We start from the raw sequence: 72,089 nt of genomic DNA, 5'->3' as shown, positions 1-72,089 counted from the left end.
TATAATCCTATTCAATTGTATAGATACTATATCTTATTCTTCATTTTATATGTAACTCTTTTCATGTAATATGAATTGTTTCAACTTTGTCTAATTGCATAGGTATTATGTGCTATCCTTGATTCCATGCACTCTTCTCGTCTTGATAATTGGAATACTCTGACCATATTAATCGCATTGATAACTGAAATCCCTGTATTCAAATATCCTTTTGTCGTGTTATGTGAAATTATTCCAAACCTTGCTTAATTGTATTGATAATGCAATCCATGTTAATCTATGTTCTAGTATCCTTCTTGTCATGTACTTGGACTATCCCATCTTGACTTGTTTCATATGTGTATATGTGTCATGATTCTTGTTGCTTATACTCTATAATAGCTTAGGATGATCCGTGAGTCTAATCTTTGACATAGACGTTAGGTGGCATGATCCCTTTTGAACTATATCATGTTAGTCCTAAAAATCTCTAGAGAAATCGAGTCGATGCATGCTCATTCTCTACGAGTAAACTTGTTTACTCACCCCGAAGTTACTGGGGGATTTGATCAGGTACAAAGACTTGGTTCGTGATGCTTGCCGTTCATTGGGATGTCTTCCAGCTTTTCAGTTTTGATTTCATGCAAATGTTAGCATGAAATCTCATTTTATAGCCTTTTGTATAAAACTTGTATTCTTTGATTCTATATATGTAATGTGTACTTAATTACACTCTTTATAATGTATTTGACATGTATGAGATAAGGCCGGAGGCCAATGACATGTATATTGTATTCTATGCAACTTTTTAACTTCATGAAATATTATAAAAACCTCGAAAAATCGCAAGTCATCGCATCACCATGGTTGCATCTGGTGTGGGAATTCCATTTTCATTCTTTCATATGGTCTTATTAATCTTGTATGAAGTGTGGCCAAGGGCCAAACAGTCATTTGACTCCATTTTATGTTTTTGGATTCCATGTCTTCCATTCCAAGTCCATTTTTTGTCATTTTGGCCGTTGGGGGGTCAGATTTTGCATCGGCTATATTTTTAAGCCATGGATTATTGTAGCGCGTCTAAATAGGTAAGTTACATTTGCCTGCATAGTCGTTTCCGGGCAACACCTCATCGTTTGTGATTTGAGCTTCCTATGGACTCATTTTGCGTTTTATTGCATAATCTGATCTATGGGCATTCTTAACTTCTCAATGTAGTTTTATTTTCTTCATTCAATATGTTTGAATAGAAAACATGATTTCAGGGGGGGTTTCTTCTTCATGTTTTTCCAGAAAATGTCGTCTTATTACCGGAAATTGCTTACGAAGTTCAGCTTTCAGGTTTTCAATTTAGCAGCTTTTTGGACCTCCGTGACCAGATTTGTTGGAGGGGCATTTTGGGCATTTTACAGTGGGTTTTTTTTATTAATTCTCCAAGTTTCACATAGAAAACTCAATTTTGAGGGGGGTTTCTTCTTTGTGTTTTTCCATAAAATATCATCTAAGGCCTCAAAATTCCATTTTTTTCGGAAAAACCCCTGCTGCTAGGGTTTCTTGCTGCCCATTCTGCCTCCTTCACATCTAAACGGTTAGAAGGGGTTTCGTAACCGATTAGATGAGTGTGGGCAGTGTCTTGGTCGAGTTTTTTGGCCTTCTAATTGGTTAGAAAGATCTTCTAACCGGTTAGATGTTCATAGGTTGTCTCTTTTTGACATTTTTGCCCCTGTTTCTTCCGTGAGCGATATCTTCTTCGTCCGGCCTCCGAATCATACAATTCTTGAGTCCATCTTGCTTGATTTTTCGTTGTCTTCCAATGGTGTGGTTGGTAGAAACAACTTTTAGGTTAGAAATTACCATTTTGCCCCTAGGTTCATTCTTGTCCATTTTTGAAACACAGTTTCCGCATTTGTTTCCTTTGGGTTCCGTGACTTCATGGAAGGTCATCTTAGGGTCTTAGAGGTGTGTTGTGCCTTGGGAGACTATTGTCTTGTTTCTAGAAGCAAAAAGGGTAAACTGGTAATTATTTAGAAATATCCAGGCATAACTGAGCACATCGTTGAATAGATAACGAAAAATTATTCGAGTTCAAAAAAAAGTTTACTCGATTTGGAGTCCGAAGAGAAAGGTCAAAAACAAAAACAATGTCGCGGCAGCCTGACGAGGGTCATGACAGCTACAGTGCTGCCAACCCATTACTGCTGGAACTGAGAGTATAAACGGGCATCTAAATGGACTTTTTTGGAAAAACTCAGAGAAGAAACCCCCCCTAAAATAAAGTCAAATGCTCAGAATGCCCCCAAGAAAATCCGGTCAAGAGGATAAAAATCCTACCGAGTTGCTTCCAAAGGAAAGGAAATGGGGTTTCGGGAGGTTTTTAAATTGTCTAAATTGAAAATGCAATCTTAAAATACACCCACAAGACCCTCGAAAGTTTTGGATCGGTTGACACGTTTTTTTTAAAAAAGTTGATGAATAGTACCAAGTACTAAAATCTCAAGTTTTGAAACATATTTGTAAACTTTAGAATTAATGGCCCTTGGCCTTATGTTATACATACAAAATAAGCATCCAAAAAGTGTACTTAGGTACACATTACATATTTCTAAGCAAAAATGACATTTTACAACAAAAAGATGCTACATACTAACACTTGCATGTTTTCCAAAATACATCAAAATACTTCAAGGTATTTAGGCAACTTAGGGATGTGATACATCCCAAAATAAAGTTTCTTTACCTATAAAATAACCTAAACAACTAGTGTGAGTAATCAAATTACTCGTACGATGGGGTGCAAGCGCTTACCCTATAGTTTCAAGTATAATGTGAACCAAACATCGACCATCACAAGGGTGCATTCCACCTAACGTCTATGTTTCCATGGTACTCTAAGGGATCATCTCAAGCTATACAAATGTTTGAAATGATAAACATACAGCATCCAAGTATACATAAACAAGTACACTAACCGCATTTAAACTAAGATTACCAAATCACAAGCTACAAGAAATCCATGATTTACAACTTGGAAAGTAATGCGAAATCAAATAATGGAAAGACTAGGATATGTGGTCACGAGACCATACAAGTTATTTCGGGTAATTATGACCCACAAGGTACAACCTAGTGCGCACTTTGACTTAAGAGAATTCTTACCCTCCGTACTAAAGCCAAACCCCAGCCATCAAAAATTTCATATCCTTACAAGCTTCCAAAAATCAACAAGTCCATGACATTTATATAATCTTAATGCATGAAACTACCTACCAAGCACAAGTAGGGTGAAACCACATAAACCATGCCCTAAGGTTGCATGTCTAAAGTGGCAAGCTAATGATACTACACATTATGCTATATGAATTTACTATTAATATAGGCCACAATTACTAACCATGCAATATAGTAATTTACCTATAAGTAATTACAAGTGCTACATACAAGATTTTCATACTAAACTTTCAATGAAATTTCCATTACTTAACAACATAAGTGCAATTTCAAGATATTCATAATAAGCCCTCAATGAAATCACAAGTATTAGCGAATCACTAAACAATAACCTACTTATATAATTTAATAGTCATATACATGCTTTAATCCACAAATCATAAGTCAAGCATATAAAATCTCTATTTACATGAAAGTACAAGAATTTAAAAGGCATGTAATCAATATATATTAAGCTCCAATATATATAAAACCCAAAGAGGATAAACATACAACCACCCCTACCTCAATAGAGAATTGAATCTCTATAATCCAAAGCAACCAAGCTTAAAATGGTAAACTAATCTAGGGTTTTGTAGAGGAGAGTGAGAGGAAGCTAAAGTACTCCAAGCTTTAGGTTTTAAAGTGAGTGGAAGGGCACCAAAATGAAGCCTAAAGCCTTAAACCAAGTTTTTCCTTCAATGGTGGCTAGGTTAGAGTTTGAGAACAAAGAGATAAGGAAAGTAAAATGAAAAAAAGGTGAGTGGAGGATTTAGTATTCCTCCACTCACTATATGCTTTTACACTATCTCTCTCACACACATAAATGCAAGACAAAATATGGTGCCTACACTTGTCACCATCCTAAGTAATCATCCAAGGCTTGATCTTAAGCCTACACTTGTCAATCATCCATGCCAACAAGTGCTCCTATCCTAGGCCAACAAATGGATGAATCTCCACCCTCCATGTGTCATCAAACTAAGCCTCCAAGTGGTTCCACCACAATGTCAACAAGTGGCTCCATGGGAGTGTAACACTTGTCACACTTTTCAAAAATTGCAAAAAGGTCCTTTTCCAAAATATCTCTCAAATTAAATTACAAAATGGTCCCTAAGACAAAAAAATAATCACATTACATAATTACACTAAAACCCTAAAAGTCAAGAATATTTTCAAGAAGTTATGCATCCATGCCCTTTACAAGAAAAGTAAACATCTAGCATGCTTTTCTACAAAAGTAAAACTGTAGATATCATGAAAATTAAATATCATGGATGCATGCAAGGCCAAAATCAAATCCGAGCACAAAAAGTGAGGTTATGCAAGGAAAAACGATAAACAAGAAAAAGACGAAATAGGAAAAAAGACCCAAAAAAAAAAAAAAAAATTACCAAAAAATGAAAAGTAGGAAAATGACCGGGTCATTACAATTATCCATAATCCTTCCACTTCTCAAGGTCGTCACCGCATTGACATATTCAATTGTGTGTCCTTCCGACAAGGAATTGGTCTCTATAACAAATTGTTGCTTGGGTGGTGGATTCAATTGCATTTTCCCTTTTTCCCTAGTATTCAATGTACCAGCTATTTGCCTGACTTAGGTTTCTAGCTTCGCAATGGATTGGGAATGAGAATGAAGTAATTAGGTGTTTGCCTCCAAAGTGCCCAAAACGGTCAAGACTTTCTCCTCGATAGCGGGACTCTTAGAATTTCCTTGAGAATATGAAGATTGGTTAGGAAAATGAGAGTTTGAAAATTGGTTTCCATGTGATGATTGAAAAGATGATCTAAAACCTTGGAAACCTTAGCTTTGCATTGGGGGTGGAACATACTTCCCTTGAAACCACCTTGGGGAGGGTTTGACCCTTCCCCTTGGCTTTTCCAAGAGAAGTTTAGATGGTTCCTCCACTCGGGATTGTAATGTGTGCCATAGGGATTATTCCCTTGGTTGACAAATGCGGCATCCACTTGTTCATGGTGCTCATTTTGCACATGTCCATGGGGACAATTAGAAGTAGACTATAAGACACTAGAACAAGTCATGCATGATTCATTAGATGGATGATGAACATGATTAGGAGAGGAAGACACTTGATTCACCGAATTTTGGTTGATAAAAAATTGATCAAACCTTTGAGATAAAGACTTGACTTCGGCGGCTATGTCATTGGAATTGTCGACCTGATACAAGCTGACATTCTTTTGTCCACTTAGATTTTTACCATTTTTGGAAGACAATGATCGATGCATTGAATTCTCACTCATGCTCTCATAAAGACGTCATACATCATCCTCATACTTATCAAGATATGAACCACCCATGGATGCATTTACCATTCTTTTAAAATTATCCGATAAACTTTCAAAGAAAAATTGTACCAATTGCCATTTTGGAATGTCATAATGTGGACACTTCCTAAGCAAGTCATTAAGTCGCTCCCATGCCTCATGAAACAATTCCCCATCCCCTTGAGAAAATTCGCTAATTGAGGTTCTCATTGCATTGGTCTTTGAAACCGGATAGTACTTTTTCAAGAACTTTTATTGCATTTCTGTCCAAGAGGTTATCGAAAAAGGCCTAAGATTATTGAACCAATATTTCACTTTATTTTAAGGGTGAAAAGAACAAATTTTAATCTCAAAACCTCTTCCAGCATGTCCGTGTATTTCACGGTGGAACACACCTCAAGAAACTCATCCAAATGCTTGTAAGGTTCTTCATTTGGAAGTCTATGATAGTTAGGAAGCATTTGAATAGTTTACGGTTTAATCTTATAGTGATGTGGTCTAAATGGGGGAAGTTGAATGCATATAGGTGCATTATATTCATTTGGCATATAGTGATCTCTCAAAGCAAGAGGAGTATTCATAACCGGTTGCGCTACACCAGCGCCATGGTTTCCTTGAACTATAAGAGGTTGTGGTGGAACAAAAATTGGCCGAGCCATTCCCAATGGAACATGGCTTTGTTGTTGTGGTGGAATAAAGGGCCTTGGCATGCCTAATAGTACTTGAATATGGTCATGATGGTACACATTAGGGTGGAAGATGCCTTATCGGTCGATGTGACCAATGTCCTCCACATGGTCCTCATTGATGTCTTCCATTAATGTAATAGAATAACGAGAATTGCCCTTTCCCTTAGAATTATGAACAATGGATTCAAGATTTAAATTAAGTGGGACAAGAGTAGGATTTAGCGACCTACGACCATGCATTCACTATCAAAACAATCAACAAGCATATAACAAGCACTTCTCCTTCTCAACAAATCAATCAACAATCCTCCACATACAATGATCCCATGCTTTAAACAATATGCAAGAATTATCTAACAATTAAAGACTTGTCTCCACGTGGGCTCACAATTTATCTAACAATTAAAGACTTGCCTCCACGCGGGCCGATGATTTTACTAGGGAGAAAGTTAGAAAAGCTTACAAAAGGTCCTTAAGCAACTTCAAATTATTTTTCAATTTTTGCTTTGCCTTGCTTTGCAATTTTTTTTAGATTTTTGGCTTTTTATGCTTAGCTTAGCTTGGCTTGCTTGCTTTTGAATTTCCTTTTGCTTCACCTTCTTGGCTCAATACACCTAGCTAATCAAGAACAAACACAATAATTAACCAAAATAAAATAAAATAAAATAAAGACACAATCAAAAGAGTACTAATTCCTAATTGATTTTCAAAATACGATGTTGCCAAAATCCCCGACAACGGTGCCAAAAACTGAAAGAGTCTCGCCCCTTCCTCTAAGTGATTAAGAAAACGAACTTTTTAATACGAGAGGTCACTTCACAAGGTCAAAATATGATTGTGGTTTAAAAAGTCTTTCTAATCAAATTTACATTTATAAAACCACTACTACAACTAATAAAGTATAGCGAATATAAATCGTCCACTTAGATTATACGTGTTGGAATTTTACTTCGACTCTAGTGTATCAAAAGATTGCAAAGGAGGGTTAGATTGGTTCATTACACTAAGATATAATTAATTAAAATGCAAGAAAAGTAACTTAGTGAGAGATAGGGATTTAAGAGATATGAAAAGAGGTCTTAGGGTGTTGGAATCACTACTAAGCTCGTGTAATTAACCACTTGCTTTTCATTAATGGGGAATACATTCTTGCAATTTAGATATGGCAATAAACATAAACACAATTTGCATGTAAAAGTGTGAACTATCTAATGCAAGAGTGAATTATCTACCTAACCAACAAGTAAACTAAGTGTAGAATAACCTATCAAGACAAAGACATAATCCATCAATTAATTAGTAAATGGGTCTAATGAGAGCACACATCAATCTAGAGAATCATGGAATTTGCAATAATAAGTGTGGAGTATCAAATCAAGCATTAATTGTCTACTTACCTACAAACATGAATTAAATTGTAGAACAAACCATCAAACATAAGTATAATCCATCAAATTAATTGATAAACCCATTCAATGAAAACCATGCTTTGCCATCACTAAATCCTTAATTAATCACACATAGATATATAACCAACATAGAGAATCTAATGTAGAGATTAATTCCTAAATAATCACATATAAGACAACATGTAATTAAAATAGAGAATCATAAGGAAGAATTAAATCAACAATCACAAGGCTAACCACTAATCACAACAATATATATAAATCCCCAAAAAAAGAAATACAAGGGTTTAGATTACACAAGACTTAGGGCTCATCCAAGCTCTAAGTGTAGATCTAGCCAATCATGGAGGAGGTGGATGTGGTCATGAAACCCTCAAAGGAAAGCTCCTAACATGGCTCCATCTTTTCCTTCCTCTTCTTCTTCTTCTTCTTTGAAGCTCAAGGGATAGAGACTATGTGGATCTAGAGATGTGTTCTTGAGATGTGCCTCCACTTCCCTCTTTTCTTCAAACCCTAATCTCTAACTTTCTAGAGAGAGAAACTAATGAAAATATAGAAATTATAATGAAATAATTTGAATCTCCCTACAAAAATGGTTCAATCCCTCTTATATACAAGGCTTTTGGAGCCAAAAAATGTGAGAACTCGGCCTTAGTATCTCCTCTTTCAAGCACAGCATGAGTTGGTTCAAAATGGGCTTTAGATCTATTTTTTTATAACTTCTGCGAACAGTTCGATCGATCCAACCAATACTGTGATCGATCAGAGGTATGGAATGATCGATCAGGGTTCAATCGATCCAACTTATCTTCGATCGATCCAACTTGGCAATTTTCAGCATCAGCCTCCTTTTGCTCCAAATCAGCCTCCTTTTGCTCCAGATTCTCACCAAGACTTAGTTTGACCCCAAAAGACCTTAATGGACCAAAATTAGCCCATTTTAATCGTATTGACCTGAAATAGACAAAAATTTGAAATTGGATTAAAACAGGAAATTAAGATAGAATAAGGTCCTAGAATACTCAAGCTTAAGGGGTTTAAATGCCCACTTTTCAGCGCTTATCATATTATTTTTAGAATTTTTAGATGACTTTTGAAATTTAAAGATTTTTAATTTATTAAGTTAATTAAAAATTAACTAAGTGTTTAAATGACATAATTAGACTTTTAACTTGATATTTGAGTTATCCATGGTATGTTGCTCATTAGGTGTTAATTTCATGTCATTTGGTGATATTTTGCAATCTAGAGGAATTAATTAATTTTTATTTAATTAGCTTCCATTTAATGAAATTATGATTTAATTGCACCTTTGATGTTTTCTGATGAGCCCTGAAAAGTGCGCATTTAAACCCCTTAAGCTAAGGTATTCTAGGACCTTTATCTATCTTATTTCCTCATTCTATTCTAATTTCGTGTTATTGCCCTTTTCAGGTGCTTATCCCAAAAATAAGTCAATTCGGCCAAATAAGAGCATTAAAGGAGTTAACTCAAGTAGAATGGAAGAAAGGAGCAAAGTGTGAGCAAATTGAAGCAAAGTGTGGAAATTCAGCATGTTCGATCGATCTCAGCATTTCTTCGATCGATCGAAAGTTCATCGATCTAAACAATTCAAGATGGATCCAAGCCCTTGTCCTTATCCAAAAAAATCTAATAAGTTCGATCGATCCAACATTTCCCAGATCGATCGAAATGATTCGATCTTATCCACGCCTACCACCCACCTACCACTTTTGTCTTCTTCCCAAAAATATCTCCGAGATTTGTCTTTATTCAAAAAGGCGCCACTAAGGAAGATTGATCTCTGCAGCATTCGATGGATCTCAGCCATGTTCGATCGATCTTAACATAGTTCGATCGATTGAACTTCCTCAAGTCTGAAAAAAAATAGATTCCAGCTCATAAAAAGTTGGCTCATAGTGCAATCATTGGAGGGACCTTGGTGTACGAGCCCAGACCATTGGGGTGACATTTGACCTACCTATATAAGGATTAAGAGCCACTTTTAAAGCATACACATAGTAGATTGTTGTTATTCATAACTTGTATCTTTCATATCTTGGAGATGAGGCTAGAGATTAGAGAGCTTTACACATCTTAGGAGTTCTTCCATTCTTCTAGGGTTTTCATCAAGAAGGAGGTCATTTTTACCATGGAGATAGCCCTTGAAGGTTGGATGACTACTTCAATGAGTGGCTAGACATCTACTTGGGGCTAGAGTAGCCCATAAGTTTGCTTCGTATACTTAGTTCTTTGTATATTTTTAGGGATTTATTTGTAACAATGTTTTGACCTTGGATTTATATACATATCTTGTGGTTTCTACTTGATGTGTATGAATTAATGCTTTCAATTGATTATCTACTTCTAACCATATGTCTATGTATGCTAGAATGGATGATTCATGTGCTTTTCTTTAGATTTAGTGGAATTTATGCATGTCTATGTGTATGAATGAAGTTAATCTAGAGATGGTCAAAACATAGAGCTTAATTGAACACTCTTACAATTTATTTGATGGTTCACACTTGTTTCTTGATATACTGTACCATAACTTTAGCTTACTTAGTTAAATTTCATGTCTTTAGTGTAGATGTAGTGTAGTTGTTTTAAATTCATAGATAGGTGGACAATCTACTCTTGTTCCTTGGTGTTCTATACTTATGAATGCATTTGGTGTATGTTTCTAGATAGTTGTGTGTGCATAAATTGTGGTTTCATTGAATGGATTTTGGTTTTATTTGATAGGTTGTGCTTTCCATTTGATTTGGCTTGATAACCTATGCTTATTTGCCATTCATGCCTAGTTTCAATTAATGTCACACACACACACACACACACACACAAGTTACAAGTCAATTTCCCCATTAATATACGATTGCCAGTGTCTAGTGAAATCAAGCTTAGTGGTGAGCTCTAGTACCCCAAGTCATTCCCTCTATATCTTTCTTTACTTTATCAATCATTGAATTTTATTTACTTTAATTTCAATTGCATAATAGTTTAATCAATCAATCAATCCAACCAATCTTTGATCACTCGAACCTACTAACCCTATATATTGTTTCCATTGCATTGGTACCCACGATGCCTTGGGATAATCCCTATTCACCCTAACTATATTTTTAGTTAGAGGTAATGGTGGCTTTTACAAATTTAAAACTTGGCCACATTGCACACTCACACTCTTAGTTCATATCTTTTCAAACTTTTGGTGCAACCGACTCACACCCCACCAAGTTTTTGGCGTCGTTACTGGTGATCTAATTGGCAATGCCGTGTTTTGGAAACAAATAGGAATTAGTACTCTTTTGATCGTGTCCTTTCTTTATTTTCTTCTTAGTTACTTATTTTGTTTATTCTTGATTGACTAGGTACATTGAGTGAAGGAAACCAAGCAAAGGAGAATTAAAGAGCAAGGAAGCCAAGTGGAGCAAAGCAAGGCAAAAAGGACTAAAAATCTAAAAAATTGCAAAGCAAGGCTAGAAAGTTGAAAAATATACTGAAGTTGCTTAAGGACCCTTTGTGAGATCTTTCTAACTCAAGCTCTAGTTAAATCGTCGGCCCGCGTGGAGGCTTGTTTTTCATTTCTTAGATAAATTGTGAGCCCGTGTAGAAGCAATTTACTTTTCTTTGCATGTTGTTCAACCATAGGAGTATGGGATCATTGTATGTGAAGATTTGTTGATTTGTTGTGGGGCGAAGTGTTTGTTACTTGCTTATTTCTTGTTATTGTCTTTGCTAGTGCATGCATGGTCATAATTCATTAAATCCTACTCTTGTCCCTTTTAATTTTCATCTTGAATCGGTTGTTTGTAATCCTAGGGGAAGAGGTAGTTCTCATCACTCCATTTCATCAATGAAGGAGCAAAATAATGACCATGTGGAGGACCTTGGTTACATAGACCAACAAGGCATCCTCCACCCTAATGTGCATCATGATAATATCCAAGTACCCTTAGGTATACCTAAACCATTCATTCCACCACAACAATAAGGCCAAATTCCTTTAGGAATGCCTCAACCAATTTTTGCTCCACAACCTCCTATGGTTTAAGCTAATCCAGGTGTTCGTGTAACACCACCAATTATGAATCCTCCCATTGCTTGAAGAGACCATTATGTGCCTAATGAATACAATGCACCCACTTACATTCAATTACCCCCATTTAGAGCACATCACTATGAAATCAAATCATAAACCATTCAAATGCTTCCTAACTATCATGTACTTCCAAGTGAAGAACCTTATAAGCATTTAGATGAGTTTCTTGAAGTGTGTTCCACCGTGAAATACACGAACATGCCGAAAGAAGTGTTAAGACTTAAACTTTTTCCTTTCACCCTCAAAGACAAGGCAAAATATTGGTTCAACAATCTTAGGCCTTTTTCGATAACCTCTTGGGCGGAAATGCAACAAGAGTTCTTGAAAAAGTACTACCCGGTTTCGAAAACCAATGCCATGAAAACTTCCATTTGCGAATTTTCTCAAGGGGATAGGGAAATGTTTCATGAGGCATGGGAAAAATTCAATGACTTGCTTAGGAAGTGCCCACATCATGACATACCTAAGTGGCAATTAGTTCAATATTTCTTTCAAAGTTTACCGGATAATCACAAGGGTATGATTAATGCATCTATAGGTGGTTCTTATCTTGGTAAGCACGAAAATGATGTGTGGCAATTGTATGAAAGTATGAGTGAAAATTCCATGCATAGATCTGTGTCTTCTAAAAATGGTAGAAATCTAGGTGGAAGGAAGAATGTTGGCTTGTATCAAGTTGACAACTCCAATGACATAGCCACCGAGATTAAATCCTTATCTCAAAGGTTTGATCAATTTTTGATTAACCAAACTTCGGTGAATCAAATGTCTTCCTCCCCTAATCTTATTCATAATCGTGCATCTAATGAATCATGTATGACTTGTTCTAGTGTGTTACATTCTACTTCCAATTGTCTCATTGGACATGTGCAAAATGACAATCATGAGCAAGCAAATGCCATTTTTGCTAACCAAGGGAATAATTCCTATGGCAATTATTATAATCCAAGTTGGAGGAACGATCCGAAATTTTCTTGGAAAAGCCAAGGGGAAGGCTCAAACCCTCCCCAATGTGGTTTTCAAGGAAAGTATGTTCCGCCTCCAATGCAAAGCCAAGGTTCCCAAGGTTTTAGATTATCATCATTTCAATCACATGGAAACCAATTCTCTAATTCTTATTTCCCAAATCAATCTTATTCTCAAGGAAACTCTAGAAGTCCTGCTTTTAAAGAGAAAGTTTTTACCGATTTAGGCACTTTAGAGGCGAACACTCAATTGCTTCATTCTCACTCTCAATCCATTGTTAAGTTAGAAACCCAAGTAGGGCAAATAGCTAGTACTTTAAATGCTAGAGAGAAGGAAAATGCCTTTGAATGCCCCACCAAAGCAACAATGTGTTGTGCAGACTCATTCCTCATCGGAAGGTCCCATAATTGAGCATGTCAATGCGGTGACAATCTTGAGAAGTGGGAAGATTGTGGACAACAAGGTAGGTATGTCCAATGAAAAAAGTAAACCGGTGCAACCAAAAGTTGACACCCATCCCGTTTCACATTTTATTCCTCCTTCATTACTTGTGCATGATCATCATATTGAGAAAGCATTGAAAACTGATTTGAAAGATGAATTAAAGCATGATTTGAAAAAGGACTTGAAAAATTCTTGTGTTGATGATGTTTCAAAGAAAAATTTTGAAAAAACTTTTGAGCCAAGAGCTCTATTTCCAGATGCCTTGAAAGGATCCATTTATCTTGATAAAAAAAAGACCAAGACCAATGAAATCATTGAAATGTTTAGGCAAGTGAAGATTAATCTTCCACTTTTGGATGCAATTAAGCAAATTCCGGCTTATGCCAAGTTCTTAAAAGATCTTTGCACCCAAAAGAGGAAGAACAAAAGCCAAGCCCCAAGAAAAGTGGTCTTGACCGAGCAAGTGAGCTCTATTTTGCAACATAACACTCTCCCAAAGTTCGAAGACCCCGGTTCATGTAACGACCCGGTCATTTTCTACCCTTTCCTTTTTCTTGAAATTTTACGGATAAATTTTTTCCGTTTAATTTTCTTTTCTAAGCTCTGTTTCTTGTCACATAGTGTCATCTCGAGCACTTGGAAATGATTTTTGAGACTCTTTTTGGTGGATTGACAATTTCTTTTGAGGACCGAGTCATTTATGCATTTTCACTTTTCGGATACTATGCGCTATTTCGTCCTTTCCCCTATTCTGTCTTATCTCCGTTTGTCACTTGTTTGGTAAAACCTCACTTTTCATGCTCGGAGTTAGTTTTTGACTTCACGTACCTTCATCTTCAGTGGTTTTCTCGAAATACGTATCTTTACTTTTGTAAGAAAGTACTCTGGTTACTCATGGTGTCCATAGGGGCATAGATGCACAATTTTTCAGAAACTTTTTCTTTTCTTAGGGTGTTTTTCATAAATATCTTTTGAAGATATTTTATTTTGGGGGCATCTAAGAAAATATCTTTTGGAAGATATTTTCATTTTGGGGTAGTTTCGCAGTTAACCCTTTTTATAGGGGCCATTGTGCAATTAATGAAAGTTACTACAAAATGTCTCGTCTGGAGCCTGGATCCTCGTACGGGAGTCATTTTCACATTTTGTCAAGTCATGGACTCTTGGAATTTCGTTCTGGTCATTTTTCTCCAGTTTCAGAGTTTCTGGACCCGATTGCCGCCGAACTTGTTCGGGGCATAACTCTCTGATCGGAACTTGGTTTTTGACGCTGTTTCTTTTTTTGTTCATATTTTCTCATTTTGAATCTTTTTTGTTCACGGAGTTTTGCCGTTTGAGCGCGTTCAAAATCCACTTTTTTGGACCCGGCGGGGCCCTTTCGGGGCAGTTTTTGAGACTTACTATAAATAGGATGCCCTAAAGTGAAAAATCTGATTTTCACTCATCTTCTCCACCTCTTGGCTGGAAGCCATGGGAGCTCCTTGGCTACCACCCTTTCTCCTTCTCCTCCACTTGATTTCCTTGGTAGAAATCCTTCGGCCTTTACATTTATTGTTTTCCTCGACGTGTTCTAGCATTCCCCCTTATTAGAAATCATTTCTGACCATTTCTTGCGTATGGGGTTGAGGTCAAGTTGTGATTTTCATGGGGCTTCCTTTGGATTCATGTAGATCGTGTTGTCCCCGACATAACCCTTCGATTTCGGCGGATTTGGGTTCTTCATCTCAAATTGAGGTAGGGGGTGTTTTAGGTTATATTCTTGTTATCTAGCATGATATTAATGCTTATACAACTTGTATGCTTGCTTTTGGTTCAAGATCTAGAAATTAATTTAAATGTGATTTAAATTCCACTTAATTGTACCATGCTTGTTTTCCAATTTTGACTTGATATATGGCATGGCTATGACTTAGTCCTTGTTATATATTAATCTTGGATCATTTGGACAACCTTTGAAATCTAGAGATTTAATTAATTTCAAATTAATTAAATTCCACATGTCTATAACTTGCTCACTTTGTGAAATTGATGTGATATTTGCAATTACTATGAAATGGACTTTCACATATATTATTTTGAGAATTTTTGGACAACTTTGATTTCTAGAGAAATTAATTTATTAGCTTAATTAATTTCTACTTAGTATTCTAATGAATTAGACTTGTATTATGTTCTTAAATCAAGTTATGACATGTTGTATAACATATATTAAATTAAGATAATTTGAATGAATTTCAAAACTTAGAGATTTTAATTAAAAGGGTTAATTAAAATCAATTCAATGGTTCCTTGGTCTAGATTAAGTTTCTAACTTGGTATTCATGTTTTCCTTGACAAGTTCCCTCACGTGTACCACATTGAGCATAATTGGATAAGTTTGAAACTTATATTTAATTATTTTCCATGTGTGGAACTTAATTCACATGGTCGTGTCTTGTGTGAAATGAACTTGTAACATGATATCGAACTTGTCCTTGATATGATCCTTGACATTCCTTGTTCGTAGAATGTTTGGACTTGCCTTGAAATCTTAAAAATTTAATCCCTCAAGTAGATTAAATTCCCTTTTATGTTTCCCTAGAGTTAATCATGCCTTGATATCATGTATCTAGACTTCTTGTATATTGGTTTCGTTAATGTGCTTAATGAACATGTTCATTTGTCTTGGAATGGTTTATGTACACATGTGTTGCTTAGTATGAAATTGAATCATGTATCTTATACTTGTGGTATACTTGCTTCAATGGATTTCTTATGCTATATATATCATGGTTCTAGTCTATATAGATGTACACTTTGTTTTCGTGACATTTCACATTCCGTCATAGTTGTGAATCTAGGGCATGACTTGTGTGTTCCAAAATCTTAGTTGTACATGGAACGTGGTTAATGCATTTCTTGTATCTTGATGCTATCTTGAGTTGCACAACTTGTTAATTTTGGAACTTGGGATATCAATCAAGAATTGACATGGCTAGGACTTGGTTCTAGTACGGGGGAATGTCCCTCTACATTATAGTGCGCACTAGGGGAAGGTACCTATAGGTTAGTAGCCCTAAAGTGATCTCAAGAGTACGGTTTTAATCCGGGCGATATCTAAGTTTCCATATTGGTTGATTTCACTCTTTAAATTTCAAGTTGCTATTCCTTGAAGATTTAAACTTGTCGTGTATGTGAAATGCACTAATCTTGTCTCATTGCATAGATTTTATGCTTCATTCGTGATTTAACTCCTTAAATTTTAAGTGTTATATTCCTTGAAGATTTAAGACTTTTTTCGTGTTATGTGGTAGATTCTACCGATGTTTAAATGCATAAATATTATGCCTTGTTCTTGATTTCATGTATGACTCTTTTCGTGTTTCATGGAATGTCCCATCCTTGTTAATTGCATAGACATTATGCCTTGTTCTTGAATCCGTGTTTACCTTGCATAGATATTATGCCTTATTCTTGAATCCGTGTTTAAATTACATAGACATTATGCCTTGTTCTTGAATCTGTGTTTACCTTACATAGATATTATGCCTTATTCTTGAATCCATGTTTAACTTGCATAGACATTATGCCTTGTTCTTAAATCCTTGTATAACTCTTATCGTGTTAATCAGAATGTACTAATCTTCCTTAATTGTATTGAAAATGCAATTCATGTTAATCTATGTTCAAGCATTCTTCTTGTCGTGTTCTTTGGATTATCCCAACCATGATTCATTTCATATACGTATGTATAACATTATTCTTGTTGCTTAGACTCTAAGGTAACTTAGGATGCTCCCTGAGTCTCACTTTGACATAGACGTTAGGTGGCATGAGCCCCTTTAACATGTTTCACCTTAAGGTGATAAATTTGTAAAATGCTAGGTCGATACATGCTCATTTCCTATGAGTAGCTTTATGTTGCTCACCCCAAAGTTACTGAGGCATATTTCAGGTATGAAGACTTGGTTCGTGATGCTTAGCATTCCTTGGATGTCATGTAGCTTTCAAGTTTCCATTTCATGCAAATGTTAGCATGAAATGTCATTTTTTAGCCTTACATGTAAAACTTGAATTCTTTGATTCCATGTATGTAATGTGTACTTAAGTACACTCTTTATAATGTATTTGACATGTATGAGATGAGGCCGGAGGCCAATGACCATTATATTGTATTCTATGTACTTTTTAACTTCATGAAATATTATGAAAATCTTGAAAAATCGCAAGTTATTGCTTCACCATGGTTGCATCGGGTGTGGGAATTCCATTCTCATTCTTTCATAGGGTCTTATTAATCTTGTATGAAGTATGGCCAAGGGCCAAACAGTCATTTGACTCTATTTTATATTTTTGGATTCCATGTTTTCCATTCCGAGTCCATTTTTGCCTTTTCGGCCGTTGGGGGGTCGGATTTTGTGTCGGCGGTATTTTTAAGTCATGAACCATTGTAGTGCATCTAAATAAGTAAGTTATGTTTGCGTGCATGGTTGTTTTTGGGTAAAACCTCATCGTTTGTGATTTGAGCTTCCTATGGACTCATTTTGCGTTTTTATTGCATAATCTGATCTAGGGGCATTCTAGACTTTTCAATGTAGTTTTATTTTCTTCTTTCAATATGGTTGACTAGAAAACATGATTTTAGGGGGCGTTTCTTCTTTGTGTTTTTCTAGAAAATGTCGTCTTAGTACCAGAAATCGCTTACGAAGTTCAGCTTTCAGTTTTTCAATTTAGCAGCTTTTTGGACCTCCATGACCAGATTTCATGGAGGGGCATTTTGGGCATTTTACATTACATTTTTTTTTTTTAATTTTCTCAATAATCATGTAGAAAACTTGATTTTGAGGGGAGTTTCTTCTTTGTGTTTTTCCAGAAAATGTCATTTAGGCCCTCAAATTTCCATTTTTTCCAGAAAAACCCCTGTTGCCAAGTTTTTGCTGAGTTGTAGTACAAGTGTACGGGTGATGAATCTCGTAACTGGTTAGATGAGTGTGGGCAGTGAGTTGGTCACTGATTTTTGCCTTCTAACCGGTTAGAAAGATCTCCTAACCGGTTAGATGTTCTTGGGTTGGCACTTTTTGACCGTTTTGTCCCTTCTTCTTCCGTTAGCCATATCTTCTTCATCTAGACTCCGAATCAAGTGATTCTTGAGTCTAAATTCATTAATTTTTCGTTGTCTTTCCAATGGTGTGCTCGGTGGCACCCACTTTTAAGTTGTAAATGACATTTTTTCCCCTAGGTACATTCTTGTCCATTTTTTAAACGTTGTTTCCGTATTTGTTTCCTTTGGGTTCCGTGACCTCATTGAGTGTTACATTGGTGTCTTAGAGTCATGTTGTATCTCTAGAGACTGTTGTTTTATCTTTTACTTCCGCATTCTGGATCCAGTTCGGGTCATCACAGGAGACACTGGGTTGAAAAATCCAGGGTCATTACAGTTCACCTACTACCTCTTGCATCATTGGTAACCATATCATCAATCGGGCTCTCTTAAACTTAGGGGTAAGTGTTAACCTTTTTCCATACTCGGTATATGTCAAATTAGGCATAGGAGACTTGAAATCGACATCGATAGTTTTACAACTTGCCGACCAATTAATCAAAAAGCCTAGGGGCATCATTGAAGATGTTTTGATTAAAATTGATAAGTTCTTCTTCTCGGTCGATTTCGTTGTCATAGATACGGAACTGGTTCCAAATCCAAAGACCCAAATTCCCGTTATCCTTGGCCGTCCTTTCTTGGCAACTTCAAATGCCAACATCAATTGTAAGATGGGGGTAATGAAAATCTCATGTAGGCATATGAAAGTGAAGTTGAACATTTTTAATCCAACCCCGAATTCAATGGACCAACACCATTAGAGGAGTGTGTCAACCATAAATTTGATGAAGTTAAGTTTTTTCTTGATGTTAAACATTTTCATGGTTTGTCTACCAACTTGAAAGCAAGGAAAATTGCATTGAAGTCAAGTATTCTAAGGGCATGGAAGCCCAAGAGTTGTTTTGACTAAGGACCGTCAATGTCGTTTGAATCGAATCCAATGAGTTCCTTAGGGAGTAATTTGTTAGGTGGGATTCAAAAATCCATTCACCTCGTAAAGGAGGGGTTGCATAACAAGATATTTGATCTGGGCTAAAAGAGCCCAATGTCTTGCTAGAGACGTTAAAGACTAGTAAATGCTTCATAGGGTTTACAACCCTATTCCTCCCTCATTTCTATTTTTCATTTCATTTCTTGCGTCGTCTAGATAGGTTTTGGGGTTTATACACATTGATAGGAACTATGATTGAGTATCCATACACTTTCATTCTGAAAATAGACATTTTGTTCCTATTCAATCGATCTCAAAAGAAGTTCGATCGATCGAACATCCCTTCCTGCATCCAATCATCCCTCTGTTCCATCAATCGAAATTTTCCTGCATAAATCAGCTCTCTGTGTATCGATCAAAAATTTCTTTAGATCAATCTAAAAGTTCCTAGATCGATCCAACTTTTTCTCAGAACGATCTTCACTCCACACTTAGAAATTTTTTTGAGATCCATGAAAAAGGCCTCTTTGTGCATCATTTGAACTTTTCTGCAGGTTTTCACCTAGTCGATCGATCGAAGTATCTTTTAGATCAATCTTATATTGATCAATATATACCCCCCTTTTGTTGACTTTGATTTGAATTTTGAACTTTAATTTAATAAAAATCCAAAAAAAAAAAAAAAAATTCAAAAATACTTAATCATTTCAAAGCAAAAATCGATCTGTGTTCTTTCAAGATCGATTTATGTTCGATCGATTTGAGATTTTTCCAGATCGATCGAACTTGTCGGGACCAGTTTTTAAAATAAAATCCTAGGGTCATTTTGATCGATTTGTAAATCAATCTCAGACCCTCATCCCTCGCCGCTATAACACCCATCCCTCTCAGCTCCAGCGAACTCTCCGGCAAGCTTCCCTAGCCTCAAATCTCTCTCCCTCGTCTCAGATCTCGTTTATCTCTCTCCCGATCCACTTCTCTCCTCGAATTAGGTAAGTTTGTGTTTCCATTTCCATTTTCGAGCTCAACTTACATGCTTATGATGTTTCCATACTAGATCTAAGCTTTCTATATTTGATTCTTGCCATTTTTGACTTAATGAAGCATATGTGTATATATATGTATATAGATGCGTGTATATATTTGATTCCGAATGTGATTTTGAGTTGACTAGTGACCCATACTGTGTTATTGTTGTGTAAGAGGGCCCTACAAGCTTGCTTGGGTGCCCCCGTGCCATCCATATCATAGATTTGTGATTGTTTACATTCTTAGCAGAGTTCGATTGATCTTTATTTTTCTCAGATCGATCTGAGAGAGATCGATCTCATTTAAACCCAGATCGATCCAACTTGGATCGATCTCATCTTTTTCAGATCGATTGAACATCACAGATTTGCCTATACACTTCACACACCATCTTTTGTGTTCCATGCTATGCCCAATGCCTGTGTTTTCCACTTTGGATGCATTCTATACTTGTACTGTTTAGCATGTTACACTTGGTCACTATTTATTTGGCTGCGTCATCACTTGCATAGATTCATGATTACTATTCTGTGTTGTCTATCTTATTTGACATGCATGTTTCTATATACTGTACTTTAACTCTTTATACCGGTACTAACTTATTCTGCAAGTGTTTTTCTTTCTATTTTGCAGGCCATGGCTAGGGTACTAACTTATTCTGAGTGAGGAAGTGAGTAGAGGAGTAGGCAAGCCCATCTCATATTTAGGTCCCCATTCCGGAGCCAGCTCCAAAGCAGGTTGATGAGGCTGAGCAGGCTGAGCAGCCTGAGCAGTTAGAATAGTTAGAGGTAGATCCAGTTCAGTCCCCATCAGCCGACTCGAGACTACAGTCTTTTGCTTTAGCATCAACTTCTTCAGCTGAGGCTAAGTACATACCTTCTCCATCACAGCCAGGCTAGGACTGCAACAGACCTACCAGGAGATACTCTCGCCTTAAGGTGGCGCATGAGTCAGTATTCGACATTGTCTTTTTCTCCCGGTATCTCCTGACCCATTCTGCCTCGATGATATTGACCGGAGGGGCATTTCAGCTATTTTGGCCCCAGTCACCTATCCAATTTACTCGCGTCTTGTTCAGTTATTCTACTAGAACCTCCGGCTAGCCCTGAGTAACCTGTCAGAGCTGCACACTACTATTGATGACCACCCCATCCGGATCACGATTGATATTCTTGCCAAAGCTTCTCGATGCCCGCATGTTTGCCCTCCTGATGTTCATTATCCTCTCTTAGAGTGGAGGCCTTCTTATGCAGACATAGCCATAGCACCGACTGGCCACTATGCAGATGGTGAGATTTTCGCAACCTAGACTTATCTGCCCAATGACCTTTGGTTCTATAATTCGGTACTCTTTCTAAACGTATTTATAACAGGCCATAAGATCCAGAGGTGTTTAGACTTTCTCGTTACTTTATATGCATTCTATACAGGCCACTGGGTATCCATGCCGGCACTCTATTGGAGTGTCATAATGAGGCTGAATTCGACCTACATCAGCAAGACCAAGCCCAGACGGGCCACTTTCCTACCATTTGGCCATCTTATGACTCAGATCCTACAAGATCAGCGTTATCCCTTCCACCCAGACGAGTACCCACAGACAAGAGCTTACCACTATGGCAAGAAGGAGTGGAATAAGAGCTACAATGCTCTTATCAAGACTCTGGTAGAGGACTCTGTTCTAGTAGCTGAGGAGCTAGAGGAGGAGGAGATGGCAGCAGCAGTAGCAACAGAGCCAGCAGCAGACGATCTAGTAGTCACACCGGCGGCTGCAGTACATATGGCCATTGACTTGGAGAGGAGCTACCACATCACTCTCTAGCAGGGTCACCATTACATTTCCCGGAGCAGGCTTATAATACACATTATTTTCCTAATCCAGTTATACCTGAGGCTCCAGCACCGACACCCGGCTTTGGAGAGCGTATCCAGGCCTTAGAGGACGCAGTTGTTTCTCTTCACTCAGATATAGCATCTCTCCACTTCGATGTCTTAGCTGCACTGCAAGGCATATCCAGAGATATCAGGGGATCACGCCCCACTCGCCTTACCTCATCTGCCTAATCTCTATTCCTCTATTTTATCATGTTATATATCTGTGATACATTCCTGCTATTTTGATAAAGTTATATTATTTTTGCGGCCAGTCTGTCGGCCCTATTACTGTGATATACCATATACTATTTTTATTTTCCTATTTTATGTATGATCTTTTGGATGTCATATTCTACTATTGATATATCTATCTGTGACTGACTCCATTATCAGGTGCATCCCAGTGACTTCAGTGAGAGAGTGCTGCCCAAATTTTTCAGGACCACCCTTTCTCTCTCTCATTAGTTCATTTGTTATCCCATTTACACTTGTATGTCCACTGTGCACCATTATTATCTCCTTTGTTATCTGATTAGCTTTTCTCCCAGTGCCATCTTTTCAGGACCACACAGTTTATCCCAAGTTTGGGGGGGTTATATCACCCACTTTGGATACTTCTGTCCCGGCCATTCTTTGCCATAACCGTACTAGTTTACTCTTCCCTTTGTTCTCTTTGCACATTGAGGACACTGTGGTTATTCTATGATTGGTCCATGACTAGCTATGATTTTGATCTTTTGAGGACTATAATGTTTAAAATTTAAAAATTGCTTGACTTGAGAGTCTAATACTCCTTGTATGCCTTGTGGATGCCATTTAGGAGTAAATTTTTTGAAAGATTGATATATTGCTTGCACTTGTGGTCCATATCGTCCTGATTTTGTAATTGTTTTAAGATTCACTCTAGAATTCTACACTAGCACAGGCGCACACTAGCATTCATTTGTGGGGTACATGTTTTCTTGATTATTGAATTGGTTATATCCCAATTGGGCTAGTAGTGCATTGAAAGCTTTCATCTTGATAAAAGTGGATAACAAACCCTTTTCATTAAGTAGCTGGGATTCTAGCCTTATCAAACACTGAATTTCTTGCGCCGAAAGGTGGAGGGCCCAAACTCTAGGTTAATAATTGAACTTCAAAAAAAAAAAAAAAAAAACAAAAAAAAAAAAGAAAAGAAAAGAAAAGAAAAAGAAAAAGAAAAAGTTGCAAAAGTAATAAAAAAGTGAGGACTTCTCCCAAAAGGTGAGAAGTGGGAAATGATTAGATGGAGGTTGTTTTGATTTGTAACCTAGTTAATTTGAGCTTGTAAGTCTATAGGGGTGTTTCAACACCTAGTGCCCTAAAGCCGACTGGTTTGGGAGTCATTGACCTAACGCTCAACCTCATAGATGGCTAGAAAGCTTAATAGATCACTACATTGCACCATGCTTCCATCTTTGATCCTTAGGGATAAAAAAATAAAAAAATAAAAAAATAAAAAATAAATCGAGTGAAAAGAATAAGCGCACTTAGAACAATAAAGTTTTAATAAAAGGTCTACTCTATGTCTTGATGATGAGTACTAGATTTGTGTGCTAGTTTGAGGGTAACGATGTGATCATTTCTTTAGTTGGCTAAAATAGCAACATATTTGATGCCGGTCCACTCAGAAAGGATTCTAGAGTTGTTTTGATTTGCATGATTATTTTCTTGATGTGTGGAGGACCATACTTGCTTACTTGGTGTTGAAATTTTGGGAGATTGCTTAAAAATGGTTGAAAAATTGCATACTTGAGGTTGTTTTCTCCCAATACTTGTTTGCAATATTGGTGCCTCTTTTGAAAGAATGAGTTTAATGTTTGTGGGTGTCATTTCTGGAAACCCTCATGAGACTTCACTCATCCACTAGGGATAACCTAAGGTTTTAAAAGGCTTGTTGCATATGCTAAATGCAATCGTGTTCCCTACGAAAGTGGCGTTATCTATTTATTGCTTTCTAGTTCATAGTTGTATAGTTGTTCATTTCATTCCTTTACTTTTTAGGTAATTGTTAGGGACTAGTAATATTTAAGTTTGGGGGTGTGATGAGCGCTGAAAAGTGTGCATTTAAACCCCTTAAGCTAAGGTATTCTAGGATCTTTATCTATCTTATTTTCCCGTTTTATTCTAATTTCGTGTTATTACCCTTTTCAGGTGCTTATCCCAAAAATAAGTCAATTCGGCCAAATAAGAGCATTAAAGGAGTTAACTCAAGCTGAATGGAAGAAATGAGCAAAGTGGGAGCAAATTGAAGCAAAGTGTGAAAATTCAGCATGTTCGATCGATCTCAGCATTTATTCGATCGATCGAAAGTTCATCGATCTAAACAATTCAAGATGGATCCAAGCCCTTGTCCTTATCCAAAAGAATCCAACAAGTTTGATCGATCCAACATTTTCCAGATCGATCGAAATGATTCGATCTTATCCATACCTACCACCCACTTACCACTTTTGTCTTTTCCCAAAAATATCTCAGAGATTTATCTTTATTCAAAAAGATGCCGCCAAGGAAGATTGATCTTTAGAGCATTTGATGGATCTCAGCCATGTTCGATGGATCTTCACATAGTTCGATGATCGAACTTCCTCAAGTCCGAAAAAAAATAGATTATAGCTCATTAAAAGTTGGCTCATGGTGCAATCATTGGAGGGACCTTGGTGTATAAGCCCAGACTATTGGGGTGACATTTGACCTACCTATATAAGGATTGAGAGCCACTTTTAGAGCATACACATAGTAGATAGTTGTTATTCATAACTTGTATTTTTCATATCTTAGAGAGGAGACTAGAGATTAGAGAGCTTTACACATCTTGGGAGTTCTTCCATTCTTCTAGGGTTTCCATTAAGAAGAAGGTCATTCCTACCATGGAGATAGCCCTTAAGGATTAGATGACTACTTCAATGAGTGGCTAGACATCTACTTGGGGCTAGAGTAGCCCCTAAGTTTGCTTCCTAGACTTAGTTCTTTGTATATTTTTGGGGATTTATTTGTAATAATGTTTTGACCTTAGATTTATATATATATCTTGTGGTTTCTACTTGATGTGTACGGATTAATGCTTTCAATTGATTATCTACTTCAAACCATATGTCTATATATGCTAGAATGGATGATTCATGTGCTTTTCTTTAGATTTAGTGGAATTTATGCATGTCTATGTGTATGGATGAAGTTAATCTAGGGATGGTCAAAACATAGAGCTTAATTGAACACTCTTACAATTTATTTAATGGTTCACACTTGTTTCTTGATAGATTGTACCACAACTTTAGCTTACTTAGTTAAATTTCATGTCTTTACTGTAGATGTAGTGTAGTTGTTTTAAATTCATAGATAGGTAGATAATCTACTCTTGTTCCTTGGTGTTCCATACTTATGAATGCATTTGGTGTATGTTTCTAGATAGTTGTGTGTGCATAAATTTTGGTTTTATTGAATGGATTTTGGTTTTATTTGATAGGTTGTGTTTTCCATTTGATTTGGCTTGATAACCTATGCTTATTTGTCATCCATACCAAATTTCAATTAATGTCACACACACACACACAAGTTACAAGTCAATTTCCCTATTAATATACGATTGCTAGTGTCTAGTGGAGTCAAGCTTAGTGGTGAACTCTAGTACCCCAAGTCCTTCCATCTATATCTTTCTCTACTTTATCAATCATTGAATTTTGGTTACTTTAATTTCAAATGCATAATAGTTTAATCAATCAATCCAACCAATCTTTAGTCACTCGACCTACTAACCCTATATATTGTTTTTGTTGCATCGGTACCCACGATCCCTTGGGGGGATCCATACTCACCCTAACTATATTTTTAGTTAGAGGCAGTGGTGGCTTTTACAAATTTAAAACTTGGCCACATTACACACTCACACTCTTAGTTCATATCTTTGCAAACTTTTGGTGCAACTGACTCACACCCTACTATTTTCAAAGCCTATTATGTTACATGCCACGGTAGTTGAGGACCTAGGGCATGTCTTGTGTGTTTTCACAATTTGATTGTGTATGATATTTGATTAAGTACATTTAGTATATGTGTATATACTTGTTGTGCATAATTTGTTGATTTTGGAAGGCTTGTAGGGACGTAAGTTTATGTGATGGCTAGGGTTCGGCTCTAGTACGAGGATACGGTCTCTCTTAGTCACAAGTGCGCACTAGGTAGCTTCTTGAGGGTCGTAATTACCCAGAACAGCTTGCTCGGTCTTGTGACCGTATATCCTAGTCATTCCACTTGTTTGATTTTGCATTTTAAATTCAAGTTGCTTACTTTGTGAATTTATATTTCGTTTTCTTTGCATTTGACGTTTCAATGTTGTTTAATTGCTTATTTATTGTGGTTTATGATGTGGATGTTCTAATGTAGCTTAGGATGATCCCCTAGTCTCACCTTGGATATAGACGTTAGGTGGTATGAATCACATGGATTGATTTATATCAACTTATAAAGACTTGTAAAACTTTATGTTATACGGATGTTCATTTCCTACGAGTAGCTTTATGTTACTCACCCACGTAGTGGGGACATTTTTTAGGTTCATGAATCAAGCTTCGGGATTTGCAATATACCTTGGATGATTTGTAGACTTGAAGTATTTGATTCATGCAAATGTTAGCATGAAATGCTATTTTTTAGTTTAAAATGTCAAAACTTGTATATTTGGTTCTAAATATGCAATGCGTACGTAAGTACACCTTTCATGATGTAGTTGACATGTATGTGATAGGGCCAAGGGCCAATGACCTTATGCTTTACTTTCATGCAGCTTGAACTTATGCTTAAATATGTGAAAAATAGAATAATGCAAAGATTTAGCATGTCATTTTTAGCTTGGATGGTGGCAAGTGCGTTTTATCATTTTTCATAGTGTTTTTATATCATATGTGATGTGTAGCCAAGGGTCAAATGGTCTTTTGAATGCATCTATGATAATTGACTTCATAAAGTGCTTAAAAAGGGTATTTTTCATAATTTTGGGGTTCAAGTATGTCATATTTTGCATATGGTGTATTTTGAGGCCATGGACCATTTGGATGCATTTTATTATGCATATTATGTTTACGAGAATGTTTACTTTGCACAAAATATCATGGTTGTATGTTATATTTGATAGTAGGCTTCAAATTTCCCATTTTAAGGCATTTTTAGGTTTGATAGGTCGGATTTTGCATTGGGCATATTTGGGGGGCATGGACCATTCTCATATGTTTTAAAACACTTATTACATTTGCGTGCATAATTGTTTTAGTCCACAACTTCATATTTGGTCATTTGAACACTTGAAGCAAACTTCATTTTTTTCATTTTTTGTCAAAACTAAACTCAGGGGTATTTTGGGGATTTCATGTTAAAAATAAAATTTTCTTTCGATATGGTCAGCCTGTATTTAAAGGGGGTTTTCTTCTTCGTGTTTTTCCAAAAAATATCATTTAGTGCCTCAAAACGGCACACAATTTTTAGCATTTTCTGCCCAGGTATTGTTAACTGCTACCAAAACACTATTCACTACTGTCAACACACTGTTCTCGGCCGCGACAACGTCAAAACTTTGTTTTGACTCTTTTTTTTTCTTTTTTTTTTTTTTTCCATTCGGACTCCAAATCAAGTGATTCTTGAGTCTGTCTTTATTAATTTTTCGCTCTCTATCAGATGGTGTGCTCGATACACCCATAACTTTCTAAAAATTATAATTTTGCCCCTGGGGCTAAACTTGTCAAATTTTAAAACTTCGCTTCAGCATTTTGTTTTCTTTTAAGTTTTGTGGCTTCATGGGAAGCCATGTTTGTGTCTTAGGGATGACGTACATCTCTTGAGACTTTGTTTGCATGTGAAATGACCATCTTGCCCTTGGGGATATATTTAGTCTATTTTCACCTTTTCACTTCCGCAATTATTTTCTTTTGTTTCTGTGACTTCATGGAAAGTCACCATGGCATCTTAGGGATACTGATTATCCTTATAGACTTTGTTTTTGTTTCCACTTCCGCATTCCGGATCCGTTATTGGGTCAACTTTCGGGTCACATTAACTATTCGGGTTTGTGATAATTCGGATCGTCAAAACCTTAAAAGGGGTTTATGTTTCATAGAATGGTATTCATGTTGTGTGTGAGTTCAATTCATTAGTGTATGGGGTCTTGTGACCGTAGAGTTTAGGACTACGATGTGACATCTTCAGAACGGATTAGTGATTTTGATGATTGAGTGTGACGGCTCTCTTCAACCCAGTTTATGGTAGGTGTGATAGAGATGGGTGGAGTTATGAGTACAATTTTTGGATGTATGTTTCGTGTACCTCGGTATGATCTGATGAGACATGTTGGTCATGGTTATTAGGGAGAATTGTTTGATCCTAGTAGGTATAGATTGACGTAAGTATTGATTAGGGTCATACCGGTGCCGGGTAACCCACAAGGGAATGTGATTTTTATTTATTTATTTATTTTTTGTGTTTGTGGAAGGGTTTGTTTTAGGGACCAATTGGTTGAGACTTACAGGGGTATATGTAACGACCCGGATTTGTCAACCCGGTGCGTTAGTGATGAACTGGAAGTTGACCCGATAACGGACCCGAAATGCGGAAGCAAAAGAAACCAAATGACCTCAAGAGATGTACGTCATCCCTAAGGCCCCAAAATGACTCTCCGTGAAGCCACGGAACTCAAATGAGCGAAGCAAATGAAGCAAGAATGCCTAACCCGAAAAGAGATGAACTAAGGGCAAAATGGTCATTTCTCACTGAAAATGGTGCCACCGTGCACACCATTGGAAGGCCAACGAAAAATGAACAAAATTAGACTCAAAAATCGTCTGATTCTGAGTCCGGGCAAAAAGATATGAAATTCCAACACCCGATGCGAAAGTTATGAGGCAATGACTTAACATTTTCCAATATTTTCATAATAAACTTTGAAAACAAAAGTGCATAGAAAATGAGATACATGTCATTGGCCTCCGGCCTCATCTCATACATGTTAAATACATTGAAAAAAGTGCACTTACGTACACTTTACATATACGAATTAACGAATACAAGTTTAAACAAATAGGGCTACAAAGAGGCATCTTATGCTAACACTTGCATAAAATAAAAACATAGAAACTGTAAGCCATCCAAGGAGCAATGGAATCTTCAAATCCTGAGTCCTGTACCTGAAATATGCCCCAGTATTGTAGGGGTGAGTAACATAAAGCTACTCGTAGGAAATGAGCATGCATCGACCTAGCATTTTACAATTTTATCACCTTATAGTGAAACATGTTAAAAGGGCTCATGCCACCTAACGTCTATGTCAAGATGAGACCCAGGGAGCATCCTAAGCTACCTAGATCATTTATATCATATTCACATTGTTTATGCAATTCAAACAATATGGAAACATGTTATACAAGGCAACAAGATATAGATTCTCAAAGTCTTTAACTTCAAATCCAAAATACGAAAACAACAAGTGTGGGTCATGCCACCTAACGTCTATGTTCAAAATGAATCTATAAGGTCATTCCTAAACTACATTTGAACATCAAAACACAAATTATGATATCGATGCAATTTAACCAACAATGGAACTTCCAATACAACGCATGAAGCATGCATCCACAAAGCTACATCTTAAGCTCAAAATAGGAAATCAAATAAGGAACAACAAGTTACAATATCATCTAGTTATCAACTTGAAATAAAATACGAAATCAAACAAAGTGGATACTCGGATGTCACGCAGGATCAGACCGATAACATAGTTACTTTAGGGTTACTAGCCCATGAGTAACCTCCCTATGTGCGCACTGGACTATATAGAGGGACAATCCCCCGTACTAGAACCAAGTCCTAGCTGTAGCCAAACAACGACATCCCCAAGTTTCCAAAATCAACAAATTATGCAACAACGTATATATATCAACATGTATATATAAGATATCAACTATTTACCAAGCACAATCCAAATTTTGGAAACTTATACAATACATGCTCAAAATTCACAACTACTATGGCATGTAAGATGTCAAATACAAAATGTGCAATTCTTTACACATAGCAACAATATATTCAATAAGGAAAAACATATTCTCATGAATATAAAAGTAACAACTATGTTATCCAATACTCAAAAGTAATCAAGTGAACATACATCAAATCTAAATCCATGATTTAAATATAAAAACAACTTCCAAAATGTAATTAAATCCATGGAATAATAAAGTAGAATTTAATTAAACATAAATAGTTAAATTCTCTAAATTCCAAGTTAATCCAAATAACCTCAATTTAATATATATTGAAAGACATGTCATGGTCATCATATATATAACATCAAATGACAAGTTAAGTGATTAAAACACTTAAAACAAAATTAATCAAGCTAATTAATTAATTTCCTCTAGATTTTTAAGCAATTCCAAATGCCCTCAATTTAATCTATGTTAGAGAACATGCCAAGGCCTATTTAAATACCACATTACAACTTGATTTAATGTTTGATACAACAATGTGAATTAAACTTTCACTAAAGATAAATATTAAATAAAAGTTGTAATTCTTAATCAAATGATCTAAATTTAATATATGTTAACCAACATATCTAAGCATAATTTCCTAGCATGTTACAATTCAAATCAAAGTTATACATCATCATAAATTTTAAATTTTATACAAAGAAATAAAAATTACTAACTTCTAGATTTGATACAAGGCATACATATATGTTGTATAATCATGGCAAACACACAATACAACACACAAATAATCTTAAAACATTCCCTACCTCAATTGGAATGAAAATCCCAATTACCACCGAAATGAAATCGCCCCAAATTTTTGGTCCGCAAAACTGATTTTTCAGCTTGCTACCTTCAACTTAAAAATTCATAAAAAATTCAATTCTAACCTAAATTGAATGAATCCAAAGTCCAATGAAAGTTTAAATACTCTAATTTGATAATATCAATTTAGTTTAACAAAATATTTTCCCAATTGAAACAGTTTTGAACCACAACTTTGAAACAAATTCTGCCCAGAAAACACATTTTCAGCCTGTAGCTTCCAACTTTGAAAATTCATGAAAAATTCATTTGACATCCAAATTGGGCAAACCTAATTTATTTTGGAAGTAAACATATGAAAGTATAAAACTGGAAATTTAAGCCATAATCCAATGTCAAAAGGTTAGTGAAATAAATCATCTAAAAATATGTTTTCAAGCTGCAATAAAAACATGGACAGCAGATAGTTTTGGATTTTTTAAAAAAATTTAGAAATGCTCTAAAATCATCAAAAAATTCTGCGTAGTGTAGAACCTATGGGGAAAGTTCTACTAAAAATTTCAAGGCAATTGAAGCAACATAGCTCCATACAAAAATTCATTTCCAGACCAAAAAGAAAAAGCTTCAAATTTCCAGCCACTAACTTGCAACTTCAAAAATTCATAACTAATTTATTTTAAATCCAAATTACATGAAACCAAAACTAAATGAAAGCTAATTGAGTATGTTTTCATATTCTATATTTAATTTGACAAGATTAATTTCAAGTTAAAACAGTTTAAGGGCAAAATACAAGTCCTTCTCTTCCATGCATGTAAAACACTCAATAATGATATAAAAATACTTCAAAATAATAGATCAATACCTCACTGGAGAATTGAATCTCTAGATACCAAAGTAAACTAGGAGTTAGGCTAGATCCTTCAAGGGTTTTGAAAAGAAGAGTGGGAGGAGCCTAAAGTATTCCAAGTTTAAAGTTCTAAGGTGAGTTAAAGGGCACCAAAAATGAAGTCAAAGCTACTAGTCAAGCTTTTCTCCAATGGTGGCTTCCTTAGGGTTCTTGAGAGGAAAGTGATGAATGAATTAAAATTTGTAAACCCTAAGCTAAATTGGTGGGCTTCTCCACTCACTAGGTGCTCTTGCACTACCTCTCACACACATACTAATGCAAGACTAAAGGTGAGTCCTACACTTGTCATGAATCCAAGTAAGCTTCTAAGATTAAATATTAACCCTACACTTGTCAACCATCCATGCCAATAAGTGCACCAATCCTAAGACAACAAGTGGGTGAATCTCCACCCTCCATGTGTCATGAGATTAAGCCTCCAAGTGGTTCCACCACAAAATCAACAAGTGGCACCATAGGAATGTAACACTTGTCACATTTTTTGAAAATATCTTCCAATTTAATTTACAAAATGGTCCCTAAGACAAAAAAATAATTACTTTACTTAATTACCCAAAAACCCCTCAAGTTATGGATAATTACAAAAAAGTCTTGTTTTCATGACTTTTACAAAGAAAGTAAGCATTTAATATGCATTTCTACCAAAGTAAAAATGTAGATGTCATGGAATTTAAATATCATGGACGTATGCCAAGCCGGAATCGAATCCGAGCACAAAAAGTGAGGTTAAGTAAGGAAAAATGAAAAACGACTAAAGGACGAAAAAGGGAAAAGACGAAAAAATGAATAGTGTCAAAAAAAATGTGGAAATGACTCGGTCCTCCAAGGAAGTTGTCAATCCAAAGGAAAGAGTCTCAGAAACCATTTCCGAGCACTCGAGACAACACTAATAGGTGGGAAATCGAACCCGAAAAGGAAAAGACAATAAAAAAAATTTATCCGCAAAATTTGAAGAAAGGGAAAGAAATAAAAATGACCGGGTCATTACAGTATATCATTGATGTTTACCTATGGGTGAGTTTTGTTAAAGGGTGCGATTGATAAGTGGGCTTGTGGGCCTTGTCCGGTGGCTAGTTTAGCTAGGTGGCATGGATTGTGCAATACAAGTAGTGTGTGACCGTTGCAGTGTCTAGTTGTTTACGGATAGCGTGGATGATGTATAAGCTTCCTTCTTGGGGTTTGTTGATGGTAGTGGGCTCAGTGTTACTATGGGTTGTATTTCGGATGTAGTTGGACTATCAGGGAGTGGTACTCATTGTCTAGGGATCCAAGATAGTGAAGTATTAATTGGAATGATTTGGGATAAGAATGATCTTGTGGGTTTAGCAAGTAACCCAATTTGATTATTTCGTTGGGACCGAAAATGTTCCAGGAATTGGTAAGAGGGAAAAAAGTAGTGATGTTGACACTAAGGCGTGAGATATTTTGACTAAGTACGTAGGTTACTTTGAGGAAAGTGACTTGAGTGACCAACTAGGTATCATCAATTGATCATTATTGTAGTTGGTTTTGAGAAGTGGTTAGGTGTTGAGCACCATAACCACGGTGTTCATTTCCTTATTGGGAGTTGTTAGTGTGGCATTGCTATAATAGGATTCTTATCTTTGTGATAAGTTGGTGGTTATTGTAGGGAGTATCGAGAGGGACCTATACCCTCATACCATGTGGTTGTCATCCTAGAAATTCCAGAAGAGAGATTGACTAGTAGTGGTTTGTTGCTTCGACGAGATGAGAGGTTTGAGCAGTCATTCTAGAAGAATGGTAGTAGAGTTGTTAAGACATTATATTCTAGTATGGATGAGTAAGGTGGTTTAAGGTATGGTCCGAGTGCGGATTGAGGATTATGGGTTACTTGTTATCTACAATGAGTGTGTGATGGGGTTAAGCTTCGTCGAGGCGAATGTAGAGTGTTTATCTCTTGGGGTCAGTGAGGAAGGTGTAGCCACTTAGATATGTCAGTTTCTTGATGAGTCAGTGGGTTATTGTGACTGGGCTTATGAGTCTTATGTGCATGGTGTTCGAGATTATGTCACTTGGAAATGTAGAGATGGAACAGATGTCGAAGCATCGTTTAACGACATAGAGGTTACTATTTGGGAAAGACTATTTCTAGATAGATTGGGACGCGGTGTCCGGTAGGTAGTGATCATCCTTCATGTTAGTGTGTTGCGAGTATTGAAGCTCTTGTATGGTGGTCTTATTGTGGACTGTATTTTAGTACTTGGCGTACATGAGTTACATATTAGATTTATTTCATTTTGTATGGGTGTTTTGGCATTGGGTATGTGAGGTTGTAATGTTGGGGTTAGTTTATGGTAAGGTTGCATATTAGCCTGGATTCCATGTGGTTAAAAGTTCATTTGTGTTATTTTGATTGGTTCATCTCTTTATGTATAAGGAGTTCAGTTTCATTTTGAATGGGATTGGATGTCCACGATTAGACGTTTAATGAATAGTATGTGGCATGGTGTTAGTAACACTCAAGTTTAACTTGTTAGTCTCTTATAAGAGCGGGGTTTGTTATTATTTCTGTTTGTTTCGGTACCGGTAAGGACATCGTTGGTTGCGAGTATTATTTCTCCACTTAGGAGTTATGTGCACCACAGATGGGCGGGCCTATGTGCAATTCTCTTTATTGTTAGAGGTCTTTGGTAAAGGTTTGATTAGATGGGTTGACTTACTCCCATAAAGGGAGGTGAAGTTTTTGGTGTTGGTAATGCTTATTCTGAGAGTGGTCGTGTGATGACATGTGGGCGGGTGTGCCGTAGGCGGATGCGAGACACTGGTAGGCTATCACACTAGGCGAGCTACAGGTGCACAATCCCACATCACCTGGGAAAGGGAAAGGTGAAGTGCTTATATGTAGGTGTGTCACTCCAATTGGTATGAGGCCTTTTGGGGTAAAAACTTAAGAGCAAAATCGTACGGGCTTAGGCCCAAAGCAGACAATACCATACTATGTGGTGGAGTGGGTCGTTACAAATGATATCAGAGCCTGACCCAGCCAGAAGTGTGCCAACGGGGATGTTGGACCTCCAAGGGGGGTGGATTGTGATGACTTGTAGGCCGGTGTGCCATGGGCGGGTGCGAGACACTAATAGGCTACCACATTAGGCGAGCTATGGGTGCACAATCCCACATCGCTTGGGAAAAGGAAAGGTGAAGTGCTTATACGTAGGTGTGTCACTCCAATTGGTATAAGGCCTTTTAGGGTAAAAACTCAAGAGCAAAACTGTACGGGCTCTATCCCAAAGCGGACAATATCATACCATGTAATGGAGTGGGTCGTTACAGGTCGTGACCGATAGAGTGTATGGCAAAGTCGTGGACCGAAGATTTTATGCTCCTATTATCTGATGCTAATGGTGATGGCTAGGGGATGTTTTGTGAATGGTAAGCTTGAGGACGATTAGGTGATGTGGTATGAGTCATGTACCCGAATGTTTACATAAATGTTTGTTTTAAATAGTGTCTTGGGGACAAATGTTGGTATAATCTTAGGACTATGTGATTAGGGAAGTGAATGTGGGATTCTTTTGAGGAGTGTCCACAATGATTGATTTTGGTTTTAGATGAAGTATGAATTGAATTAAATGTTGTCATTGGGTTTTTATCTAGTACGGGTTATTAAGAGTCGGCCGGAGAGCTTTTATGCTTGGTCATTGATTGTGGCATTAGGTATTGTGTTATTCTTTCACTCATTATAACTTGTATGGTTAAGGTATGATTGGGATTCTTAAAGCAGGATTATGAGTCTGATGAAGATTAATGGTTCGATTCGATTTTTGAGTTATGTTTTAGGGATTGTATCTTGAATACTTGATAGTACAACTTATGGTTTGAATGAGTTATGTTTACACAATTATTGGGTGAGTTGCTATTTAGCCATTTTGGGAGATATTAAGTATAATGATACTAGATGTTGTAATTGGTAATCGTTTATACGGTTATGTGATGAAGTAGCTACGTATTAGATAGCATATGTATGGTTTTGTCGGGGACGTGTTGACTTAGTGTTGAGACTTGGTATGTAGTAGTCGGGATTCTTTGTCTTAGGTTATGTATCCTTTAAGGGACGAGTTGAGGTTAGATGTCATTATGTCAGTGGTCTAGTGACCATTTTTCTGGTGAGTCTTAGAGCTTTGGGTGGATGTGTAGAGTGTTTCTGGTGTCGATTTTGAACCAGGTATGGAATCCAATGTTTTGCGTGGTAGGATGTTGTGTGATAGATACCCACATAGGGTGGTGACCATTGTGTTGCTAGTATCAGTGGTGCGTGATCACCTATTGACATCCAATGTCAAAGGCAATAAGGTTTGTGAGCTCGTAATCTTGAGGGTTTTGTGAGGCGTCCTTCGGGAAAGTGATGGTTGTGGGTCTCTTTCTTAAGAAGGGTAAATTTTGAGGACGAAATCTCCTTAAGGAGAGTAGATTGTAATGTCTTTTTGGATTTTTTTTGAATTTTTATTTTATTTAATTTTCATCCATCATTTTGCGTGCCACGCGGTCCCTAAGGGCCTTTTTGGTCATTTCTCTAACTAAGAGTTATAGAGATGCATTTTTATTATTTGAAGTCATTAACTAGAAGTGACGAGATTATTTTTAAAATTTTTTTGAAGTCGGGACGATTTCCGGGCCCAAGACCTTCTCTCGATTTTGCCATTTCATTGAGGGACATTATGATCATTTCACACATATATACATACACATATATCTATACATTGAGGAAGATATTTTGGGGATAGAGACGGCATTGCAATGAAAGGATAAGGGCAAAAGAGTAACTTGAGCATAAGTTAGTAAACCATAGGATGGTGACAAGTGGCGCAATGAGGGCCATACACCCATTTGCAAAACCAAACCCCCTTTCTTTCCCCACTTCGGACATTTCTATTTCTCTTTCTAGTAAGCAACGACAAAACTTTAGTAACCAAACTAAGTGGTAGCAATCTCACCCATGGAGTTACAATAAACAAACCAGCGAAAAGGTACAACAATCCAATCGAATAACTTAATTAAAGACCCATTTTGTGAGTTGTTTGTTGTATGTTTTACATTATTCATGGTATTACATTACTGCAGTTACCATTTTAGTTTGTTTAAGTACATGTTTTACATTATTCAATAAAAATTTTACATTATTCAATAAAGGTTTTACATGCAGTGAACGTTTAGTGAATGAGGTATATTGATTCTGAAAAGTTCCAAGCAAACAACGACCAAGAAGCAACAAAGACCAAATCGATGAAGCTATAGAGACTTAACAGTGACCTTCACATCTATGAAGACAAACCCAACAATGAGCTCTATTAATTCAGGTGAGTTCTGACCAGCAAAGCTCCATTGATTCCGACAAGCTCTAAGTAAACAATGGCCAAAATTTAGTGACCAAACTGAACAATTTTAAGATCCCAGTAAATGATTCAGTAAATGTTTTACATTACTACAATTACCATTTTACTTTTTTCAAGTACAAGTTTTACATTATTTAGTAAATATTTTATATTATTCAGTAAAGGTTTTACATGCAGTGAACGTTTTACATGAGTACAGGGAATGAGCTCAATTGATTTCGACGAGTTCTAAGCAAACAACAACCAAGAAATGATAAAGACCAAATCGGTGAAGTTACATAGACCCAGCAGTGACCTTCAAGTCGGCGAAGACAGACTCAATAGTGAGCTTGATCCACTAATTTTGTTGAGCTCTGACTAGCAAAGCTCCATTAATTCCAACAAGCTGTGAGCCAACAACAACGAAACTTTAGTGACCAAACCGAACGATTTCAACATTACCAAACTTTAGTGAGCAAGCCGAATGATTTCGACATTCCAACTCGTGGAGTTACAATGAACAAAACGGTGAAGAGGTACAACTATTCAACCGGATAACTCTATTGAAGATCAATTTTGTGAGTTGCTTGCTGTATATTTTACGTTATTCGTAAATATATGTAAACATTAACGGGTTCTTTAATCTCCCGTGAAAAGAGTTTTTTACGAGAATTCTATTAACACCCCGTGAAAGAGTGACCCTTAATGTCAACCTCTTAAAAAGTAGCTTTTACGAGGCAAAATAAAAGATCCCGTAAATACTAGGTCGTAAAAATCCAATTTTCTTGTAGTGTATTAGCATTTTAGTTTGGTCAAGCTTCATTAGTTAATTGTTTTGCGTATTTCCTTGCATTCCTTTTACAATATCTCTTTATTATTTCTAAGTCTCTGTTATTTCAATTCCTTTCCAAATCAATTCGTTTAAGATTCCATTTTAAGTTAATTTTATTTTCATTGCAATTTGTTTCCATTTTGAAGTCCTGTTCACTTAAAGCAACTTGAATTCATTTGAGAGTTAATGTTGTCTCTCACATATCTCAATCAACAAATTTAACAAAAGAGACTGAGTTTAATCTATTTCATACAAACTTGAACCAACCCATTGGTTCTGGCATACTGCATTTGAATCGACAAAACTTGCCGATTTAGTGGTCAATACTCTAATGTTTGATTCTTCTAAGAATAATGGTTTAGAATTATATTTTCCTCCGCGATTTGTGACTTTTTTTTTTTTTTTTTTTTTTTTGTCCGAATATGATAAATGGATGCTGAGAGTGTTAGTTTGTTGATTGCATTGATGATGCTGATTGCAGCCGAGTTGTGTTGCCCAATTGCCCAATTAATGAATTCTTTCTACAAAGAAGCGCTTACATGGAAGCCACACTATTTTTGAATGTGAGAACAAATGGGTGAGCCGGTGACTCGGTGAGCTAAATGGGCATGAGAAGTAGATGTGGTCCAAAAGACTACGATGGAAGTCAACATGAGCAATATTTAGGAAGGAACATAAATGCCATTGATTTTTAGTCGAGACTCTAGAGTGGACATTATATTCAATATTGATAGCCTAAGAATTTCGAGAGAGATTTGACTTAAATGACTACTTTTATAATCTTCTGTCGTTTTCTCCTTCAAGCATCTTTAGCCTCTAATCTTCCTAGCGCACTTAACCAGCTCCTAATCTTAACCGTTGATTTATTTTATTTAATCCTAAGCATTGACTTTTTCAGATCCAACTTGATCATATCCAATTCATAGGTTTTACATTTGTTTTTTTTTTTCCCCGGACGTTATTTTACAAACTCTAGGTTAGGAGAAGCAATAGTGGGGCTCTTCCTCGATCTAGTTGAAGACAAACATAATAAATTATTAAGAGATTTGAGGAAAATTTACTTGTAGGATAATATTATTGAGAATATTAACTTTGTTTGATTATTTTTGATATGGGCACAGTGGAAATACATTATCATCATATCATCAATCATACAAGCATATACAAAAATACAATCATATCAATCATATAACAATTAACGCACAATATAATATTTTACGTGATTCCCCCAATCTCTAAGTCTACATACAGTATTACCATTATTAATAAAGAAGTGAATTACAACTTGTAAAGAATACACTCAACCCATCCAATAAACTCTCACGATGCCACCTGTAGCACTTAATTGCCACAAGTTGCACTTAAGTGAAACCTGTTACATATAACTATACTTAACAAGAATTTGAGTCACTGTTCAACAATTTCGACCATCCCTTAGTTCCATTCTCTTTGCAGTTTGTATCTTCTATATCATATACCTTTTGTAGTATTTGGGTACGTTAAGTTCGATTTCTAAATTAATTTTGATTATAAAAATAAGAGTAAAGTACAAAAAATCTCTCTCCACTTGTACTTTTTTCCAATAAACTCCCATCCTCTAATTTTTATTAAATAATCCTACTCGACTTGTAGCCTTTTCCAATAAATCTCTCTTATCCAATATTTTGCCAAATAACCCCCCTCAACTATCTAAAGGGTATAAAAGAGTTGATATTTGGACCAAAATGCCATTTTATTTAAATCTTAATTTTTTCAAACTTCAAAAATTCATATCTCACAAACCGTACATCCAAATATTGCAAGTAATATATGCACGAAAAGCTTATAAAACAAAGATTCCAAAAATATAAGATTTGTTTAACAAAACTTCATAACCAAAGAGAAATAAATAATCTAAAAATCTACTGCAACAATTTTATTATATTTTATTTTTTATAAAATACTCGGGTTATTTGAAAGAAAATTTTCAAAATTATTCACTTTCATATGGAGCATAACATATAAAAAAATTAGTCCCAATAGAGACCAAATATTCATTTTTATATTTTTTTAAATGGCGAGTCTTTAAAAGATTGAAAATATTTTTAACGCAAAATATGATATCTCATTAAATTAATCTCTGTTATGGTTAAATTTTTTATATATTCGGCTCCATATGTAAATGAATAATTCTAAAAATTTTCTTGCAAATATCTCGAGTATTTTATTTATTAAAAATAAAATAAGATTATTAGAGTAGATTTTTAAATTTCTTATTTTTCTCTGATTATGAAGGTTTGTTGTACAAATCTTATATTTCTGGAATCCTTATTTTATAGGCTTTTCATACATATATATATTATTTATAATTTTTAAATGTACGATTTGTGAGATATGAATTTTTGAAGTTCGGGATAATTAATATTTAAATAAAAAGACATTTTGGTCCAATTATCAACTATTTTACCCTCTTCAGATAGTTGAGGGGGGTTCTTTGGTAAAAAATTAGACAAGAAGGATTTATTAGAAAAAATATATAAGTCGAGGGGGAGTCTTTGGTAAAAAAATATATAAGAATAGTTTATTGAAAAATGTTACAAGTTGAAGGGGATTTTCTGTACTACGCCTTAAAAATAATTATACAAGTTGGTTCACTGCCAAAATTGGGGAAAAACTTAACAATTGATCTCAAACTCAACTTCTACTTTTCAGAAGTCATTGTAGTTACGATTAAATTAACCCAATGAAAAATCCTTCTTGTCTGACCAAATGAAAGCAGTAGTATAAGATTAAAATCGGTTATAGTGACTTGGTAAACAGATTAGTACATACATTGTATCTGACCAAATAAAAAAGTATTGTAAGATTAAAATCTTTCTATGACGGTATTTATGTCATTCAAGTTAAGTTATGGATTAAACAAATACTTTTTATAAGCAGAACACAAAATATTTCTATGACGGTTTTTAAAAAAAGTAAAACGTCATTCAACGTGTTGTTACGTTCAAACTGCATATAGAATATCATGAACATGCAATTTTTTTCGTTTTATTGTTTTTTTTTTTCACTGAATGTATTTATCTGATAGTCAAATTAATTGACTTGCAATATATTTAGCAAAAAATATACATATATGACTTGGCACATGGCATTACAATACTGTACAAGGAGAGAGAATTCCAATTTGATGACTTGGAATAAAGATTGGCTGGTACTTGGTCGTACATATTTCAGTCGGTGTTCAATGGTAAACAAGAGTCGTCCAAGCCCCTATATGTATACTAAGCCTCCTATCTCCCAAAGCCATCACCAACAATTAATACATCTTGCACTTGCTCATCTATTATTGTGTTACTAATTCTCCTTTCACCCACAATCATCCATTGTATCAATCACTTCCCGATTTCTCGAAAAAGATGTTGAAAGACAGTCGTAGTGACCCAACGACGGATCTACTCCATGTCAAGGCCATGAATATGACAAAAGCATGCCTTCTTCAGGTTTCAAAATCGTTTAGGATGCTCGAAAATGATGTGCCGAATGGCCCTCCGCAAGGAAAACTAGCATGGTTGAGGTCTCAAGTCATCGGCAGTGATGTGGAGTTTGACACTCCTTTTGGAAAGCGTCGGCTTACCTATGCCGACTACACTGCCTCTGGCCGATGTCTTCAGTTCATTGAGAAGTACATCATTGAGAAGGTTCTTCCATTCTATGGTAAGCTTACTTAATTATAATTTTTTATGTCAAATATTAGGTTTATATCTCATATTTTGCAATTGCAATTAATTTTTTCACTTAAACATCAAAATTGAAAACTGTCCATTTGTGTTAATAGGGAATACTCATACAAGTGACAGTTATGTGGGGGATCAAACTACAACAATGGTGCATGCGGCAAGTAAGTATGTCAAGTCTTGCTTAGGGGGCAAAGAAGAAGATGCACTACTGTTTGTTGGCTCAGGCACAACCGCAGCCATTAAACGGCTTCAAGAGGTTATGGGAATTGCTGTTGCATCAACTATGAAGAACAGGGTTTTGAATAGCCTTAGGGGTGAAGAAAGATGGGTTGTTTTTGTTGGGCCATATGAACACCATTCGAACCTCCTCTCCTGGCGCCAAAGCTTAGCAGAAGTTGTAGAGATCGGTCTAGATGAAAATGGCCTAATCGATATTGCAGCTTTAAGACAACACCTCGAGTCATACCAGCACACAAATCGCCCTATGTTGGGTTCTTTCTCAGCATGTAGTAATGTCACCGGAATTTACACAGACACGCGCTCCCTTGCTTCACTTCTTCATCGATATGGTGCTTTTGCATGCTTTGATTTTGCTGCAAGGTACATAAATTTTTTATTTATTTATTTAGTTTTTGAGTTATATATGATGTTTCTGTAGGACATAGTACAACTTTTATTTATTTATTTCTTCTTTCAAAAATACATAGTAAGATTGATAATTGCTGACATGCATGCTTTGCCTTAATTATGTGTAGTGGTCCTTATGTGGAGATTGACATGAGATCCGGTGAGGTAGATGGATATGATGCAATATTTCTTAGTCCACATAAATTTGTCGGGGGACCAGGTACTCCCGGAATTCTTCTAATGAGCAAAGTCCTTTATCAATTAGGATCTTCACCGCCTTCAACATGTGGTGGAGGAACTGTTAGCTTTGTCAATGGATTCAATGAAGAGGTATGTAGATATGATTCTCTTTAACCTAATCTCGATCTATGTGCTAATATGGGAGTATAGGATGTCATATATAAAGTTAGCCTATGGTTTCCAATCCAAGTTTGCTGATATACCGCCTGTGTTTCAGGACACACTGTATTATGACGATGTGGAAGAGAGAGAAGATGCCGGAACTCCTCCAATTATTCAGAAAATAAGAACAGCAATGGCTTTCTCGTTAAAAGAATACATTGGTTATGAAGTGATCCAAAAGCAGGAGCACTATTTTATAGACAGAGCGCTTGACCGGCTTTTTGCAAATCCAAACATTTGGGTATTAGGAAATAATAGTGTAAAAAGGCAAGCTATCTTGTCCTTTCTCGTGTTCTCCACAACAAATTCCTCATTTCATGACTTAAAAAACAAGGCAAGTGATGGAGGAATTTCCATTTGGAGAGAGTCTGGAAACATGAGAGATAAACCCCTTCATGGCCCTTTTGTTGCAAAGCTCCTCAATGACCTTTTTGGCATCCAGGCTCGTGGTGGTTGTGCTTGTGCTGGACCTTACGGTCACCATCTTCTTCATGTCGATGAGCCTCATTCAATTTCCTTCAAATCCGCCATCCAAAAGGTACCCAATTCACCATTTCCTTACTACTAAATTGCGGACTTAGTTATTAAATGTATAGACTATCATTTCAGTTTTTTAGTTCTTAATATATGATAAATTTTGACAGGGTTACCACGGAGTGAAGCCCGGATGGACGCGAATCAACTTCGCTTACCACATGTCAGTAGAAGAGTTCGAGTTCATTCTTGCTGCATTGGAATTCATAGCCATGTATGGCCAAAGGTTCCTTGTGCTCTATGACTTCAACTGGAAAACAGGCAATTGGACAATCACAAAGAAGGCACTCAAAGAGATTCAAGCAATCAAACAATGCAGACAAGAATTCAATAATTTGTTGATCAATCGAGCTTTCCAAACCGCCAATTTTGAAGAAAATAACGCAATTGCTGATAACACTACTATTGAGATGATTCACAAATATGTGTCTTACTTGGAAACTGCAAAAAAAGTTGCTCATTCTCTCCCAAAGTTTCCTCCTCCTAGAAAGGTTCCGAAAGAGATTAATCTTGATCTCGTGCACTTCAGAATTTAGCCCTGTTCATCTCCATTTTTTTATTCTTTTTCTTTTTATTTTTATTTTTTTGCATTTAATCCAGCAACAATTGCTGACATTTACCTTGAGTTGTATATTGTAATGTGGAGCTTTTGCGCACCAAGGATAAATTATTCTTTTTTTTGTATCAGAAAAATAAATGAATACAAATTTGGAATATCTTGTTCCTTTTTTCCCCTTTGTTTGTAGTGTTCTTTTCTTCATTTCTAAATCTTTGAGGTTGTTTTCTAAGTATTAGTCCGTTCGAGAAGAGGAAAATGGAAGAAAGCGAGAAAACAATATATATATATATATATATATATATACACATATATATATATAGATGATAAAGATCATGAATTATTTTCATGTAATATTATCATGCCTGAATGATATGTTATGTTAATGAGTTGGCACCCAAGTGTAATCTAATTAAAAGAAATGTTTTATAAGAGAAAATAAGAAAACGAAGAGGAACCTAGAACAAAGGAGAGAAACGACTGAAACACTTTGTAGGATTATGTTTGTAGTATAATGCATAAGTGTGTGTGTGTGTGTGTGTATATAAGTGAAGATCAGGTTGTGCAACTGTCAATTAATGTTGTGAACCACAAACTATGGTGTAATGATCGAAATCATTACCTAAAAAATCCCAAGCATCTATTCAGAATTTTTTATTAGCAAGGATGGATGCTTTGTTACAGAGAATCGGGATCCTCATGGGATTCAATTAGGGTTCATGTGCCTAGGCAGATTACGTAGAGCAGGACATCCAACCACCTTAAATGTTTGATATGTTACGCAATGCGCAAGTGAAAAGGTATTCTATGTCAATTTGATAATTTGAGAGAGAGAGTGAGAAGGGGGGAGGGGGAGAGAGCGAGTTGAGGGAGAAAGACCAGCCGTACGATTTAGGGAAAAAAATATATAGGTAAGCCAAATGGAAGAGAGAAACTGATGTGGTTAGTAGGGCCTACAAGAGCGAGCCAGAATAAACTTTTGCACCAAGAAAACAAAAATGTTGCCATAGTACCATTCATGATGAGCATCTTGAAATTTTTTTTATGATGTGTATCACTAGTAAAATATTAATTTATGCTGCATATTGTAATAACTACATAGCATAATCATAAGCTGAAATTTTTCATAAGATTTCTTTAAATTTCTAACTGCCCAAGCAGATCAGTAGCGTACCTCGCAACTAGTTGCGTAGTTAAAAGTTTTCTAAATATTTTCTTTCGAAAACTCACTGACGAAGTGGGATCGGTAGTTTACCAGTCGCACTCTTTTCTTGTCTAGTTTGGTTTCTCTTTTTGGCTAGATTTTAGCAATACATACCATGTACGAGATTGATCTTGATCTCATGCAGTTCAAAATTTAGCCCTGTTCATCTCCATTTTTTTATTCTTTTTATTTTTATTTTTCCAGCAACAAATGCTGACATTTACCTTGAGTTGTATATTGTAATGTGGAGCTTTTGCACACTAAAGATAAGTTACTCTTTTTCTTTTCTTTTTTCATTTTTTTTTTTTTTTTTTTTTTTTTTTTTGTATCAAAAAAATAAATGAGTAAAAATTTGGAATACCTTTGTTTGTTGTGTTCTTTTCTTCATTTCTAAATCTTTGTGGTTGTTTTCTCAGTAGTAGTAGGTTCGAGAAGAGGAAAATGGAAGAAAGAGAGAGAACAATATATATAAATGATAAAGATCATGAATGAATTTCATGTTATATTATCATGGGTGAATGATATGGTATACGAGTTGGCACCCAAGTGTAATCTAAAAGAAAATTTTTATAAGAGAAAATAAGAAAAAGGAGAGGAACCTAGAACAAAGGAGAGAAACGACAGAAACACTTGTAGGGATACAAATATTTGTTTTTCGAAGGGTAAAGATACTAATATTGTGATTGAGAAATATATATAGACTCTTTTGATTAATCAACAACTTTGATAATAGTACGGTAATGTCATGTTGTGAATCTATAACCTCCATTATGACTCCCAAATTAGGATTATGTTTGTAGTATAATGCATAAGTGTGTGTGTGTGTATATGTGTGTGTGTGTGTGTATATATATATATATAAGTGAAGATCAAGTTGTGCAACTGTCAATTGATGTTGTGAACCACAAACTATGGTGTAATGAAATCATTACTTAAAAAATCCCAAGCATCTATTTAGAATTTTTGATTTGCAAGGATAGATGCTTTGTTGCAGAGAATCGAGATCCTCATGGGAATATTACATAGAGCAGGTCATCCCACCACCATAAATGTTTGATATGTTATGCGATAAGCAAGTGAAAAGGTATTATATGTCAATTTGATAGTTTGAGAGAGAGACAGAAAGAGAGAGAGGGAAGGGGGGGGGGGGGGGGGGGGGGGGGGGGGGGGGACTGAGAGACTGATGTGGTTAGTAGGGCATATAAGAGTGAGCCAGAATGAACTTTTGCACCAAGAAAACAAAAATGTTGCCATGGTACCATTCATGATACGCATCTTGAAATTTGTTTCATGATGTATATTGCTACTAAAATATTAATTTATGTTGCATATCTTAATTACCACCATAGCATCATATATCATAATCCAAATTTTTTCATAGGATTTCTTTAAATTTCTAACTGCCCAAGCGGGGCAGTCGCGTATGTGAGTTTATGCAGCGGAAGATAATCAGGAATGTTTTAGTTTTTAAGGAAAAGATTAAATCCGTGTCTTTCTATTTTAATTAGCTTTGCTTAATTTAGCAATTAATCACATGCAAAATAAAAGTAAAGTAAATCAAATAGGGTTTGAGAGATGACAATAGGATTTTTAGCCAGGAAATCCAAATTGGTAGAATAGACCAATTGTTGTGGGAATACCTTGTGGATTGTATAGTCCAAAGAAAACCGATCCACTATGTTTGAAACCAAGTACAATGGAATTTGACTCAGGCTCATACCATATTGTTCTACCAAACACCAATCGATGACAATCCTCTGGCTTTGCGACGTCCCGTCCAATAGCTCTTGACTTCAGGCTTACTTTTGATCTCTATAAAAGGATTACTGGTAAATCAAACAACACTCTTAGAATGCTTTGACCCATTCAAAGTGTGATTGCTTCACCCCTGTTCTTTAAAATCTGAATTTGATATAGAAGAAAAAAATTTGCTTTTCAGAATCTCTAAATCTTCAATTAAGCTCTAATTCTATTAAGATATAGAACAACACAACTAAATCAATCGTGTTTATAAGTGTGTGCTCTCAAAAATAAAATTAGAAAAATCAGATTTGATTTTCTGAAAAATATATCTCAAAAGGCTTTCTCAAATTAATGTATTTTTGTTTTTGAAGACATATCAACCTAGATGTAAATCAAGGTTTATATAAACTTTCAGAGACTTGGACATGCATAAGAAAAGGCAAATTTCGTGCATAAGGCTTTTGGAAAGAAGTCTATACCAAAATAGGAAGTTTAGACAGAATAGGAAACAAAAATCTTAAACTGTATCAGACTTGTTGAACTGGTAGCAAAGTTTGAACCGATTCCCAAAGGACAAAATGTATTATTCGAAGCATAGGTTCTTAACCGGTAGCCAAAGTTAGTACCCGTTCCCAAAGGACAGATTTATGAGGGAAGGTTAAAATTTTGAAAAAATCCTTATTTTGGTAACTTCGAAAAACATACCATGTATGTATAGTGTCTTAAGTGGGAATCAACTTCCTAAAGTGTTGAACATACCTTTTTCATAGAATCTTAGTTTATCAAACTTGAACAACTTTCCAATTCCATAGCCGATCTCAATCTTGATTTGGTAACTTAAAAATTACAACTCGATCGAACTTGTTTTGACACCGAAATTAGCCAATTACAAAAATTATATCACATAATCTCCCTCTTTGGCAATTTCGTGACAAAACCCTAAAAACAAAAGATTACAATTTGTCAAGGAAACGGAATTTTTATTCTCTGTTCTCTTCTCTTCTGTATAAAAATTTACCTGATATCCTGCACATAGATTAAGCAAAAGTACCGGTGAATGTTTAGTAAAAACAATTTATATTTTATGTTGTAGCCGACTTAGCTATACGATTAATTATTTTTCTCTATCTCCTAATATAATTAGAATTAGGGTTGTGGTTGTATAAGCCTATATAAATACTTTTATAAGTCTGCTAAGGGTTTTTAGAACCCAAGTCACGTAGCAGTGGAGGCGATGAAATACAGAGAGTTTTGAGAGGAAAACAGAGAGAAAAAAGTTAGGGTTTGGCCAGGGACAAGGGCTAAACCAAGAAGGGATTGCTTCTGGATTGAACCAAGAGCAACGGAGGTGTGGAACGGCAGTTTAGAAGGTGGTCGGAAAACTCAAAGACGGAGGGTTAAGGTTTTGAACGGAAACCTAAAGGCAAGTCTCTATTCTATCTCTTTCCCTTAAACCTGTGTTCTGTGCATGCCTAGGTAGACTTTAGGGGTTTAATTAATGCTAAAACAAATCTTTTATGCATGTTTAAACTATATTTAATCTCGTTGAATTAAGTTGGTTTGCAAATTCTTAAAGTTCTATTAATTGGTTCATGTTGTCTTTGCGTTTAAGTTTGGTTTAATTGATATCGTTGATGCATGTCGATGCCTTATAAATGTTTTGAGACATTGATTAAACACTGGAACAAGTATTAAAAGAATTATAGAGGCTCTAGGAATTACCGGAGGCAAGGAAGACGAAACATAACCGAGAAACGGCTTCAGGGAGTGAGAGAGCAGGCCCCTAAAAGGAGGGAGCCAGCTCCAAGGGGTGTGGAGCTGGCTCCCAACATCTAAGAGTAGGCTCCCATGTGAATGGAGTAAGCTCTCAACTTGTGAGAGCCTGCTCTTGCCCGAAACGCGCAGTTTTAGTCTTTTTAGGGGCTGTTTGGGTTGTCCGGAGTATTTTTAATCTATTTAAATTGCACTGAAGGATGTAATTAACTGTGATGGGCCTATGAAAATATTAGGAAGTATTATCACATTAGTGTATTAAAGAATGAGGCAACATGAAGATAAAGAAAAGTCTACTTATCGGGTACTATTTTGTTAAATTGTTTGTTTAATGAAACTTAACGAATATTTTGCATATGATTTAATAATATTTAATCATATTTCAACAATGTTATAAGGATAATGGAATACTGGCAATTAACTAAGCTTGGATTGAATTAAATTGATATTTAATTTGTTATAACTAGTATCAGGCTATGAACTGTTTGGATGATTTAATTTCTTACTATAATTCTAGCAATTTGTGTATGTATGATTAAATAGTATTAACCATGTTTAAACACTGAATTAAGCATAATTGACTAACTAAAACTGTAGTATGCTTGTATGGAGTTAATTGATGTTTCAACTGCTTAGTTTATATCAATTGTTGGAGTTATGGATTGTTTTGAAGTTTACGTTAAATAATTTCACTATAATGTGTTCGGTAACAATTCTAATTATCATTATAATGTTCTGGATTATAATTGATGAACTGCTTGTACTGTGTTGTCAATTACTAGATTGGTTGTGTGTGTATGCACCGGTATGGGATGGTGGCATACTAGGGACGGATTAGTTCAAAACACTAAGTCCTACCTATTCAGGAATAAGTTGGATTAACTATAAAAGTTAAGTACTACTTACATGTATGTATATGCACCGGTATGGGACGGTGGCATATTAGGGATGGCATAATTCAAAACACTAAGACCTACCTATTCTAGGAACGGATTAGTTCAAAACACTAAGTCTTACCTATTCTAAAATAAGTTGGATTAACTATAAAAGTTAAGTCCTACTTATATTTATGTTAGGTCAATAAATATTTGAATGACATATCTTGAAAGGATTATATATATATATATATATATATATATATATATATATATATATATATATCTTTATGGTGTTGTGATATGAGCTTGGTTCTCAAGATCATGGTTTGCATATTACTTTCTATTCAGGATAAGACTACACTATAGTCTAGTGTGCGTCCTATAGTGTGTATATATATATATATATCTATATGGACTACTTTAGTTATTATTGAGCTATCTAGGATGTATCTGCGTATCGGGTTTCTGTATAGATCGTAGTAGGATAGGACTTGCATGTGGGCCTGACCCCCTCCCTTATTTTTCAGGTGTTCGTCACTTCCAGGGTTAGAGCTTGATCGTGTAGAGTAGATACAATCACTCACTCCTCCGACTACGTAGGACTGCTTTCTATGTTTAGCTTTTGATTTTTATTGCAGTTGTTTCCTTTTCAGTTTAGGATTTGGATAGGGGTCCACTAGATGGATTCCCGTGTTTTGAAAGTTTGGAATTTATATTAATTTATAAATTTTGAGGATTTTTAATTTTAGAATTCTTTTCAGCTTATTATTTTATTCTTATTTCATATTTGTATTCTGTGCTTATTTATATATTAATTGTTTGGTATTCCTCGAATTTGTGCTCGGACTTGATCACCCGTGACTCTAGAATCGAGGGGTATCACAGTTGGTATCAGAGCACTCCAGGTTCTAGTATCCTTAGGAGTGTCTTTCGTTATATGACTTCCACGTTGCGTCTCTTAAAATATAGAGCCATATTAACAAATGTCAATTATATTCCATAGTTATGGAATGGTTGACACTAGGAGGAAGATAGGGTCCAAGGCGAAAGCGATACAGACCCAAAGGAGTAAAGGAGTACGTTATAGAGTTCTTTGCCAGAAGTAGAACTTGGGATCGAAGGTTTAGTTCTGCTTGGTGCTACTTTTAAAAGTATAAGCAAAGGAAGGATTTAAGAGTGTGTTTTAGGTCACTGCATAACGGGACCAACACGACTTCCGTTGTTCTCATAATGGAGACAAATGAGGAATAGGAGTCTGAAGAGGATCCTAATGGAGAGGTTGTAATGTATCCGGGAAAGATGGTACTAAATCTTGAAGATGAAAGATCGCACGAGGGTGATCTTATTCGCTAATAGTATAGTGATTCGTGAATGATACTAGTAGAGTTGGTGTATATCAACCTACATATAGTTAAACTTTCATATTACCTTGAAAAGAGGTAGATAAAAAAAAATAAAAAAAGAACTCTTCAGGAGTTTAGGAATCGGATGGAGTTCTTATTAGGACGAAGCAATGATTTTATATCATGTTTCGGAGAGTATGGGGATTAGGTTGTGACGTTCTAAGTTGCTTTATAAAGCTACGTTAGACGGTTTGCATTCCGCATATAAGGAGGACGAGGGTTAAGCCTTTGGTATTTGTTTAGGCAAATGGATTTTGTTTTTAAGCTATGTTTAAAGGATATTGTTCGAGGTTGGATAAGTACCTATGAAACTATAAAAGAAAATTGTGAACCAATTTGGGGAAGGTTAATTCCAAAAGAGACTTTTTTTCTAAAAAGAGCGATGTTTTAGGTAGAGTTATATTTTTTGTTTATTATATGTATCTTATGTGTTTCATTTTCGTTAATTATTCAGGATTGGAAAAGTGGTTTAGTTGGGGACACAAGTGTGTGATCAGCCAACAACTGTTTTGGAGGAATATCATTAATTACGCTAGGATTATGAGCATATGGTCATAGGATTTGGTAGATATACATAGATCTAGCCAATCTATTGAACCTAGACATGCGTAATTATGGTATGTTTTCAGGATGGGATAATGAAACCAGCAGTTCGAGTCAAATAATCTAGATTTGTTTGATATACTTTAATGCCACGATGATTTATCGGAGGTACTAACTTTGCTGAACATCTTCTTGAAAATTTCAAAAGTTGTTCCAAAGTCGGCAGGAGGATTTTGGTACTGATTTAAGTACTTATTGGAATGACATCGACTGAGGATAGTGGACGGACTAACTAGTCATCAATTTATTCTTAATCAAGAATCTGATTCGTAAGGGCATGTAATTAGGAGGAGTTGCCGGGGTTGTTTATCGAGGAGGAAGCAAAGTCTTTTCGTTTGCACAAATAATATGGGAATTTTTTTTTTAGATCACAATTCGCAACAAATAGTTGTTGCTAGGAAATTTCTGACTAGTTGTAGGATGGAAAGAGTCCATATTCTTTTGAATTTAGACAGGCAGTCTAATAAACATTTATTTATGTTAGAGAAGTAGGATATCAAAGACATAAAGGTGAGACCGACCATCTAAATAAAGTAAAGATGCACGATGTATGTGGAAAAGTTGTACTTAGTTGACTTTTGATAAATAGAATTACCGATTGACTTCCTATATCGGTAAGTTTATCATGGTTCAGAATGTATGGATTTAGTTGCAGAGTTCGTTTTTGATGATGCTCCAAATTAAACAATGGGTGCCGATGAAAGCTGGTGGTACCAAACTAATGGTATTTTCTGTAGACAAATTGGACGGAAGATGTAAGGACTGAGGTTTACAACTCTTATTTCTTTAGTTATTCTGGTGGACACTTGATGCTTCACAGAATGAAGTAAATGTTTAGAGGACAGGCAGGAGAAGGGACACAGTGACTTTGTCTCAAAGTCTGATATTTATTAGATATTCCAAATGGACCATTAGAGATCGCTATATCCTTGCAGCCATTTCTCATACTAGAGTGGGAATGACAGAGTAGTTTCCACGGATTTAGTTAAGAGATTGCTGATTCTACACAATGATCAGGATTTTGGATGGGATATTGCTTGACTGATAAGATTAAATTAGCTTCATTATGTCTATTTTGGAATTGGTAAGATATCAGTTTATACAACAAACACGGATCAAGAGACGACTTAGATGGATAGACGTGGTGATTCACACTTTGCATTAAGTTTCGTCTGGTGGAAGTAATAGGGAGGAGGAGGATTTTATCAACCGTTATGCTAATTGAACCTTGGGTGGTTATTGAGAAATTAGTTGAGTTTTAGCATGTGTCAAAATAACACTTACTATTACTAAGGTAATTGTAGAGGTCAACTTAAAATATTAGAGCTGGCCCTGGAGGAGGTAGTACTTTACTCAGATGAGCTTAGGGTACTGAAGGAGGATTAGTCTGTTGTCTTAATGATGCTAGGAAAGTCGGAGTGACTGAGATGTAAAATTCGTAAATTTTACAATGCAGTCATATGGATTAAAAGAGGGGGATGGAACAAATTTGCTTATGGACATTAATTCTAATAGTGTTTATTTTGGAGGTTCATATCAGTTCTACATTGCACTGATAGTGGAGTTATAGCATGAGGTTATTCATTATAGTAGATAAAAGGTGCTATATCAAATGATTTTTTTTTGCAGGTGTTGAAGGATATGATTAGGACATATATCAGATTTGATCGAGACATTATATTTGATCATGGAGGATATGCTTAGGATATATATCCTAGGTTTGCATGGGTAATTGAAAGTGTTATTTCGCTTTTCAGTTATTATCTATGCCATTGTTGGCACAAGGAGGTTAGTGTGACAACTGTTGAGGTTTTGGATATTACGTAATGCAGATATCTCACTTGTTAGTCTGAAATGGAAACGAGGGTTATATAATAAGACCTTGACTTTATTTAAGGATACATTGGAGAGAAATCCTCTCTTTTGTAGAGGATTGTGCGCGGTTTGGAGGCGACAGCCAGATTTGGTAAATAGTTGAACTTGTACATTACAGTTTTCTAACAAGAAACGGTTGTTTGGGATGTCTTCCATATAGGAAGCAAGGTGTGTATGGGGGAAGGTCAGTTTTTACGTATTAGATTGACTTTTCACGGATTGTGTATATTAGTTGAGGCAGTAGCCTACAACTTAGCGTTACCAATTAGTTAACGCTGGATGCATAAGAATTTTATGCGTATATTCTATGGAACTTGGAGGATTAGGGATCGTTAACCTTAACTAAATATTGGGTAAGATTGGATCATTGTTAGATACAACCTAGGAGTAGTACATTTATGGTGTTTCATAAATATAGGAACCATATATATTGTTGGATGCGTTGGAATTTAGTGGAGCCCATTTAAAGAGGTTGTGCCACACGAAAACGGGAATGAATTTTAACAGACACTAATTCAGAGTTTCGAGAATTCCGAGGACGAAATTCCTTTTGTTAGGGGGGAATAATGTAATACCCCTAGTTTTCAAAAGGATAAAATTGGAATTTAAATTTGATTTCTTGGGCAGTTTTAGTTATTTACGTGGCTAAATATTTTTATTTTTAATTGATTTAATTATTTAATTGTATATTTGTTTAATTTAATTATATGATTATGTGGGTTTGCTTTAATTATTTAAATTAATTTAATTGTTTAAATGATAAAATATGTTTAAATTAAATTAATGTTTTTAAATAACGGAGTTGGGCTTGGATATGGGATTTTATGAGTATAGTTATTCCCTATTGATGGATATACATGTATATATATATATGTGTGTGCATAGGATTAAGTTAACAATTAGAATTTATTAATAATTACATTTATACTGGTTTATTAATAATGATTTTAAGGTTTTATATTTTTATGTCGTAGCCGACTTAGCTATATGATTAATTATTTTTCTTTATCTCCTAAAATAATTAGAATTAGGGTTGTGGTTGTATAAACCTATATAAATACTTGTATAAGTCTGCTAAGAGTTTTTAGAACCCAAATCACGTAGCAGTGGAGGCGACGAAATACAGAGAGTTTTGAGAGGAAAACAGAGAGAGGAAAGTTAGGGTTTGGCTAGGGACAAGGGCTGAACCAAGAAGGGATTGCTTCTGGATTGAACCAAGAGTAACGAAGGTGTGGAACGGCAGTATAAAAGGTGGTCTAAAAACTCAGAGACGGAGGGTTAAGGTTTTGAACGGAAACCTAAAGGCAAGTCTCTATTCTATCTCTTTCCCTTAAACCTATGTTCTGTGCATGCCTAGGTAGACTTCAGGGGTTTAATTAATGCTAAAACAAATCTTTTATGCATGTTTAAACTTTATTTAATCTCGTTTAATTAAACTGGTTTGCAAATTCTTAAGGTTTAGTTAATTGGTTCCTGTTATCTTTGCGTTTAAGTTTGGTTTCATTGATATCGTTGATGCATGTCGATGCCTTATAAATATTCTGGGACATTGATTAAACACTGGAACAAGTATTAAAAGAATTATAGAGGCCCTGGGAATCGCCGGAGGCGAGAAAGATGAAACATAACCGAGAAACGGCTTCAGGGAGTGAGAGAGCAGGCTCCCAAAAGGAGGGAGCCAGCTCCCTCATTGATGGAGCCAGCTCCAAGGGGCGTGGAGCAGGCTCCCATGTGAATGGAGCAGGCTCTCGCCCGAAACGCACAGTTTTGGTCTTTTTAAGGGCTGTTTGGGCTGTCCGGAGTATTTTTAATCTGTTTAAATTGCACTGAAGGATGTAATTAATTGTGATTGACCTATGAAAATATTAGGAAGTATTATCACATTAGTGTATTAAAGAATGAGGCAACATGAAGATAAAGAAAAGTCTACTTATCGGGTACTGTTTTGTTAAGTTGTTTGTTTAATGAAACTTAATGAATATTTTGCATATGATTTAATAATATTTAATCATATTTCAACAGTGTTATAAGAGTAGTGGAATACCGGCAATTAACTAGGCTTGGATAGAATTAAATTGATATTTAATTTGTTATAACCGGTATCAGGCTATGGACTGTTTGGAGGATTTAATTGCTTACTATAATTCTAGCAATTTGTGTATGTATGATTAAACAGTATTAATCATGTTTAAACACTGAATTAAGCATAATTAACTAACTGAAACTGTAGTATGCTTGTATGGAGTTAATTGATGTTTTAACTGCTTAGTTTGTATCAATGGTTGGAGTTATGGATTGTTATGAAGTTTACGCTAAAGAATTTCACTATAATGTGTTCAGTAACAATTTTGATTATTATTATAATATTTTGGATTATAATTGATGAACTGTTTGTACTGTGTTGTCAATTACTAGATTGGTTGTGTGTGTATGCACCGGTATGGGATGGTGGCATACTGGGGACGGATTAGTTCAAAACATTAAGTCCTACCTATTCTGGAATAAGTTGGATTAACTATAAAAGTTAAGTCCTACTTAAATGTATGTATATGCACCGGTATGGGACGGTGGCATATTAGGGATGGCTTAATTCAAAACAGTAAGACCTACGTATTCTAGGGACGGATTAGTTCAAAATACTAAGTCCTACCTATTTTAAAATAAGTTGGATTAACTATAAAAGTTAAGTCCTACTTATATTTATGTCAGGTCAATAAATATTTGAATGACATATCTTGAACGGATTTTATATATATATATATATATATATATATATATATATATATATATATATCTTTATGGTTCCGTGGTATGAGCTTGAGTCTCAGGATCATGGATAGGGTGCGTATTATCGCCTTAGATAGATAACTGGACATAGTTGTTATTCCTAGTAGGTCTAGGTATACATGACTACGTTACGTGCGATTTGTATGTTACCTTCTATTTAGGCTGAGACTACACTATAGTCTAGTGAGCGTCTTATAGTGTGTATATATATATCTATATGGACTACTTTAGTTATTGTTGAGCTATCTAGGATGTATCTGCGTATCGGGTTTCTGTATGGATCGTAGTAGGATAGGACTTGGATGTGGGCCTGACCCACTCCCTTATTTTTTAGGTGTTCGTCACTTATAGGGTTAGAGCTTGATCGTGTAGAGCAGATACAGTCACTCACTCCTCTGACTACGTAGGACTGCTTTCTATGTTTAGCTTTTGATTTTTTTTGCAGTTGTTTCCTTAGATCAATCTTAAATTTTAAGTGTTATATTCTTTGAAGATTTAAGACTCTTTTCGTGTTTTGTGGTAGATTCTACCGATGTTTAAATGCATAAATACTATGCCTTGTTCTTGATTTCATGTATGACTCTTTTCGTGTTTCATGGAATGTCCCATCCTTGTTAATTGCATAGACATTATGCCTTGTTCTTGAATCCGTGTTTACCTTACATAGATATTATGCCTTATTCTTGAATCCGTGTTTAAATTGCATAGACATTATGCCTTGTTCTTGAATCCGTGTTTACCTTACATAGATATTATGTCTTATTCTTGAATCCATGTTTAACTTGCATAGACATTATGCCTTGTTCTTGAATCCTTGTATAACTCTTATCGTATTAATCAGAATGTACTAATCTTGCTTAATTGTATTGAAAATGCAATTCCTGTTAATCTATGTTCAAGCATTCTTCTTGTCGTGTTCTTTGGATTATCCTAACCATGATTCGTTTCATATACGTATGTATAACATGATTCTTGTTGCTTAGACTCTAAGGTAACTTAGGATGCTTCCTGAGTCTCACTTTGACATAGACGTTAGGTGGCATGAGCCCCTTTAACATGTTTCAGCTTAAGGTGATAAATTTGTAAAATGCTAGGTCGATGTATGCTCATTTCCTACGAGTAGCTTTATGTTGCTCACCCCAAAGTTACTGGGGCAAATTTCAGGTACGAAGACTTGGTTCGTGATGCTTAGCATTCCTTGGATGTTATGTAGCTTTCAAGTTTCCATTTCATGCAAATGTTAGCATGAAATGTCATTTTTTAGCCTTACATGTAAAACTTGTATTCTTTGATTCCATGTATGTAATGTGTACTTAAGTACACTCTTTACAATGTATTTGACATGTATGAGATGAAGTCGGAGGCCAATGACCATTATATTGTATTCTATGTACTTTTTAACTTCATGAAATATTATGAAAATCTTGAAAAATCGCAAGTCATTGCTTCACCATGGTTGCATCGGGTGTGGGAATTCCATTCTCATTCTTTCATAGGGTCTTATTAATCTTGTATGAAATGTGGCCAAGGGCCAAATAGTCATTTGACTCCATTTTATATTTTTGGATTCCATGTTTTCCATTCCGAGTCCATTTTTGCCTTTTCGGCCGTTGGGGGGTCGGATTTTGTGTCGGCGGTATTTTTAAGTCATGGACCATTGTAGCGCATCTAAATAGGTAAGTTATGTTTGCGTGCATGATTTTTTCCGGGCAAAACCTCATCGTTTGTGATTTGAGCTTCCTATGGACTCATTTTGCGTTTTTATTGCATAATCTGATCTAGGGGCATTCTAAACTTTTCAATGTAGTTTTATTTTCTTCTTTCAATATGGTTGAGTAGAAAACATGATTTTAAGGGGGGTTTCTTCTTTGTGTTTTTCCAGAAAATGTCGTCTTAGTACCAAAAATCGCTTACGAAGTTCAGCTTTCAGTTTTTCAATTTAGCAGCTTTTTGGACCTCTATGACCAAATTTCATGGAGGGGCATTTTGGACATTTTATATTACATTTTTTTTTTTTAATTCTCTCAATAATCATGTAGAAAACTTGATTTTGAGGGGGGTTTCTTCTATGTGTTTTTCCAGAAAATGTCTTCTAGGCCCTCAAATTTCCATTTTTTCCAGAAAAACCCCTGCTGCCAAGTTTTTGCTGAGTTGTAGTACAAGTGTACGGGTGATGAATCTCGTAACCGGTTAGATGAGTGTGGGCAGTGAGTTGGTCACTGATTTTTGCCTTCTAACCGGTTAGAAAGATCTCCTAACCGGTTAGATGTTCTTGGGTTGGCACTTTTTGACCGTTTTGCCCCTTCTTCTTCCGTTAGCCATATCTTCTTCATCCGGACTCCGAATCAAGTGATTCTTGAGTCTAAATTCATTAATTTTTTGTTGTCTTTCCAATGGTGTGCTCAGTGGCACCCACTTTTAAGCTAGAAATGACATTTTTGCCCCTAGGTACATTCTTGTCCATTTTTTAAACGTTGTTTCCGCATTTGTTTCCTTTGGGTTCCGTGACCTCATTGAGTGTTACATTGGTGTCTTAGAGTCATGTTGTATCTCTAGAGACCGTTGTTTTATCTTTTACTTCCGCATTCTGGATCCAGTTCTGGTCATCACAGGAGACACTGGGTTAAAAAATCCAGGGTCGTTACAGTTCACCTACTACCTCTTGCATCGTTGGTGACCATATCATCGATTAGGCTCTCTTAGACTTAGGGGCAAGTGTTAACCTTCTTCCATACTCGGTATATGTCAAATTAGGCTTAGGAGACTTGAAACCGACATCGGTCGTTTTACAACTTGCCGACCGATCAATTAAAAAGCCTAGGGGCATCATTGAGGATGTTTTGATTAAAATTGATAAGTTCTTCTTCCCGGTCGATTTCATTGTCATAGATACGGAACTGGTTCCAAATCCCAAGACCCAAATTCCCGTTATCCTTGGCCGTCCTTTCTTGGCAACTTCAAATGCCAACATCAATTGTAAGATGGGGGTAATGAAAATCTCATTTAGGCATATGAAAGTGAAGTTGAACATTTTTAATCTAACCCTGAATTCAATGGACCAACATGAAGAAGTGTGTGTTGTAGAGGAGTGTGTCAACCATGAATTTGATAAAGTTAAGTCTTTTCTTGATGTTAAACATTTCCATGGTTTGTCTACCAACTTGAAAGCAAGGAAAGTTGCATTGAAGTCAAGTATTCCAAGGGCATGGAAGCCCAAGAGTTGTTTTGACTAAGGGCCGTCAATGTCGTTTGAATCAAATCCAATGAGTTCCTTGAGGAGTAATTTGTTGGGTGGGATTCAAAAATCTATTCACCAAGTAAAGGAGGGGTTGCATAACAAGATATTTGATCTGGGCTAAAAGAGCCCAATGTCTTGCTAGAGACGTTAAAGACTAGTAAATGCTTTGTAGGGTTTACAACCCTATTCCTCCCTCATTTCTATTTTGCATTTCATTTCTTGCGTCGTTTAGATATGTTTTGGGGTTTATACACATTGATAGGAATTATGATTAAGTATGCATGCACTTTCATTCTGAAAATAGACATTTTGTTCCTGTTCGATCGATCTCAAAAGAAGTTCGATCGATCGAACATCCCTTCCTGCATCCAATCATCCCTCTGTTCCGTCGATCAAAATTTTCCTGTATAAATCAGCTCTCTGTATATCAATCGAAAATTTCTTTAGATCAATCTAAAAGTTCCTAGATCGATCCAACTTTTTCTCAGATCGATCTTCACTCCACACTTAGAAATTTTTTTGAGATCCATGAAAAAGGCCTCTTTGTGCATCATTCGAACTTTTCTGTAGGTTTTCACCTGTTCGATCGATCAAAGTATCAATCGAAGTATCTTTTAGATTTATCTTACATTGATCAATCTATACCCCCCTTTTGTTGACTTTGATTTAACTTTTGAACTTTAATTTAATAAAAATCCAAAAAAAAAAAAAAAAATTCAAAAATACTTAATCATTTCAAAGCTAAAATCGATCTGTGTTCTTTCAAGATCGATTTATGTTCGATCGATTTGAGATTTTTCCAGATTGATCGAACTTGTCGGGACCAGTTTTTAAAATAAAATCCTAGGGTCATTTTAATCGATTTGTAAATCAATCTCAGAGCCTCATCCCTCGCCGCTACAACACCCATCCCTCTCAGCTCCGGCGAACTCTCCGGCAAGCTTCCCAAGCCTCAAGTCTCTCTCCCTCATCTCAGATCTCATTTATCTCTCTCCCGATCCACTTCTCTCCTCGAATTAGGTAAGTTTGTGTTTTCATTTCCATTTTCGAGCTCAACTTACATGCTTGTGATGTTTCCATACTAGATCTAAGCTTCCTATATTTGATTCTTGCCATTTTTGACTTAATGAAGCATATGTGTATATATATGTATATAGATGCGTGTATATATTTGATTCCGAATGTGATTTTGAGTTGACTAGTGACCATACTGTGTTATTGTTGTGTAAGAGGGCCCTACAAGCTTGCTTGGGTGCCCCCGTACCACCCACATCTTAGATTTATGATTGTTTACATTCGTAGCAGAGTTCAATTGATCTCTATTTTTCTCAGATCGATCTGAGAGATATCAATCTCATTTAAACCCAGATCGATCTAACTTGGATCGATCTCATCTTTTTCAGATCGATCGAACATCATAGATTTGCCTATACACTTCACACACCATCTTTTGTGTTCCATGCTACCTTATTTATGCCCAATGCCTGTGTTTTCCACATTGGATGCATTCTATACTTGTACTGTTTAGCATGTTACACTTGGTCACTATTTATTTGGCTACGTCATCACTTGCATAGATTCATGATTACTATTCTGTGTTGTCTATCTTATTTGACATACATGTTTCTATATACTGTACTTTAACTCTTTATACCAGTACTAACTTATTCTGTAAGTGTTTTTCTTTCTATTTTGCAGGCCATGGCTAGGGTACTAACTTATTCTGAGTGAGGGAGCAAGTAGAGGAGTAGGCAAGCCCATCTCATATTTAGGTCCCCATTCCGGAGCCAGCTCCAAAACAGGTTGATGAGGCTGAGCAGGCTGAACAGTTAGAACAGTTAGAGGTAGATCCAGTTCAGTCCCCATCAGCCGACTCGAGACTATAGTCTTTAGCTTTAGCATCAACTTCTTCAGCTGAGGCTAAGTATATACCTTCTCCATCATAGCCAGGCTAGGACTGCAACAGACCTACCAGGAGATACTCACGCCTTAATCGTACTAATTTACTCTTTCCTTTGTTCTCTTTGCACATTGAGGACACTGTGGTCATTCTATGATTGGTCCATGACTAGCTATGATTTTGATCTTTTGTGGACTATATTGTTTAAAATTTAAAAATTACTTGACTTGAGAGTCCAATACTCCTTGTATGCCTTGTGGATGCCATTTAGGAGTAAATTTTTCGAAAGATTGATATATTGCTTGCACTTGTGGTCTATATCGTCCTGATTTTGTGATTGTTTTAAGATTCACTCTAGAATTCTACACTAGCACAGTCGCACACTAGCATTCATTTGTGGGGTACATGTTTTCTTGATTATTGAATTGGTTATATCCCAATTGGGCTAGTAGTGCATTTAAAGCTTTCATCTTGATAAAAGTGAATAACAAACCCTTTTCATTAAGTAGCCGGGATTCTAGCCTTATCAAGCACTGAATTTCTTGCGCCGAAAGGTGGAGGGCCCAAACTCTAGGTTAATAATTGAACTTCGAAAAAAAAAAAAGAAAAAAAAAAAGAAAGAAAGAAAGAAAGAAAAGAAAAGAAAAAGAAAAAGAAAAAGAAAAAGTTGCAAAAGTAATAAAAAAGTGAAGACTTCTCCTAAAAGATGAGAAGTGGGAAATGACTAGATGGAGGTTGTTTTGATTTGTAGCCTAGTTGATTTGAGCTTGTAAGTCCATAGGGGTGTTTCAACACCTAGTGCCCTAAAGCCATCTGGTTTGGGAGTTATTGACCTAACGCTCAACCTCATGGATTGCTGGAAAGCTTAATAGATCACTACACTGCACCATGCTTCCATTTTTGATCCTTAGGGATAAAAAAATAAAAAAATAAAAAAATAAAAAATAAATCGAGTGAAAAGAATAAGCGCACTTAGAACAATAAAGCTTTAATAAAAGGTCTACTCTTTATCTTGATGATCGGTACTAGATTTGTGTGCTAGTTTGAGGATAAGGATATGATCATTTCTTTAGTTGGCTAAAATAGCAACATATTTGATGCCAATCCCCTTAAAAAGGATTCTAGAGTTGTTTTGATTTGTATAATTATTTTCTTGATGTGTGGAGGACCATACTTGCTTACTTGGCGTTGAAATTTTGGGAGATTGCTTGGAAATGGTTGAAAAATTGCATACTTGAGGTTGTTTTCTCCCAATACTTGTTTGCAATATTAGTGCCTCTTTTGAAAGAATTAGCTTAATGTTTGTGGGTATCATTTCTGGAAACCCTCACGAGACTTCACTCGTCCACTAGGGGTAACCTAAGGTTTTAAAAGGCTTGTTGCATATGCTAAATGCAATCGTGTTCTCTACGAAAGTGGCGTTATCCATTTATTACTTTCTAGTTCATAGTTGTATAGTTATTCATTTTATTCCTTTACTTTATAGTTCATTGTTAGGGACTAGCAATATTTAAGTTTGGGGATGTGATGAGCGCTGAAAAGTGTGCATTTAAACCCCTTAAGCTAAGATATTCTAGGACCTTTATCTATCTTATTTTCCCATTTTATTATAATTTCATGTTACTACCCTTTTCAAGTGCTTATCCCAAAAATAAGTCAATTCGGCCAAATAAGAGCATTAAAGGAGTTAACTTAAGCTGAATGGAAGAAATGAGCAAAGTGGGAGCAAATTGAAGCAAAGTGTGGAAATTCAGCATGTTCGATCTATCTTAGCATTTCTTCGATCGATCGAAAGTTCATCGATCTAAATAATTCAAGATGGATCCAAGCCCTTGTCCTTATCCAAAAGAATCCAACAAGTTCGATCGATCCAACATTTCCCAGATCGATCGAAATGATTCGATCTTATCCATACCTACCACCAACCTACCAATTTTGTCTTTTCCCAAAAATATCTCAGAGATTTGTCTTTATTCAAAAAGATGCCGCCAAGGAAGATTGATCTTTACAGCATTCGATGGATCTCAGCCATGTTCGATCGATCTCAACATAGTTCGATCGATCGAACTTCCTCAAGTCCGAAAAAAATAGATTCCAGCTTATTAAAAGTTGGCTCATGGTGCAATCATTGGAGGGACCTTGGTGTATGAGCCCAGACTATTGGGGTGACATTTGACCTACCTTTATAAGGATTGAGAGCCACTTTTAGAGCATACACATAGTAGATAGTTGTTATTCATAACTTGTATTTTTCATATCTTAGAGAGGCGGCTAGAGATTAGAGAGCTTTACACATCTTGGGAGTTCTTCCATTCTTCTAGGGTTTCCATCAAGAAAGAGGTCATTCCTACCATGGAGATAGCCCTTGAGGGTTGGATGACTACTTCAATGAGTGGCTAGACATCTACTTGGGGCTAGAGTAGCCCCTAAGTTTGCTTCCTAGACTTAGTTCTTTGTATTTTGGGGATTTATTTGTAATAATGTTTTGACCTTAGATTTATATATATATCTTGTGGTTTCTACTTGATGTGTATGGATTAATGCTTTCAATTGATTATCTACTTCTAACCATATGTCTATATATGCTAGAATGGATGATTCATGTGCTTTTCTTTAGATTTAGTGGAATTTATGCATGTTTATGTGTATGGATGAAGTTAATCTAGGGATGGTCAAAACATAGAGCTTAATTGAACACTCTTACAATTTATTTAATGGTTCACACTTGTTTCTTGATAGATTGTACCACAACTTTAGCTTAGTTAAATTTCATGTCTTTAGTGTAGATGTAGTGTAGTTGTTTTAAATTCATAGATAGGTGGACAATTTACTCTTATTCCTTGGTGTTCCATACTTATGAATGCATTTGGTGTATGTTTCTAGATAGTTGTGTGTGCATAAATTGTGGTTTCATTGAATGGATTTTGGTCTTATTTGATAGGTTGTGTTTTCCATTTGTTTTGGCTTGATAACCTATGCTTATTTGTCATCCATACCTAATTTCAATTAATGTCACACACACACACACAAGTTATAAGTCAATTTCCCCATTAATATACGATTGCTAGTGTCTAGTGAAGTCAAGCTTAGTGGTGAACTCTAGTACCCCAAGTCCTTCCATCTATATCTTTCTCTACTTTATCAATCATTGAATTTTGTTTACTTTAATTTCAAATGCATAATAGTTTAATCAATCAATCCAACCAATCTTTGATCACTCGACCTACTAATCCTATATATTATTTCTGTTCCATCGGTACCCACGATCCCTTGGGGGGATCCCTACTCACCCTAACTATATTTTTAGTTAGAGGCAGTGGTGGCTTTAACAAATTTAAAAATTGGCCACATTACACACTCACACTCTTAGTTCATATCTTTGCAAACTTTTGGTGCAACTGACTCACACCCTACCATTTTCAAAGCCTATTATGTTACATACCATTGTAGTTGAGGACCTAGGGCATGTCTTGTGTATTTTCACAATTTGATTGTGTATGATATTTGATTAAGTACATTTATTATATGTGTATATACTTGTTGTGCACAATTTGTTGATTTTGGAAGGCTTGTAGGGACGTAAGTTTATGTGATGGCTAGGGCTCGGCTCTAGTACGAGGATACGGTCTCTCTTAGTCACAAGTGCACACTAGGTAGCTTCTTGAGGGTCGTAATTACCCAGAACAACTTGCTCAGTCTTGTGACCGCATATCCTAGTCATTCCACTTGTTTGATTTTGCATTTTAAATTCAAGTTGCTTACCTTGTGAATTTATATTTTGTTTTCTTTGCATTTGACATTTCAATGTTGTTTAATTGCTTATTTATTGTGGTTTAGGATGTGGATGTTCTAATGTAGCTTAGGATGATCCCTTAGTCTCACCTTGGATATAGACGTTAGGTGGCATGAATCACATGGATTGATTTATATCAAATTATAAAGACTTGCAAAACTTTAGGTTATATGGATGTTCATTTCCTACAAGTAGCTTTATGTTACTCACCCACGTAGTGGGGACATTTTTTAGGTACATGAATCACGCTTCGGGATTTACATTATGCCTTGGATGATTTGTAGACTTGAAGTATTTGATTCATGTAAATATTAGCATGAAATGCTATTTTTTAGTTTAAAATGTCAAAACTTGTATATTTGGTTCTAAATATGCAATGTGTACGTAAGTACACCTTTCATAATGTATTTGACATGTATGTGATAGGGCCAAGGGCCAATGACCTTATGCTTTACTTTCATGCAGCTTGAACCTATGCTTAAACATGTGAAAAATAGAATAATGCAAAGATTTAGCATGTCATTTTTAGCTTGGATGGTGGCAAGTGCGTTTTATCATTTTTCATAGTGTTTTTATATCATATGTGACGTGTAGCCAAGGGTCAAACGGTATTTTGAATGCATCTATGATAATTGACTTCATAAATGCTTAAAAAGGGTATTTTTTTTATGATTTCGGGGTTCAAGCATGTCATATTTTGCATATGGTGTATTTTGAGGCCATGGACCATTGGGATGCATTTTATTATGCATATTATGTTTGCGAGAATGTTTACTTTGCACAAAATATCATGGTTGTATGTTATACTTGATAGTAGGTTTCAAATTTCCCATTTTAAGGCATTTTTAGGTTTGATAGGTCAGATTTTGCATTGGCCATATTTGGGGGGCATGGACCATTCTCATATGTTTCAAAATACTTATTACATTTGCGTGCATAATCGTTTTAGTCCACAACTTCATATTTGGTCATTTGAACACTTGAAGCAAACTTCATTTTTTTCATTTTTTGTCAAAACTAAACTCAGGTATTTGGGGGATTTCACGTCAAAAATAAAATTTTCTTTCGATATGGTCAGCCTGTATTTAAAGGGGGTTTTCTTCTTCGTGTTTTTCCAAAAAATATCATTTAGTGCCTCAAAACGGCACACAATTTTTAGCATTTTCTGCCCAGGTATTGTTCACTGCTATCAAAACACTATTCACTACTGTCAACACACTGTTCACGGTCGCGACAACGTCAAAACTTTGTTTTTTTTTTTTTTTTCATTCGGACTCCGAATCAAGTGTTTCTTGAGTCTATCTTTATTAATTTTTCGCCCTCTATCAAATGGTGTCCTCGATAACACCCATAACTTTCTAAAAATTATGATTTTGCCCCAGGGGCTAAACTTGTCAATTTTTAAAACTTCGCTTCTGTATTTTGTTTTCTTTTAAGTTTTGTGGCTTCATGGGAAGCCATGTTTGTGTCTTAGGGATGACGTACATCTCTTGAGACTTTGTTTGCATGTGAAATGACCATCTTGCCCTTGGGGATATACTTGGTTTATTTTCACCTTTTCACTTCCGCAATTATTTTCTTTTGTTACTGTGACTTCATGGAAAGTCACCATGGCATCTTAGGAATACTGATTATCCTTATAGACTTTGTTTTTGTTTCCGCTTCCGCATTCCGGATCCGTTATTGGGTCAACTTTCGGGTCATGACTATTCGGGTTTGTGAAATTCGGATCGTCAAAACCTTAGAAAGGGTTTATGTTTCATAGAATGGTATTCATGTTGTGTGTCAGTTTAATTCATTAGTGTATGGGGTCTTGTGACCGTAGAGTTTAGGACTATGATGTGAGATCTTCAGAACGGATTAGTGAAATTGATGATTGAGTGTGACGGCTCTATTCAACCCAGTTTGTGGTAGGTGTGATAGAGATGGGTGGAGTTATGAGTACAATTTTTGGATGTATGTTTCGTGTACCTCGGTATGATCTGATGAGACGTGTTGGTCATGGTTATTAAGGAGAATTGTTTGTTCCTAGTAGGTATAGATTGACGTAAGTATTAATTAGGGTCATACTGGTGCCGGGTAACCCACAAGGGATTGTGATTTTTTATTTATTTATTTTTTTTTTTTGTGTTTGTGGAAGTGTTTGTTTTAGGGACCAATTGGTTGAGACTTATAGGGGTATATGTAACGACCCGGATTTCTTAACCCGGTGCGTTAGTGATGAACTGAACTCGATAACGGACCCGAAATGCGGAAGCGAAAAAAGCCAAATGACCTCAAGAGATGTACGTCATCCCTAAGGCCCCAAAATGACTCTCCGTGAAGCCACGGAACTCAAATGAGTGAAGCAAATGAAGCAAGAATGCCTAACCCGAAAAGAGATGAACTAAGGGCAAAATGGTCATTTCTCACTGAAAAGGGTGCCACCGTGCACACCATTGGAAGGACAACGAAAAATGAACAAAATTAGACTCAAGAATCGTCTGATTCTGAGTCCGGGCAAAAAGATATGAAATTCCAACACCCGATGCGAAAGTTATGAAGCAATGACTTAACATTTTCCAATATTTTCATAATAAACTTTGAAAACAAAAGTGCATAGAAAACGAGATACATGTCATTGGCTACCGGCCTCATCTCATACATGTTAAATACATTGAAAACAGTGCACTTACGTACACTTTACATAAACGAATCAACGAATACAAGTTTAAACAAATAGGGCTACAAAGAGGCATCTTATGCTAACACTTGCATAAAATAAAAACATAGAAACTGTAAGCCATCCAAGGAGCAATGGAATCTTCAAATCCTAAGTCTTGTACCTGAAATATGCCCCAGTATTGTAGGGGTGAGTAACATAAAGCTACTCGTTGGAGATGAGCATGCATCGACCTAGCATTTTACAATTTTATCACCTTACAGTGAAACATGTTAAAGGGGCTCATGCCACCTAACGTCTATGTCAAGATGAGACCCAGGGAGTATCCTAAGCTACCTAGATCATTTATATCATATTCACATTGTTTATGTAATTCAAACAATATGGAAACATGTTATACAAGGCAACAAGATATAGATTCTCAAAGTCTTCAACTTCAAATCCAAAATACGAAAACAACAAGTGTGGGTCATGCCACCTAACGTCTATGTTCAAAATGAATCTATAAGGTCATTCCTAAACTACATTTGAACATCAAAACACAAATTATGATATCGATGCAATTTAACCAACAATGGAACTTCCAATACAACGCATGAAGCATGCTTCCACAAAGCTACATCTTAAGTTCAAAATAGGAAATCAAATAAGGAACAACAAGTTACAATATCATCTAGTTATCAACTTGAAATGAAATACGAAATCAAACAAAGTGGATACTCGGACGTCACGCCGGATCAGACCGACAACATAGTTACTTTAAGGTTACTAGCCCATGGGTAACCTCCCTATGTGCGCACTAGGCTATATAGAGGGACAATCCCCCGTACTAGAACCAAGTCCTAGCCGTAGCCAAACAACGACATCCTCAAGTTTCCAAAATCAACAAATTATGCAACAACGTATATATATCAACATGTATATACAAGATATCAACTATTTACCAAGCACAATCCAAATTTTGGAAACTTATACAATACATGCTCAAAATTCACATCTACTATGGCATGTAAGATGTCAAATACAAAGTGTGCAATTCCTTACACATAGTAACAATATATTCAATAAGGAAAAACATATTCTCATGAATATAAAAGTAACAACTATGTTATCCAATACTCAAAAGTAATCAAGTGAACATACATCAAATCCAAATCCATGATTTAAATATAGAAACAACTTCCAAAATGCAATTAAATCCATGGAATAATAAAGTAGAATTTAATTAAACATAAATAGTTAAATTCTCTAAATTCCAAGTTAATCCAAATAATCTCAATTTAATATATATTGAAAGACATGTCATGGTCATCCTATATATAATATCAAAAGACGAGTTAAGTGATTAAAACACTTAAAACAAAATTAATCAAGCTGATTAATTAATTTCCTCTTAGATTTTAAACAATTCCAAATGCCCTCAATTTAATCTATGTTAGAGAACATGCCAAGGCCTATTTATATACCACATTACAACTTGATTTAATGCTTGATACAACCGTGTGAATTAAACTTTCACTAAAGATAAATATTAAATAAAAGTTGTAATTCTTAATCAAATGATCTAAATTTAATATATGTTAACCAACATATCTAAGCATAATTTCCTAGCATGTTACAATTCAAATCAAAGTTATACATCATCATAAATTTTAAATCTTATTCAAAGAAATAAAAATTACTAACTTTCTAAATTTGATAGAAAGCATACATATATGTTGTATAAACATGGTAAACACACAATACAACACACAAATAATCCTAAAACATTCCCTATCTCAATTGGAATGAAAATCCAAATTACCACCGAAATGAAATCGCCCCAAATTTTCGGTCCGCGAAACAGATTTTTCAGCTTGCTACCTTCAACTTGTAAAATTCATAAAAAATTCAATTCTAAAAATTGAATGAATCCAAAGCCCAATGAAAGCTTAAACACTGTAATTTGATAATATCAATTTAGTTTAACAAAATATTTTCCCAAAACAGTTTTGAATCACAACTTTGAAACAAATTCTGCCCAAAAAACACATTTTCAACCTGTAACTTCCAACTTTGAAAATTCATAAAAAATTCATTTGACATCCAAATTGGGCAAACCTAATTTATTTTAGAAGTAAACATACGAGAGTGTAAAACTGAAAATTTAAGCCATGATCCAATGTCAAAAGATTAGTGAAATAAATCATCTAAAAATATGTTTTCCAACTGCAATAAAAACATGGACAGCAGATAGTTTCGAATTTTTTAAAAAAATTTAAAAATGCTCTAAAATCATGAAAAAATTCTAAGTAGTGTAAATCCCATGGGGGAAGTTCCAGTAAAAATTTAAGGCAATTGAAGCAACATAGCTCCATATAAAAATTCATTTCCAGACCAAAAAGAAAAAGCTTCAAATTTCAAGTAACTAGCTTGCAACTTCAAAAATTCATAACTAATTTATTTTAAATCCAAATTACATGAAACCAAAACTAAATAAAAGTTAATTGAGTATATTTTCATATTCTATATTTAATTTGACAAGATTAATTTCAAGTTAAAAAATTTTAAGGGCAAAATACAAGTCATTTTCTTCCATGCATGTAAAACACTCAATAATGACATAAAAATACTTCAAAATAATAGATCAATACCCCACTAGAGAATTGAATCTCTAGATACCAAAGTAAAACTAGGAGTTAGGCTAGATCCTTCAAGGGTTTTGAAGAGGAGAGTGGGAGGAGCCTAAAGTATTCCAAGTTCAAAATTCTAAGGTGAGTGAAAGGGCACCAAAAATTAAGTCAAAGCTACTAGTCAAGCTTTTCTCCAATGGTGGCTTCCTTAGGGTTCTTGAGAGGAAAGTGAAGAATGAATTAAAATGTGTAAACCCTAAGCTAAATTGGTGGGCTTCTCCACTCACTAGGTGCTCTTGCACTACCTCTCACACACACACTAATGCAAGACTAAAGGTGAGTCCTACACTTGTCATGAATCCAAGTAAGCTTCCAAGTTTAAATATTAACCCTACACTTGTCAACCATCCATGCCAACAAGTGCGCCAATCCTAGGACAACAAGGGGGTGAATCTCCACCCTCCATGTGTCATGAGATTAAGCCTCCAAGTGGTTCCACCATAAAATCAACAAGTGGCATTTTAGGAATGTGACACTTGTGACATTTTTCGAAAATTGCAAAAAGGTCCTTTTTGAAAATATCTTCCAATTTAATTTGCAAAATGATTCCTAAGACAAAAAAATAATTACTTTTTTTAATTACCCAAAAACCCCTCAAGTTATGGATAATTACAAAAAAGTCTTGTTTTCATGGCTTTTATAAAGAAAGTAAACATTTAATATGCATTTCTACCAAAGTAAAATTGTAGATGTCATGGAATTTAAATATCATGAACGTATGCCAAGCCAGAATCAAATCCGAGCACAAAAAGCGAGGTTAAGCAAGGAAAAATGAAAAACGACTCAAGGACGAAAAAGGGAAAAGACGAAAAAATGAATAGTGTCAAAAAAAATGTGGAAATGACTCGGTCCTTAAAGGAAGTTGTCAATCCAAAGGAAAGAGTCTCAGAATCCATTTCCGAGCACTCGAGACGACACTAAGAGGCGGGAAATCAAACCCAAAAAGGAAAAGACAATAAAAAAAATTTATCCGCAAAATTTGAAGAAAGGGAAAGAAATGAAAATGACCGAGTCATTACAACCTTCCCACCTTAAAGGGATTTCGTCCCAGAAATCCAGCCCCAAGAAACTAAAGGTGAAACCAGGGTAACTACGAAGTACATCTCCGAGTACCCCACACAACGTGCTACAAAAACAATCCCAAAGCTGAAAGACAAAGTACAAACCAATGTCATTTGTACCCACGTGTTTACGACAGGACAACCTCTCAAAAGGGAATTGACCACACGGTCACACGATTAGTTAAAAGTCACATACAAAGAACCCAAGGTTAGACAAAGGAACGGAAGACAACAACCATAAGCAGTCCTCCTGATGAACCATCATACCGATCCAAAAACAACCACCAAAAGAACTCCAAGATAACCACGTATCAAATCAGGGTACACAACAAAGACAATGTGGCAGTACGAATAGCGACCATATAACCCGCCCACACTTACTCGTCAGTAAAGTAGCATGACGGTACTAGGTACTAATTCATAACCTGCCTCCCACTAGGTCTACCCATGAAATGTCTCGATACAAATGACATTAATGTCGGGAAAAGATCATCACCAAATGCACTACGGAAACCAGGCATCATGTGAGAGTTGGGGTAGCTAATCGCAAAACTCTAACAACAATGTAATAGGCACAGCTATGCGTAAAGTCTTAAATCCTCAATACAACAAAACCAACAACTCCAATGTCTCAAAACACTCCTATTAACAACATCAATTAAAAATCCAAAGCCTGCCAGATAAATCACCACCACCATGAATCAAAACAAACCTCAATACAAGACATTTCATCGAAAGTCCCACATATCTCCCTGAAACAGATCAATTACAAAACTACAC

At 35.7% G+C, this 72,089-nt stretch overlaps 1 protein-coding gene across 1 annotated transcript; it reads left to right on the top strand.

Annotated features, from left to right (window-relative positions):
* Window positions 1-41,379: 41,379 nt before the first annotated feature.
* LOC132310126 (uncharacterized) lies at window positions 41,380-43,960 on the top strand. The gene is made up of 5 exons (XM_059808352.1): window positions 41,380-41,575; window positions 41,697-42,198; window positions 42,354-42,555; window positions 42,683-43,165; window positions 43,272-43,960. Exons 1-5 carry the CDS (start codon window positions 41,380-41,382, stop codon window positions 43,695-43,697), a joined length of 1,809 nt encoding a protein of 602 aa, XP_059664335.1. The 3' UTR covers window positions 43,698-43,960.
* Window positions 43,961-72,089: the final 28,129 nt, after the last annotated feature.

This window comes from Cornus florida, unplaced genomic scaffold (assembly GCF_030987335.1).
Source record: "Cornus florida cultivar Cherokee Brave unplaced genomic scaffold, ASM3098733v1 CherokeeBrave_3.0.0_Hap2_Chr05, whole genome shotgun sequence".
In the NCBI taxonomy this organism is placed as follows: domain Eukaryota; kingdom Viridiplantae; phylum Streptophyta; class Magnoliopsida; order Cornales; family Cornaceae; genus Cornus; species Cornus florida.
This window is presented reverse-complemented; position numbering and strand designations above follow the sequence as displayed.

Bases quoted from the DNA above. Each gene is read 5' to 3' on its own strand.
- LOC132310126 (XM_059808352.1), top strand. From the start codon at position 41,380: ATGCTCGAAAATGATGTGCCGAATGGCCCTCCGCAAGGAAAACTAGCA. The intron at 42,199-42,353 runs GTACATAAATTT...AATTATGTGTAG, and splicing joins TGCTTTGATTTTGCTGCAAG to TGGTCCTTATGTGGAGATTG. The intron at 42,556-42,682 runs GTATGTAGATAT...CCTGTGTTTCAG, and splicing joins TCAATGGATTCAATGAAGAG to GACACACTGTATTATGACGA.